We start from the raw sequence: 72,089 nt of genomic DNA, 5'->3' as shown, positions 1-72,089 counted from the left end.
CACACACACACACACACACACACACACGCACGCACGCACGCACGTGTTTTTCAGGATTACTTGTAATGCGATTCTCTGCAAAAAGAAAGCCGGTGGTTGGACGGAAAGCAAGCACCTTGCAGAAATAATAGTTGCCGTTTCATGTCTTTTTACACCGAAAGCTGTTATAAAGATCTGCCGGATAAGTTGGACAAAGATAAGCTGGCATGATCGTGACTTAACTATCACGTGATCGTGAGGTTATTCACGCGACGGTCACGAGTCATTACGCGACCAGCGCCAGGCAAGTGACCATGGTCCCGTTGCGATCATCGCGGCAGCCCAGGCTGGCACGAAGTCTAAAGGTCATAGACTATACTGTAATAGCAAGATCTTAGGCATTACCGAAGGAGAGCCAGCACGGCAACAGTTTCGTTGAGTCTAACCTGTTACTCAGCAGAGGGTATAGAACATTTGGCAATTTTTTATTTGCCGATTCCTTGCGAAAGACACTGTCTCAGTCAGATCGCGATTCAGTGCCGCGCCGGCTGCGAGAAGGTGAGACGAGAAGACCGAGAACCGTCGGTGGTGGCGAAGTTTCCTCCTCTCTTTCTCCTGCGTCTCGCGCTGTCTGCACCTCAAAAAAAAAAGTAATAAGCAGCAGCGGCAGGCAGCCAGAGGAGAAAGGGTGGCAGCCGGAGAAGGTGTGATTTATGCAGCGCTCATTAGGGCTGCACGCGATAAAAGATTGCGGCTGACGCGTCGCCCCGCTTTGCAGAATTAAAAGGACGCGCGCCGCTGAGCAGACGCCTTCTGGTGCGGTGTCGCCATCGCGCCCTCCCCTTCCTCTTCCCCGCGCCTCCCTCGACGACCTCTGTGCCCGCGCACACACTCTGGCTGTCTCCGTCTTCGGCGAATCTCGACGAAGGCAGAAGCAAAAAGGGCCCCGCGCGAACCGCTTCGGCGGGCGAGAGCAAACAGCCCATTAGTAGACGGCGGAAATCAAACGCGTACACGGGGGAGGGGGGGCGGGGGGGGGGGGGGAGCAGCGGCTGCATGGCGATGGGCTTGGTAGGGCAAAGTGTGTCGACATAGTGTGGTCGACCTCTGTGAGGTGCCCCGAAGGAACGGCGGATTAATAATGCTGGTCTTCAGGGTATTGACACTTCGTTGAAAATTACCGGGTTACGCACGTCATATGCTCTGACGTTTAAACCTGATGCCGGCGTTGTGAGCAAAAATCACGGGCGTGGCCACCAGAGAGGTGATTCCCAGAGGGCAACCTAGGGGGCAGGTGGGCAACCTAGGTCACGTGACCTTGCGGCGTCATCACAACCTGCCCACCGGATAGCAAACTCGTTGCAGATGGCAGATGGTCGCTCGGAAAGAGCAACCTCGTCTGCACAAGGCCCACCGCTGGGAGCACCTGCCATCGCAGGTCAGTGGCGCATCGCTTAACCGCTACATCACTGCGCCAGGGTGCAGCGCAGGGATTTATGAACGTAAAGTAGAGCATGACCTTCTGCATATATGAGAATTAACCCACTACGCTATCGCGTTATACCTTTAAGGTGGAGCTTAAGTGTCCGCTGGTATTTTTTTTCTCTTTTTCCTCTCTTCAAAGATGACACTAGTGCAGGCAGACGGGCGCAGCATTCTTTTATGCGTTGCATATTGCAATCACTCAGTTCAGCCCTTGGGCGCGGCCGGGCAGCCACCAAACCACGTGACGTGACGTCACGACAGCCGGAGGAAAAGCTCGGCCCCAACTCGCGCGGTCGCGCGCGGCCGCAGCCACCACCTGACTCCCGCTCCTCCCGCTAGGGGCGCTGCGCCGGCGCGTGACGAAGTTCTTTGTTGTTTGAGGCCAGGACTGGAGTTTTGCGGACTAAGACGTATAGAGTCAGGTACCAGGAGATAGACACTTTGTGCATTGCGTGCGGAGAGGAGGAGGAAACGGCTGAACACTTGATACTTTTCTGTAAAGGGCTTCATCCTACAGTGGAAGGCAGCGGGGCTGACTTACCCAAGGCATTGGGGTTTAGGGATAGTGAAGGGAAAGTGGATTTTAAGAGGTTAGAAGTAACCAAGCGAAGGTTATCTGATTGGTGGCTAAAAGCAAGACAGGAGTAAAATTTCACAAGACATGGCTAGGTGGCTTGAGCCACCGCCCGATGTAAAGGGTTCAGCCGTATCCATCCATCCATCCATCCACGAACTGGGCCCCAACTGGCGCGGTCGCGCGCGGCCGCAGCCACCACCTGACTCCCACTCCTCCCGCTAGGGGCGCTGCGCTATGATTGACGTCACGGCATATGTATAAAAGAGCTGCGCTCCTTCGCCGGGACAGTCTTATACCCCTGTCACACGGACACAGTAAAGGTACTTTGAACTAATGCTCCATTACTCTAAGGACGAACGCGCGCTGCCACACGGACGCGCCAAAGGACACCTAGCTCAAAGGAGCTTCGAAACAAGGCAGCTCGAGTTCGTCCTTTGAGGCTTCAAGGGAGTACTCTCTCTCCCTGCGAGTTAACAGCATAAATAAATTGAGAAAAGAAACGTTCAATTTTAATTTTATAAATTCACTTCACAAGATTAGTGGTGTTTTAAAATATAAAATCATTTGTTTTGTGGCAGTCTCACCACGCCATACTCTCGTTCCAGATATACGAGCGTCACGGTAGCCACGGCTCAGTGTGGCCAGCACTGCGATGTTATGCTCTGTACTTGGAAAATCATGTCATTATTGCAGTTAAAATTGCGTTGCTTTAACATAATACGGTTATAAAACTAATTTACTAAAAAAAATGCGACATTTCTGTATTTACATCTACAGTGAGGTTTGCAATTTTAATAACGCTTTTCGCCGATGAGGGCGCTAAAAACTTCTTGCGAAGGTCGTTCCGCGACCGTGTAGCACGGACGAACTCCCTTGAAGTAGTGCTCCTTTGGGAGCGTAAAGGAGCATTAGTTCAAAGTGCCTTTAGAGTGCCCGTGTGACCGGGGTATAATACCCCTGTCACACGGGCATTTCGAGGGCCCTCGAACCGATAGTCTATCGACTCAAAGGCGATCGAGCGCTGCTGCACGTGCAGTTTCAATGGCGATCGAGTCAATAGCCTATCGAGTCAACAGAGCAGCACGGAACTCCATCGAGATATGCAACGCATTCCTGGCTTAACCAACCTAAGCCTGGCCATTTTTTTCCAACACCACCCGATTTTCGCAAAATAACACGTAACTGCATCCAGGAATTGTAATAAGAATATAAATTAAGCAGTCCTTATGAGGACTGTATGTTCTTTGAGTGACTGGACAGGCTCAGAACTTGAGCTGTGGATTATTTCTGCGAATGCTAATAATAACATCAAAGAAATTTACTAATACAGAACCATAACATTGACGCCAACATGGAACTACAGCTCGTCAGAACAAAACAGGTGTACAGAGGAATCAAAACGAAAAAAAAATAGAAGAGCTAAAATTTTTCTCTTCCATTTATAGAGTAGTTAGAGGCTTAAAAAAGCTTAATAAACTAGGCTACGTCTCATTTAAAAGATTCGGCGATACCCTTCGTTGGTCGCGATTCATAAGCGGCAAAGTGCATGGTGTAACTCAGCTTAACGGCAAAGGTTGTTTCTAAGGAAAAAAGTGTCGTTAGGACTCATTTGCGCTATCTGCTCTGCGCTGTGATACATACGCAACGAAGTGAATGCTAGGGCTATTTTTTAAACCTACACTGAGCTACACTTCGTGCAGGCTCGTGTAGGTGAGTGGAGGGCGGGGCTGAAGCTATGACGTGAGGTGCTGCACTCGTCTGCACGAGCGTCAGCCAATAGCCTGATACGGAGCGCCGTCGTCCTCGAGAGCAGACGACAACCTCTGAAATTTTGAGTCGTCGTAATTTATAATAAGATAATATAAAGAAATATATACTGCAAAACGTTTTTGCGTGCCGTATATTACGGCAGAGAAATGCAAACGACAGTTTTGTTCCCCTTAAATTGAGCGCAACACTCAAACCTGCATCGTCTGCTCTGCGGATGCACGGAGCACGCAGCTGTCGCTAAATTTCTTGCACAGCAAGTTCATCGTCAGATGAAGGGTCGTCTACGGGTTCCTCGTGCGAAGTACAAAGCATCCATGCTTCTGCCGTGACTATAGGGGAACAGCGTTCTGCAACGCGTTGAAACCGGCGCTCCGCGGCATATGGGGTGCGACTTTCGATGGCTGTTCCTCGGCTCTCAGCGAGCGGCCTGACCGATCGCTTTGAGGCGCCGCCGTGTTAATACACAGACGTGAAAGACGATACTGTAAGCTTAGGGAGCTTCGCACTAACATACACAGATACGTGGATGACCATGTACGCAAAATACATTTTTTCACGTGGGTCGCTCAGCGCCGATATCAACGCAACGAAAGCGGCTTGCCTAAAACGCGAAGTAGCGTTCGGCAGACTAAAATACGCACATTCAGACGGGTGAGCATTTTTATCTTCGTAGAAGGTAAGGTTGCCACTGTCCGTCTCGTGGGTGCACCGCCATAACGCTGTCATTGTCCAGGCGGACGAACTTCACAGACATGCGAGGCTGCGCTGCAACCGCTCGCGACATTTACAGTCACAAAATGGCGTTGTGCGATTGAAACGCGCGCCTTCTTTTTTCGTCTGCTAGCCTACACCTCCAACGAAAGCAGTGTAGAAAGTGTAGTTATTGTGCTACACTACGCGTGAAGGAAATGCGTCCGTGTAGGATGGCGGAGCTACACTTTTGCTGCACTGTCAAAAAAAAAAAAATATGGACGCATGCTACACTGGCTATACTAGTGTAGCTAGTGTAGGTAAAAAAAAAATAACCAAACTTTTGGGCGCGCACCAAAGCCGCGCGAATTTTGGACGGTGCGCGGTAAGGCTAAAATTAAGCCGCAGCCCTGACGGTAACCACGTTTTCGAAATGATAAAAAAACTGATATAACAGTATTATTGGCCAGCTAAAAATCTCTTATTGCCTCCACAAGCCTAACTGTAATAGTTAATCTTTAGTTACAGGCTCATAAACCGACACAACACAAGGCAGAAAGACTGCCTTGTGTTGTGTCGGTTTTCGCGCCTGTAACCAAATATGTACAGTTACCAACTTGCCCAGCAAGACGTTCCTTTAATGTAATAGTTAAGAAGTTATCGATTAGAACTTAGTGAACCACCTTACTAGTTGACTTGAATCACTTTTTCTGACGTCCGTCAGCACAAGAGCCAAATGGCCTTCCATACATCTAGGTATCAAAGACGAAATAACGTGAAGATTTCCTGAGGGAAATGCCAACTCTATGCGCAACGGTAATCAAGGATGATCATCAAGCCCGAATTCGAAAAGTATGTGGGCAACACACTAACATATGTGGGAATTGTAAATTAATCTGCTCTGGGGGGAGGGGGGGGAGGGGGGGGAGTAAATCACCTATTCATTGCGCGGAGGGAGTTCTCTGCAGAAAACGAGTAGACTTAACGGGCTTAATGTTAAATAGAATTCATTCCTGATGCGACTTACAAAAACTTGGGGCCTGCTTAACCACACTCTTAAAGAAGAAAATGCGATCAGGTTGCCTGCTATGGTGTCTACAATGTGTGTCTACTGTTCTTCTAGCGACTTACTTGCCAAAACTCTAGGTGGAACCAGTTCCATTACCCTTACTAGATGCATGAGTCATCACCTTCTAGAACGTTCCAGTAGCTTCTACTGGATTATGGCAAATATTGCACTGATCCCAACCACTACTGCACCTTAACCCGCCACAAATACTCACTAATTCACCTTAATCTATTTTCTCTAGTGTGCCGACTTTCATATTTTCGGGGGTCCTTTGTAATTTTGGAGAGTGGGCCAATCCGGATGCCAGGTTTCAACCTTCCACGGTTGTAATGTTATGATGACTTCACAAATTCATGTGACCCCTCTCAACCAGTCAGGACGGCCTGTGACGGCCGGTTCTGATGACGTCACAAGGTCACATGACCTCCGTTGACCAATCGGGGATTTTTGTTGCGAGAAACCGAAAACTGCATGACGACAACGTGATTGTTTTCGCATTCAAAACTGCTTTTTCTAAGTGTTTAAGAATTCACATTGTAATAATATGCCACTGAAAAGAGAGTAATAATTAAGTTATTCCTTAGATCATTACAAACGGTTGTAGCGTCTGCATAAAGTTATTCGTTAGATCATTAAAAACGGTTGTAGCGTCCGAATACTTAAATGGATGACTTTTAACACATTAAACGATGTTTATGCAGAATAGATAAAGTATAGAACTTCCGCGTCTTATTTTATTTATCGCCAAAACAATTCAGCAATCGCTGCTTAAACCATACAATAGCAACAGTCTGCAATGATCCATAACAGCGCGACAGACGGGAGAGAGAAGAGAGGACACAACACAGCACCAACTCGCCCAACAAATGGTATTGTCGAACAGTCTGCAGACAGGCTAGATGGTGATAACGAGAACATTAGGAACAGTCTTCCGGTGTGACAGCAAATAATAATTCACAGACATGCTGAGTTTTCTTTTTTCAGTCTCGCAAAGTGAGACAGCCCGAGGTAAATCCCGTCTTGTCCAGGACTGCAGTAAAAGTCTGATGTGAACTTTTTTCGAAAGACTGCTTCCAGCAATGAAGGTGAACCTGTACGTACGTCTGTTTAGAAACGCTGCTCATGCCGTACGAATTTGAACCCCCAAAGTTAGCATGCTAACACGCATCGTCTTTGCCCCTGAAAGGGCGCAGTGGGGTTTGCACAGCCTCTTCTAAGAGCACACCGCTAGGAAAGCCGGGCGCCGAGGAACGAGCTAATGCGGGCTAACGCTCTACACTCTAAACAGAAAGGAGTAAAAATGAAGTAAGCTGTCCTCTAGCCCACTCGCTTTTATAAAAGCGATTGCTACAGACGACAGTTAACTCCCTTTTTATTCCCATATAGGCATGTTCTTGTTTGGAGTGTAAAACAATCACGATATTATGTGCATTGCCAGTTTGGTCACAAACACGCACAACCCACCATATTTAATTCCTAGAACGACTAACGACTGATATAGACGCCTGTATCTTTTTCTTTATTTGTTCAGCTTCTTCTAAAATCAACAAAAACAAATCACTCCGCTGCTTTCCTGAGGAGATTTTTGTAGTAAAGTTGTACAAGGGTGCTTTGGAATGCGTGATCCTTGGGGGATGTGGAGGAGGAGGGAGGGGGGTCACTTCCTATGTTTTGTTTCATTTTAACTATTGTTTTGCGAAAAAAATGTACAAGTATATTTTCAGATTTTCTCGTCTTTTTCTGCGCGTTCAGCATTTTCCTTCGTCAATATTACTCTCGCTTTTTTGATTCCACATTTTGTCACTGCCCTCCATTGACGTTTCATCTTGATTGGACCAGCATGGTTTCAACCTCTGCCAGAACACTTCCCGGCCAAGGCCCTTTCCACCTCTTCCGCGGTGTTACCTTCAAAACTTTACGCGGGTGACAACACGAGCGTTCGCGCAGTGCGTTAGGCTTCCTGACCTTGCTGTTCTTGATCTGAGGAGTCCGCGTCGTGCCCTGGCCCTCACCTCCGGGGCCGCGCGTCGGTGTACAGGGCGGCAGGCAGTCCGAGGCCACGATGCGGGAGGGGGCGACGCGCCAGAGAAGACGTCGGCGCTATCTACTTAGCCGAGTGTTTCCCGCGGATAAGGAAGACGGAGAGGACAGGCGCCGCGGAGAACCGCGGAACAAGATCATGCCTTCTTCGACGTCGCGCTCGGCGGGACTCGTTTCCGAGTTAAGCCGAGCGGAGGGAAAAACCACCTCTATGTCAAGTTTGTCCCTTACCTCTTTTGTTTTCCACCCTTATCCTTATACCGCGCGCCTCCACTTTTTTGTTGTTGTTTTTTTGCCTCCAAGGCTGTGCGCTTCCTTGTCTCTCTTGACCCGCGTGTTGCTCCCTCGTACTACCTTGCACACCAGTCGTCCGGGGCACCGGGCGAAGTCTGGGGCAGAGATTTCATCTTTGCTCTGGAAGTTGGACCCCTCCCCTTCCGGCGATGTAGTTGAGAGAGACGGACGAGAGATTATGGCCAGTGGAGAAACAGAACGACTTCGCTTCTTTTTCATACCTCGCTACTTTTTTGTCGAGCTCATCTCTCGGCCTTTCGCTTCGTCCACGTGTTTCTTTTACTCACTCGCTGTCGACAAGGGGCTCGTTAGGGGCGTTGGAAAGAGCGCTTCTTTCGAGGAACGCACGCCAGCGCAGTCCTTTTGTCTCAAGGATGACGATGAGTGCTGTCGGGACACCGGATGAGCCTGTTACGATGGTCATTATATAAAGTTTCACGGGCGATGAGGTTTCTTGGCTGAAAACTCTACTGAACGCTACGAGTTGGCGGCCAGAGCTGGTGCGTGTGAGAGCACATTTCTAAATTTTCTAGCTTCTTTTTTTCGGAAAAGCCGAGATGTCGCAAGCTCGCCAGGATATACATCCAAAACCTTTGGCCTGAAATTTGTAGTTCCGTGCGTGCGCTGGCGACCGCGGTCATGTTGAGCACTGATTGCTGCTATGCTGTCTTAGCGTGTCAAAGAAAACAATCTCTAGCATAAAATAAGAATGAAGATTCTAATTAAAGCATCGAAACTGAAGAGTGATCAATTATTTTTGTGGTCGGAAAAGCATATTGGTTGATCATCAAGGCAGGCCATGGTTCTGCACTGTCAACTCATGCGTGTGCACCGCTACCTGGTGGCTGTGCCGGGGTACACATCGGAAGAGTGACATGCATGTCCAAATATTAGACCATCCCAGCGCGTCAGATTCCGCGCTAAACGAATCACTTTGCCATTGCGCAGAAAAATGACGCGCAAACGAAGAGGCATTCCGCGAATGCACTAGCCTTGGAGGTGTGGATAGAGGTGGTTGCTGACTATTGTCAGGATTCTAGCTTAGCACTGTCGCCAACCGCTCGACGCTGTTATAATACGTTTAGCGTTCGTGCAGGAGTCTTTGTACTAAGCACGCCTTTTCACCGTTTGCATGAGTAGCTATGGAAGTATTTCCAGCTGCCACTGTCACCGTTTGTGGAACAGTTCGGCGTCGTGAGGATTTTTACGAAACCGGAAAGCCTCCCTCCGTAGAAACCATGTTTCCCTAATATAGACTCATGCCACTATATAGAAGTGCATGGACTTACCATAACGGGCGAAACCCTAATTTTATAGTTCAATGAATTATGCATTGAGGCGAAGATAAAGGGCAAAGGTTAAGAAGGGGTAAAGCAAGGGTTCCAGAGTCGTGGCGGTGCCTCCAGTCGAGATTTCCTTTGCAACAATATTCTTTTAAAACCAGTCTAAAAATAATCGCCAGCGTAACTCACATCTAGTTGGTACCAATTTCAAAAAAAAATTTCGCTCAGCTCCGATACGGAGATTCAGGCCACCAGGAGCCAAAACTTTCTGGCCGTCGTTTATGCGAGGAGATTACAACCCTTCAGACTGTTGGAAATGAAAATTTTACAATCCAAAAATTTCGACAAAACCTTTTTCATGCCTTAAATTGCTTTTTTTTTTCTGGCGGAATATCTTTACTGGTCACATCTTTCGTTGTGCTAACTGCGTGTCTTTGTTTAATTGGCTTGTTGCGAATAAAGTATGTGTTACCGCTACAAAACTTTTTTTTAACTGCTAATAAAAAGTTTTGTTACTTTTCTTGCTTTGCCATTACGGCAACCGCTGTCGTCATGATGCGTACAATGGAAGCCCCATATGCGCTGACAACGTCGCCAAAGTTACTCAAGCTGCGATTCTTCGAGTCACGTTCAGGCCAACGTCCATGACCATGGAAGGCAGACAAATTAAAGCAAATGAGCCTTAGTCAAAGACTTCGTATATGCTTCCACGCCACCGTGCATAATGATGTAACCGTATCGAACGCTCTCAGGGGGCTTGTTAACCTCGGCGCTCGGTGGTGGCGGAAGCTTCGACCGGCTTCGCTAGCCGCGGCTTGCAAGAATTACTCCCCTCGTTGCGGCACAGGTCGAAGGGTTGATGAGGGGCACTTGGCTCCGCGAACCCGAAGGAGGTCGCTGGTTTAACGATCCGGTGGCACACGGCACCGGCTTACCCGAGCTGGACGTTGCAGGCCGAGTCATCCCGACGACGCGTCCGTGAGCGCGTTTCGCCAAAGACTGCTAGGGGCGTGCCCGACTCAGTCGAAGTATCGGGTGAAGCGCAGGCCGTAATCAACTTGAACGCGGCCGGCGGGATCATTAGAGGAGCGCTATACCTTGCGTCGGTATATGCTCCGCCGGGTTGTGAGCATGTTACGGACGCTCGATGACGCGGTGTTCTCTGTCTTTCAAAAAAAAAAAGCGAATGAGGCTAGTAAAGTATTCTCTTATAAAGACACTACCTCATTTGGGTCGTCTCTCACGCGTCCCCTCCGTTGTTATCCGCAGCTGGTAATTCAGGACAATGAAAAAAGAACGCCTAAAAAATATTTCCTGAGATTACGGGTCTCGTCCGAGGAGTTGAAATGTTTGGCTACGTAGAAGCAGGCAAAGGAGGGAATATCATGTCTGTGACGTTGCTGCTAGAGGAAAAATTATGTACACACGCGCGAGCGCTGTTCATGATTTGGCAGGAGCTTTGGATTAAGCTTTCTCTATTGACTGTTTGTGTCTAGATTTTAAGAACGCGTTCGATGTGATTCCTCACTCTCGCTCGGTAGAAAAATTAGAAATGTACAATGTAAACAATAAGGTTTTCATCTGGATCAAGGAATATCTAAATTTAAGAAGACGAAAAGTAGTGCCTAACGGTAAACTATCCCTTTAAGTTGATGTGTCCTCAGGCGTGCCTCAAGGTTCAATCATAGGACAGCTTTTGTTCCTCATCTACGTAAATGACACTGATCTGGTATTTCATCGCAAATAATGTTATTTACTGATGATTGTGTTCGGTACAGAGTTATTCACACTATCCATGACAGCAGTGTTTTACTAAATGACCTCGGCAAGGTAACTTTTTGATGCACCAAGTGGCACATAACTTCTAAAAAAATAAACGTTCATATGTGCTTTTCGAGAAAAAGCACCACTAATAACTGCTGTTGCGCTGTAAACTCAACTAAGCTGCCATCAGTTCAAGAGCAGAAACATCTTGGAGTATATTTCACACCTATTCTGTCTTGACGCCCACACATCGACCATATCCCAAGTAAAGCAAGCCGAGTTCTAGGTTTCTCGCGCAGAAATGCAAGAAAGTTGCAACTTCAGGCAAAGACATCGTTGTACGAATCAAATGTAAGATCTGTTTTTGATTACGTCTGTGCTATGTGGGATCCGTGGCTGGCACGGGACGTAAACAAATTAGAAATAATTTAAAACATTGCGATTCGTTTGGTTTTTTTTTCAAACGAAAACATGAATTTCAGTGTTTCAAGAGCGAAAGAAAGCCTTGGTTGGGAACCACCTCAGAAACATGGGAAATATCTTAGGTACACACCCCCACAGGCATTTTTACAAGCCTGATTATGGCTGCACCATGTAAATAAGATTAGAGAAATACCCTGTAAAACTCAAGCATTTAAAAATGTCATTTTTTTCCCCAGAACTATAGTCGAATGGAACAAGCTTCCATTGAATGTCGCAACGACTCCCTTAAATGAGGTATCTTCTAAATCAGCAGGCCTACTGCGGTAAAAACGTAATTATTTGTGTGTGCGTGTTCGCGCGTGTGTGTGTGGAAGTGTTCGGGCAAAGTTTTTTTTTTCATGGATACATTATGTGATGATGATACTGACGATGTGCATGATGTGTTCCGTTGCCATCGTTATTTTTTGGTTGTGTTTTCTTCTCCCCCCCCCCCCCTCCGCTGTAATGACCACGGACGCTGTGGGTATTTTGACAAATAAATAAATAAATAAACCGTGTTGAATAAAATTGCTCGTATTTTATACTAAATAATAAATATACTGTTCCAGGAAACGATACATTGCCATCAAGGAGCGGGACCATTCGCGGGACGAATAGTAACAGATGTGCAAGGAGAACCCAGTTCAGAGGTGGGCAGAAACGAGCTTTAATTATCGCAAGAAGTTCCACGCCACAGATTTGGTCGCCATATCCTTCGTTAAGCTACAATTATCTACACGCAGGTATAAACGATATCTCTGGATGGGATAACCAGCAACCTCTCCAGTACACAAAGAAAACTAGGAGTTTGCCATCCCGAAAGCAGCCACGTAGCAGTAGAGCTAGAATCCAGTTTCTAACTCCGGGCACGTTTTGTCGTTAAATAAAGCGGGCCCAGTTGAGCGTAGTTCTGGGGAGTCAGCCCAGAAATCTGAGGAGGTGTGAGGCATTTTTCAGCAGTGTAAAGTATAAATCCAGATTAAATATGAAGATCATGCGTTTTGAGGGCGCATTGGCTTGATCACAATTATGCGTCTAAAGCCATTTTGTGAAGATTACTCCCTCAAATGACAAAGGCACTTGAGTCAAAGCCATGCCGGCGTATATGCAAAAGAAGCGTATTCAGTAAGCCTTTATTACAGTGCACTCGCAGCACAGCGCTGAAATGAAGAACGAGACAGCAGGTTATGCCGATTAGCATCCGTGGTGTGCCAGGAAACAACCCAGAACGAGCTTAGCTTATTCCGTTGACACAGGGGGTGCTGTCAGCTTTCTCTTACCCTATAGCTTTAGAACATCGTAATCAATTCATAATGGCTGCCAAATTCTCTGTTTGTTTGCAACATCAAGTAGTGTGTCGAAGCAGTTTAAAATAGGTTGCAAAACCTAGCGGCACCTTGGCACACAGTGCATATAGACAAAGTACATGGGGCTTCGAGTGCATGCATTCAATTGTGTATGCAGGAGTGCCGCTCAATGGGTTAACTTGCGCGCATCGCACACTTCCCTTTATCGCAGGAGGCTTGCAGGTTTCATTACTGATTGCTTGTAGAAAGCAATGCGCTACTCAATCGGGTTTATATCGCAAACTAAAGTAGGAATGAAGGCTACCACTTTATCGATATTTTTCTTTCTTTTTGCATAGAAAAAAAAAGACGACATGGACCTCCTCCTGCGTGTGCTCATTGCGACACACTATGCTATTCAGCACATGTCTCCTACATGCAATCCATACCAAACGAAGTTTTCGCCACAGCCTGCTGCCAGTTCACAAGTATTTCTTCAAGCGAGTAGTTTGGCGCACTTATCACTAGCGCCTTTCGCTCAGCAATGTTCCTCAACTGTATTCACTTATACGGCCGTAGGGAGGCGGCTCAAGCTTTACACAATGTTATATTTGCGCATGGCGCTTGAAAGTACAAACATTGACAAGAAAAAGGGCTACTTTGTATTAGAATAGAAAAAGAAAGAAGAAAGCAGAGCACCGTTTGGAATCGACAAACAAACCTCGCCTGCGAGCAAACAGCCGTCTGGTCCAAGTCAAACATTCAAAAGCAGCGCACGGCACACGAAAGTGAGTGGTTTCCTGAGGGCTCTCTTTGTGATGCTAGTCCACTGTGGGGAACGGAGCTCGACAGATCTTTTCAGGCTCTAACTTTGAATACACAGCGCGTTCACGATCAATACTCATTCTAAGCACAAGCGTAATGATTAGGAGATATCGATTCCTACAACCCGTAATCTTTTTGCTTGCATGCACTTGGAACGAGAGGCCAGTCTATGCTCTATACAATGTGCATTTCAAGGACGCTTTTCTTTTTTTGCTGCTGCTGCTGCTGTTTTTCTGAGGCTAGTTCAGCCAAACCAACGAGGTCAACGCGACATTTTCACCCACTGCAAAAGCAGTACCCCTACGTTTATTCATGTCCGCTGCCTGAGCAACCGTTTGTTTTCCATCAAGCTTGACCAGTTTGGTTTGGTAGCATGGCCATTACTAAAGTGAATAGTCTGCCTGGCAACAAGGGTATGAAAACAATGAAAGCCAAAGCAGTTTCTGCACCAGAACCTTTTGCTTATGTTGGATAATGGTCTGGAAAGTGATTCGGAATTAATACATATTGGCACTTGTTTCCACATGCACAGTTTTTATTGTCCTCGCTTTGAGGAGAAAAAAAAGTTTTACTTTAGCGCAGCCCATCATCGTCATACTTCCGATATAACGGCCGCCAGCTCAACACCGCCCGTTGGAGGAAAGAACTTTGCTAGAAGACCTCTCACTCTCACCTGCCCTCAGGCAAGTTAAAAAACAGTTTCGTTAGCGCTACTTTCCCACTGAACTAAAAGCCGTGCCCGTACGCAGCGTTTTAAACACCGCGTTTCTGTTTTTTTCTCGCCCTAAGTTTGTTCACATGTTGGAAACAAATTGTTTCTTTTTAATTTTTTAGTGGTGACTGTTCATCTATGCGCACACAACAAAAACTTAATTTGCATTTCTCTGGCTGCTTTTGACAAGCACTTTGCACTGCGTATATTTTTGTTTATAACATACTCTGCTCATGACCCTTAAACTTAAGTGTTTTTGCCATTGCTATAAAGTTTTTGCTGTTTATACACGTAGTGAACTTGTCCTGCTGGTCCTGAACACGTTTACCCCCCTTTTGATTGTGAATGAGTACTTGCACGTGTATCGCATAGTTTGTGGCATTTCGCTGCTTGGGAGCCTTTTGTTTACAACTCTGCGTTCACCACTGGACCCAAAATATGGCCAGAACGTTGCATAATTTGCGCGCCCAATGTGGAGACAGGTCTTAGTTTGCCTTTCTTTTCAGCAGCCTCATTACCAGCTCAAAAGCTGTAGTCTCAGTCATACGCTGTCTATGCTACAGTTCTGACAAAGGTTTAATAGTGAGGAGTTCGCATTGGGGGGGGGGGGGGAGGGGGGGTATTAGACTAGATAAATAGCCAGCGCAAAAACCCCATCATTGCGCATTTTGCCGGTGACAAGCGCTTATAATGCATTCTCGTCCTAGTACCTATAAGTGCAAGAACGGTGGCCCAGCTGTTTGAAGCTTAACGAGGCGGCTTTCATAGCCATGAGGCACTTCTTATCAGTTGAGACAGTGCTTTGCACCAAAATTATCGTCATCATCATCACCATCGGCAGCAGCAGCCTTACCGTATTTATTCGAATCTAGGCCAATAGTTTGTTTTGTTTTTTTAAACACGAGATATGTAACCCTTAGGATGGCTTAGGTTCGAGGATTATGTATAATAAAATACTCGTAATAAAATACGACGACAACGCATAAAAACAAAAAAAATTAGTAAAATCCGTGGCTGCGGAAGATTTTCACACGTGGTTTTTCCCCGACATCATGGCACCAAGCAGACAGTGTATTTATAGTGTCGTCTTCAAGCGAAAAGTTCTGCTCGCTGCAGAGGAGTCTTCAAACCTGCAAGCAGGTCGGGACTTCGGTATGAAAAATTTTCCATTGAAGGGGGCAGCGTGATGATCTTTTTGCTTGCGCCGCAATGAGGAGGGCCTTCACGGGCCCGAAGAAAGACCGCCATCCCGAAGTGGAATCAGCTTTGGCAGAGTTCGTTAGATAGCTGAGGTCGGCGAAACTTTCAGTGCTAAAGGGAAGACGAAGAGAGGGGGGGAGGCGATGGGTGGCGGTTGGCAATATAGTGAGAGAGAAATTTCTCTTCAGAGAGAGGAGAGAGAATACAAATAGATGGCGAGAAGCTACGGGCAGCGGGTGATGGAGAGTGGATAGATATGCAGAAGGAGTACGGCGTGCCCCACTGTCACTTCTGGATTTGAGTGGGAGACAAGAGCGGAGGTGCGGCATGTCACACTGTGATAGACGGAGCTCTATCAAGAATGGGGAAAAAAAATTTTAAGAGGGAACGTCCGGCGATAACCTTGAAGCCTAGTCATAAAAAGTAAAAACGAGTTTCTTTTTTCGTAAAATACTTTTATAGCACAACATCGCCAGAATGAAGCCTGTATGGGGCATTTTGTCGACTCAGGAAACCGGCGTATTTTCGATGATGCCATTGTAGTACCTGCAGTTCAGCTGTGTGGAGCCAGCGGACCCGTGCTCGGAAGCGGTTAAGGATGCGAGTATGCTGAGGCGTTTCATGCCATCTACGTTACGTGATCTTCAAATACGTACCTTAAATTTGACTTGATTTTTATTTGACTCATGATTTGTGACCACAGCAAAGAAAGAGCGGCGAACCAGACAACCCAAGTGTGTATATCGCATTCTTTGTGTTTGGTCACTTTCAGTTCAAGATTTCTGATTTTCATAAAGTGCAGCATTCAGGGTCTTGTTTATTTGTTTTACGGCGAAAATGCGTAAAGGTAAGAGGTAAAAGGATAATACGGAAGTTCTAAAGGGGCGTATACGACCTGGCCGGAATCGAGCAGAAATTTCTGTAAAGATAAAAATCGCATAGAATGCAATTTTCCTTCATTAATATCAGCCGGTGCCAAGATGCCACTTTGAATCTGTTCACTCCGTCATACAGTAATTAGCACGATTTGTATGCTCAACATACTCAAGGAAATAATGGTTACAGCGTTATATTTTTATTGCTTTGCTTAGAGCTGTGTGGTTGTAATAATGTAAGAATATCACTACAACAGTTTTTGGTACCTGCACTGTTCCAGCCGGCTGTGTGCGTGCGTGCGTGCGTGCGTGCGTGCGCGCGTGTGTTCGTATGTGCGTGCTCGCGCGCACGCGGGAAGGTTGACGCGGCTTCGACAAGGTCTCTCTGTCAGTTAAATTGTCTGTAATTCATCACAAGGTACGAATAATCAGATATCTACCTTAGCATAATAATTTCACGATCGCAACACTGGTTATCATACATGTAGACTGTGATGCCTATACGTCTTTTAATAAACCGTGAGCAAAAAAGGGATAAGGATTATTGCGATGTATTTGATAGGAAATAAAAATTGATTGATTGATTGATTGACTGATTAATTGATTGATTGATTGATTGATTGATTGATTGATTGATTGATTGATTGATTGATTGATTGATTGATTGATTGATTGATTGATTGATTGATTGATTGATTGGTTGGTTGGTTGGTTGGTTGGTTGGTTGGTTGGTTGGTTGGTTGGTTGGTTGGTTGGTTGGTTGGTTGGTTGGTTGGTTGGTTGGTTGGTTGGTTGGTTGGTTGGTTGGTTGGTTGGTTGGTTGGTTGGTTGGTTTCCAGTGAATTCGAACCCGCGTGGCAAAGTTCACTTGGCTAGGTTCCAGAGCTGAAACTACGTATTCCTTTTCTTAGCAACGTTTTTTCCATATAAACACCGCCTGTGAACGCCTATGCTTACATACGATTTGTGTTTGCGTTGCGACATATGTTGTGTTCTGAAAGACGACCCAAAAATCTTATTGACCACTACTTGCAGAATGTGGCAACTGCGTAGATCTCACACACTGAGGTTGCTATTTTTCTCAAGACTGTATACTTTAGTCGCGCCCCGATGTGAGTGGCCTAAACCTCCGCACGATGCCACGCATGAGCGCTTTTGTGTTCAGTATACACATTGAACATCAAAGGCCCATCTTAGCCCCTGACGCAAGTCCCGAGGAAGATTCTACGTGTCTAAATATCATCGCCGAGTGCTCGCCTCGCTAATGCAATCTGCTGCCGCACCGACTCGCTAAACGCAGTTCTTCTTTCATACGCGCGGCAAAGAAGTATTACGGTGTTCCACGATGGACCCATTCAGTACTACAACACAGTGTGAGCAACCTGGGCTGAAAGGCTTGCTCAAATCAAGCAACTTTTCGCCATCCTTCAGGGAAAGGCTCTCGCGTCGCGACGTTTCGAGCGCGCAGCCTTATTCCGCCGAAGCTCTCGACGTAGTCCGCAATTATGCTAGCTGCTGCACGTTTCACCGAACATGGTCTCCTGAATAGGCTTGATATGCATGCACAGGCGCGTGTTAGGAAATTCTCGGATGTCTTTCGCAACTCCATCTGCGATCTTCCTTGCCGGTGCAAAGAATAAATGAAGCAAAAAACATTTTGTTCGTAGCAAGGCATTCATGAGAAGTCATCTCTCGTGCTCTAAGAGTAGTAAGACCGTTTTAGGCGTCTTCGCGTCTGAAAGCCGTGGCGCCGAAAATAAACGACGCAGCTAAAGAAAGTGTGAATGCTGATCGATTGCTGCGAAATATCTGCACATGAAAAGGATAGTGTGCAATACGCGTGACTCTGCACACACCAATCACATCCGAAGCACTTTATCCCGACCAGCGTAGCTTCCTTCTGGCGGCAGCTAGACTCGGTCGACGACACCATGTGTCCTATTTCTGGACTTAATTTGGACACCACTGAAAGAACTTCAGCTTATGTCACTATAAGCACCGAAGATACAAAGATTCAAAGGAAAGGACGGGTTCCATTGGTGATGCCAAGTAAACCTATTCACTAAAAAGGTATTTTGCTTCTAGCTCTTCCGCCAGTGAGCACGCTCCGTAGAAAAGAAAATTATAAGTAGCGGAACTAATGAAAATATAGTAACTTGACAGTCCTATTTCATTACTACCTTCAATAATGATGATTGCTGCGTTTCGTTGATAACAATAGCTGTAGCGGTCAGGAAACGTGATTGAAAGCAAAAAAAAAGCAAGAAAAAGGACGTCTTGATCCCAGAAATGACTCAAAATAGGTTCGCTCCTCCGCACACGACGTACACGATACATGCATCACATTCGAGGCATACAGTCATGACATATACAGATTGGCTGGTAAGTACTCACTGGCGTAATACACACGCCATATGGTTCATGATCTCACTCTGGTCTCCGTAGCTATCACGCGGCAATATACACGGTGTTTCAATCCAGATTTTACACAATTTTTAAAAATAGGCGTACTGACTTAGAAGAGCGCTCTTTCCGGCATAGCATTTGCATCAGAATGCTCCTAATACGTTCTAACTAGCAGATTCGTTAACTAGTACTGAATAGTTAATGTTAGTAACTGTCAGGCTCCTTAATTAGGGAACGTAACCCATTAGTAATATATCAGTTTTTAGAGTTTCTAAAATGCGATTACCATTGCCGCTGTGGCCCAACAAATTTCGGTTACATCTCGTCAAAATACATGCGCTTTCGAGAAGCTTGCAGGCAAAGCAACCTCTCCAGTGCACACATATCGTCGAAATGGCCAATATACATATGCTGGACACAGCGCCGACGGTAACCGCATCTTCGAAATTCTAAAAACTGATATGGATGTCACTTCAGTGAGCTACACGCCTGTCAGCGATTAATGAAACTAACAGTAATAGTTAATAAGTTAATTATTCAATATTAGTTGACCAGCCTGCTAGTTAGCACTCATAGCCGTATTCCGATGTACTACACTGCTCACAATGCTGTACCGAAAAAAGCGCTTGTCTAACTCAAAGAGCGTATTTTAGAAACTGTTCCAGGTCTAACACCCTGCATATGCACCAAGATACACAGAATCACAGAATTAATAGGGCCCCAATTTTATTCATTTTATGGTAACGTTATCTATGGTCATTTTTCCCAACGCAGTTGTCATATCAGGAGAGAAGCAGCAGCCGGCTAAAACAACCGGTGCCAACATCTCCCCACGTCATATGTAAAGAAAAAAAACAACTTCGCGTAATGTGAAAAGCTTGCCTCAACTGTTTTCCCTGTGGAAACAATAGTTTTCCTTAGTAAAGTTTTTTCCAGAAAGAAATGCCTGCTTCAACCAGTTTCTGCCCCAGCAAATAAAAAAAAGTGCGCCTTAATTTACCCACGTCTGCTATGTCGCTATAAATTACCAAGTGTGTGCCCGAAGCCGCCATGACATGTACTGTGCAGTCTTGGCCTCGCCTTATTTTCTGGTTTATTCGTGTTTCTTGCCGTATCTAGCAAAGTACAATTTTACTTGTTCGGTGCTAGGCAGTGCATAATAAATTAAACCTTAAGCGAAGCCTAGACAGCCCTTAAAACTTAAATGAACTAAGGTACGCGTCATGGTGACTCTGTGTGGTTCGCTTTCAAAGGTCCATAGCGGCCGGCCGTTAGAGTAAAACGGAGGCACGGGCGATAATAAAATTAGGAACTGGTCGACCAGTCCGGGGGGATTTTGTGGAAAGTTCGCGATGCGCTGTTGAGGACGCTGCTCCCTTCAGGTGCCACGTCTCTCTGTTGTCAACGATAAATAACCAAGCGTACATGCAGTTACGGCGGCTTCTAGATTATCGATGAGGCTTACCTAGAGTGTATGCACCTGCCGCGCGTTTCACCCGTCGCGTTGGCGCAGCGCTAAATGCATTCTGCTGCTGAGATACCCGGGACTTGTTTCTCCGCCAAAGTTTCTGCATTTCGATGGATGCCAACCGAAAGAACGCCCTTACAGTGCGCTTTCAATCAGCTTTAAACAATCCCCAGTGGGTAAAATTTATGTGCTGTCCCGCCAATGTGACTTTATGCGAGAGAATAAAACACTCACCCAAACAAGGACGTGATGCTGTCCGGTGTCATCGAGAAAAATCCCAATTGCCTGAGGCCAGTGACGTCATCAGTGATGTCAATATAGCGGAGAAATCCCACTGGATGGACGCACGTGACGTCACCAGCCAGGCAGTAACGTCACCAGACTGGAGAATGCCCATTGGCTGGAAGGAAATGACGTCGCCAGACCGAAAGTGGCATCAGTAAAGGCACCAACAGCTTTGATTGCTATCGCATTGCCAACTGAATGGAAATAGGGGTCCATGCGTTCTTTTTCCCGTTACACATTACGTTACTCTGTAGGTTAATAATTTGCCTTAAACTGTCCTATACTTATTTCGGAACCTTGTTTTGCTCTGCACCGAATATATTTTGCACTTCACTCTTTGTTCAACTTCAAAAGCGCGTTCGAAGAGAGAAAAAAATAGTAAAGAAAAGGAGCGAGATTAGCAAAACATACGCCTTGTGGGTTCGGGGGTAGAACCTAAAGGCTTCTCATACCCAACAATTCTGGACAAACGAATTTTTGAATCGAAAAAAGTTAGTTTATGAATGCATTTTTTTTTCATGTAGTGTAAGGTTTCATTGCAACAATCAACATATCCGCATATCTTCCGTGTACAGGCTTCCATTTTTTTTGCTATTAACGTTTTGCTACCGTCAAAACTGTTCCCCGTTTGTTTTCTATCGCAGTCTTAACTGCTCCATGCGAGCGATGCGAAAACTTTAAAAGAAACATTTGCCTACACATCGAAAGAATGGACCATTACTTCAATATTTCCATAACAGTACCTTACAATTTTCCAATTTAAAAATTTTTATCAAAAATGTTGGATATGTCATTGGCGGAAGTTGTCATCGAATCGTGCAATCGGCGACGAAATGTGTGAAATTTAAAGAGCAGGAAAGTCTGCAATTCTGAAAATTGTTAATGAGGAACCGAACATTCCTGTTGGAGCCTGGTCCCGCCCCGATGGTCTGTTCGGGGGGGGGGGGGGGGGGGGGGGGTCATAAAAAAATAGTGCGAAACTCAAAAACGTGTCCTTGAAATTACGTGCTGAAATGAGCAACGGTTGTTTACAAGTCCCGCCGAACATACCTACCTCTTTATGATTTATGGTTTAGGGGGGTTTAACGTCCCAAAGCGACTCTGGCTATTACGGAGGCTGTAGTGAAGGGCTCGGGAATTTCGACCACCTGGGGTTCTTTATCGTGCACTGACATCGCACAGGACAGGAGCCTCTTGAATTTTGCCTCCATTGAAATTCGCCTCCATCGAAATTCGACCGCCGTGGTGTTGAGCACTGATCCTACTTCCTGGTATCTTCGTGCGTGCTTGTGTGCACGTTTGTATGTGTGTGCGCGTGCGTGTGTAGGTGCTTGTGTGCGTCTGCGTGTGTTAAATTACTGACTTTATCTGCGATGGTTAGTGCACAGGAGCGAGGGCTTTCCACGTCTGCGTTAAGCGAGTGCTGTTGAACAGATACATTGTTGTTGTTTTTTTTTTGTAAAATTTACCGCTAGTAGCCTGAGCTGCCGCCTAGTTTGTCTGCAAGTTTTGTGTTAATTAGATTTGCTGTTTATAAATTTGATTTCGGTGCTTGTGCAAATGGAAATAATTGTTAACACGCTTTGTCATGAGTGTTGAATTCGTAATCGTTGCTTTACCTACATGGCACATGAAGACGCAAATAAAAAATGAAAATGACTACCGTTGCTCCTCTACCGTCAACAACGCCCCCCTCCCCCTCTTGGAAATTTAGACAGTCCCCTAATTTAGATTCACAGAGGAACCTATGTTTGTGGGGAAGGACCCAAACGAAAATTCACAATTACGCTTCTTACAATTTTCCGGGGCCGTGCGCCGCAAGCTGTCACTCCGAAAGGACACGTAGTTAGCTATCTCACTTCGATTGCGGCGCGACAGCTCTCACCGCGCGCACGCGCCAGCACGAACACAAGCCGCTAAAGCTCGTCTTCGCATTGCGAGCGGTGAACGGAAGCGGCGGCCCAGAACCGCAGCGTTCCGGCCTAAGGCCCTGGCGGGGGGTCTCCGGGGGGTGTCTTGCGAAGCGCCGCCGAGCGAGTTTTCGCGGCCGGCGTTACAACTTTGTCTCTGCGCGGGAGGAAATGGGCCGGCAAGGCGTCCCTAGGGCGGCCGCGTTTGCCGGCTAATCTGTACGCGTGTCCCCCTTGGGCAACTCGAAAGGAAGGCCGCCCAACGACGACTGGTGCGCTGTCGCTGGTCCTCTCGTCTATTCGCACGCGCGCAAGCCGATTACGGACCGAGTGCCCGGGCGTTTTAGTGTCCGGCACGCGCCCGCTCACTTTGCTTTGTTTACCCACGGCGCGCGTTTCGACGAGAGGCGGAATGGGCTTACCATGTCGGGTGCATGGAGCGGAATATCTGCGTTACTGGTAGCTTCCTTGGTTCGTACGGTATCTAAGTGGTCGGTGGAAAACTGCGATGTCGTTGTTCCGAAGGGCTTTGAGAGTTTACTTTCAGCCTTGTCGGCTCAGTCGCGACACAAGGATCGGTCATTCCAATGGCGAAAGCTCGAGTTAAGATATATAGTATCCTGTCGTCCATGCACCGTGCCACGAAAATCATGTCCACACAGCTCGCCGCAGTCTCAGATTCCAGTCTGAATTTCATATGTCCCTTCCTCGCCATCCCTTTTTCAGTTCGATGACAATGGTAAGTTTTATATTTGGAGCCATCTCTGCCAAGCTAGTAGCCTTCGTGGAAACAAAGAACTGCAGTCACTGACCAAGTGGACTCCATTGTTCTTAGCCTTTTAAGATATCGTTTCCGCATCTTAACTAGTTGCGACTTCGTTTATATACTTTAAGCTGTGCATTTCTTTCACACAGTGAGGAGTGCCGCCCAGTAGAGTGCCACAGCCTGTAGCGCAGCACTGCTGTGCCTTAATCACTTCTGACATTGCAATAATTATAAATCCCAACGGTGCTGTGATTGGCAAACTGTGACAACGAACATGGATGATAAAGGATGGAAACTCGGCGGAGGTCTAGCAGGCTGGCTCATTTGTTAGTATAGTCCTTAGTTTCTCCGGCGTTTCATTTGTTAAATTTCGGCGCAAATGACAACCGAAGTGGTCTTACCGTACCTGTGGACCTGAAAACTCTTTGGAACCTGCTTGAATTCTTGCGGCCCACAGAAGCGTTAGTACTTCCCCTCCGGCTGCGAGGATACACCTCAGCTTTGTTGCTTACAGAGCTGCTGAGTCGTCGGCTGGAACGTGCGCCCCAGCAGAGCTCCACCGCTGGTTCCCACTGAGTGTTGTTCCCGCGGGAGGACAGAGACCACTCGGGCCTCTTAATGAATTAAGCCCGCTTCGCTTATGTCCCACTTAACGGAGCGTAACGGCGGTAAAAAAGCGCCCCGTGGGAGAGAACCCGGAAAGGAGGGAACATGCGACGTCAGATGTACTACACGGAACACGCGCAAGTATTGAAGTACGCTATGAAGGAGGCCAGGGAGACTTAGCGCAGCCCCTAATGCAAAAACATCGTTCGCCCACCGAGTGTAGGTGGGTATTAGCAGCAGCACTTCTATTTCTTCAGGCGAACATGATACGGTTGCTGTTTCCAGACTTGGAGGTTCCCTTCTGGACGTCAAAACTTCTCCGGCTCCCATAAGAGCATTCCTGGAATCTGAGGCAAAGCGTATAAACTTGGGCAATCGCAAAGCGGAGCTTGCGGCTCTAACAGCAAAAAACGAAGCACGAGAGTGCCTCTGAGTGATACGACAACAGAACAGTCAGTCATTCAAAACGAACAAGTGATCTAGAAGCGGCTTAGGGCACGTTCAAAAATATATCACAATAGCTCTCAGTTCTGTGATTCTGCGGGCATATTTCCTTGTCTAGAGTGTCCTCATTTTGCTTTGGCTGCCGGCATTTTGTACTCTCTCTCTCTCCTGCTTTTAAATGCAACTCCTATGCACTTGTCCAAGTACTGAAAAATATGTCTTCCACAAAAAAAAAATGAGAGCTGCGATTTTCTTCACTGACAGCGAACGTTTTTTCGCTCTTTGATTAGTTATAATACGTTATGATGATGATGGCGGATTTTAATGGTCCAAGGGAAACTATGAGCAAAGAGCACCATGGCATAAGGTATGCTTTTTCTACAGAGGGTGCGGTAAAAGACCCATTTTCCAAGCATTTTAACCCGAAAGAGCAGGGACCAGGCCAGGTAAAAGCTTGTACCCAATGTATCACCGGTGGGTACCCGGCGTCACTGGGGTTCGAACCCTGCACCTCCCGCATGCAAGGCCGGTGCCCTAACCACTAGGCCAGCGCTGCGGTCAACCGCATGTAGGAGATTCAACCGAAGCCATAAACACACCAGCTATGCACTAGTCGGCAAGGTTTAGGGCTGCGTAGTGCCCTTTCTGCCTAATATTTTTTCCTAACGCTATTACCAGCCTTTGCTACGACTGCCGGAGCGTCGCACCTTGACAGCAGTAGAGCTAGGGCAGGAAAGATGGAGCTGCTAGTGTTACTGAACCCATTTTACAGTGGTTTTTGTGTCAATAGGTAAACAAATCACAGGGACCGACCGGTTTCACATCATCTAGCTTTAAAAGAACAGCCAGGACACCGCCATCTACTTTTTGTTATGCGAAAAATTTATATTCTGGAACTTTCTGGCTTAGTTCACGTTTTTTCCGCTCCAAAAGACGCTGAAAAGAAAATTCAATTTAAAAATCTTCCCGCCAGCCGATTCAAACTCTTATCATCCTTACCGAAAAGGACGGGTAGCCACAGTTTCGAAGTCAATGGCGGTGTAGCGTAGTGCCTGATATAAGCAAGAAAAAAAAATGATGCCAATGCGCGCATTTCACTTGGGCCGCTCATGCGGCGCCTGTAGTTCGTCTTTTTCGCCTTCTCTTGATAACAGAACCTCTGTTTGTGGTGACAGTGCTCTATTTGTGATTAAAACGCGGTACCCTATCGATACAAGTCAATTCCAATTTTTCATCAGTATAGCTTTAAACTTCATTTCTTTGTTGCACAATCTTCAGCAAAAGCCACTGCCCACATTTTTTTTTTCAGTTTATTGCGAGGTCAGTGCGACTTCTGCTCTAAAAGGAGGACACAACTAACGCCACAAGATTGCTCTACGAAAACTGCCATCACAAATTCTGTTCCTAGAAATAAAGCCTCGAAAGTTACCGCCAGTCGGCAGGGAAAGTTTCCAAGGTAATCTAAATGCTCCGATCGAGGTATACAACAACCCAGCTATTTGGAGACTGATTTTTCGAAACTGCGCTTCTAATTTTCGCCATAAAAAAGACTGCTGAGTGCACGCCTGAGTCTGCAAAAGCCACCCAACAAGGAGTTAATAGCCAGGGTAAGAGAGAAGTCTAGCACAAGACTGAATGAGTGTATGGTTATCAGTTCATGAGGTCTCACGCGAGTCTACCCTTGTCGTAGAGTGCATTACAATATGTTCTGCATCTTTACCTGGTATTTTACCGCAGCTCTTAGCAACAAGCGTTAACAGAGGAGTACACGACGGGCATGCTCGTACTGTTTCAGTGATTAATTGCGCACGAAATGCAAATTAGATTATGCTCGGCAGGTCCTTATCTAGCTTTACAAGGCATATAGCTTACCATGACACTGCATGGAACTTAACTGACGAAAGACAAAACTACGCTGTTCACCTAAACTTTCGCACTGCCGCTGGACGTGCTCTTTGTTATCTTGTTTAATGGGCTTATGGTAATCGAACAGAAGTTTTCCAGGCAACTATCAAACTATGTTACTAGGCAGTCATGTCCGCAGTACTGCCGCAGAGCTTCTGGGATGTTTATTTTTTCTTTGTTTAATTTTCTCACGTTCTCCATTCATTGCAGTCTTTTCTTGTTTTTTTTAGATACTTTTATAGTCCGCGTCGGCGAGGCGTTTGAGTTTGTTTTCAAACAGCTGTAGCCAATAACTTCTTTAAAGCAGTTCATGCAAATGTGATGACGCACCCTGTCGAAAAGGATCTTCGGACAGAAAATGGAAAAGAAAATCGTATATTGCGGTATTATCTGGTGCGGAAGATAACGAAGCCAGTTAGGGTAGTTTGCATACTGAAACACCGGAGCAAAACCTGCAAAAGTGATGGACGTCTTTAAAGGATTTTTTTTTTGTAGAGAAATTGAAATCACCTCTGTGATTCATCTTTGTGAATAAAATGCCAGCTATAATGAAACGCTAGCTCTAATGGGACACCTACGATATCAAATTGGTAAGGGCACGTCAGTAACAGATGATCGTGATTGGGGTCTTATGAATATAGAGTCTGAATGAAGTTGGAAGCAGCGGTATGGGTCGTATTGGTACCGTGCTCCAGGCTGCAAAATATGATCGCACAAAGGAAGAGAAGGTAGAGACGAATGCTCTCGAATTTCCTGCGCATCAATCCTTCAGTTTTTTCCAACTCTGAAAGTAAACCTTCTCAGAGTATGGACATAACTGCCCTGTTTAAACATATCGGAAACATGTCATAACGCTCGATTATAACACAGCTGTGCTACCAACCAGAAGTAGTGAAAATGAACAGTAAATACAATGGTGCCGAGAGCGCCAATCTGGGGCATGAGCTCAATTTAGAAACACTAAAATACCCGTGTTGAAAGTAGAATTTTCGCATATTTGTGGCGTGAAACCTTGCAGTACTGTTCTCAGGCATCGAAGTCTTATTTCAGATCAAAATTTAAAAGCGGCGCTGGCGCTGAGGCACTCAAGAAGCAAAGAACTCGCGAAAGGGCTCAAAATCCGGTGTACCCGGGTTCGATCCCGACCGCGGCGGCCGTGTTTCTATGGAGGCAAAACGCAAAGGCGCCCGTGGGCCGTGCGATGTCAGTGCACGTTAAAGATCCCCAGGTGGTCGAAATTATTCTGGAGCCCTCCGCTACGGCGCCTCTTTCTCTCTTTCTTCTAACTCAAATCCATTTCAAAATAATACAGGACATATGCCGCAAATGCCGGTATCTATCAGACCGATACATACTTGTATTGAAAGTCTCTCTAGGGAGTGTTCTTAAAGAAAGCAATTTTTGAAGGCTGGTCACGAGAAATTTGTTCTTAATAGAATCTCTACTTGGGAAATTCAGTGTATGCATGCAATCTTTTCTTTTAAATCTAAAAAATTCGTGAAAATCGATGGATTGATTACCAAACGAGAGCATTTGACCACAATTTGCATTTGAATGGAGATGCCACAATCGGGCCTTGCGTAAGCTATCTCCTTGAGCAACACCTCTAGGGTAGATAGCTGTATCCTGATACCTCGTCTTATGCAGCCCCGAGCCCGCGTGACTTTCAGTATTTTTGTGCGGCTAAAGTAGTATAGCCGGCACGACTACTTTCTCTAAAGGCGTTGCTTTGTCGGGTGGGTGCCGTAAGCCGTCGCTGCAATGAAGCGTTTTTGTTTTTATTTATCTTGTACCTCAAATTTTTTGTACTGTGTAGTGTTGTATTCACGGCTTACCGACATTGTATTGTAGTGATGCAACATTGTTTAAAATTAATGTTACCTGCTTCGAAAGCTGCTTGTTATAACAAATACTTACGAAACTTGTTTTGTCATAATATGCCATGCTAAACGTAACAGGAACTGGCGCACACGTCATGTTTGAGCGAATAGTTCGACGCGGGACAACGGGCGACACCTGCCGCTGTATCCCAGGACCAGCAGAGCCTCCTGCTGCTGTCTTGGTTCGTGAGCTGCTTGGCTTCATCGTGTGCTATCAACTCATTTTCGCCAATATACCAGCGACAGTGAGTCCCGTCACAATGTAGTGTCAGATATCTTTGATTGCAAATTAATTTTTTGTGGTTTTGTCTCGCCCACGATTGTTGCAGGACTGATTTAATAGACATGGATTTAGCGCCTCCTCCCGGCAGTACAAAAAACTATGCACCTCCAAGTTCCTTCACTGCCCGCTAGGATACGACTCCTTTATGCAAAGCATGAATGGGGTGGCGCCAACAGTTTAAAGTAATTGGTATTTTGTATAACGTATCAAGTAAGAAAACGCGGGATGTTGCTCTGATCAACCTTCGCAATGAGAATATGATGGCAGCACTACGCCACACTTACCCGCGTACAGAGACGAAGACAAATCAGGTGAGGTTTGGCTTGCAAAGGGGATTCTCTACTTTATGTTGCTAGAACAAACTTTTCCGCGACGGACTTTCTCGACTGCAGATGATTTTTCGGTTTTTAACTGTTTGCACAAGAAACCGCCGATTCAGGTCCGACATGCCAAGCGAGTTAGGTTTCCGTATCACGCATACGTGCGTTGTCAAACAGCGTCGTGGCTCTCGACTCGTTAGGATGCTGCTGTTTCAAGGCCTACAAACGAAAAAGCGAACGTCGAAAGAATATTGCTGCGCTTCATTTTGTGTACATTCTCGCTCGCTAGAAAGAAAGCAGACTATGATTTTACATTTTCCAGAGAGAATCTGCCGATGAGCGACAGACAGTGTTATCGATCAAAAACCGAAGTATTTGAAAAGGTGACCGCGACCGCGGCCGTTCGAAGCATTCCACTAGGAACGATTTATTCCTCCCCTGTAAGCATTAACTTGCCTCTTAATCACTGACTTGGCTCAGTATAATTTCTTTATTCAGCATCATGAAGATGTTGGGTGCGCCGACAAGAAGAAGAAAGGCTTAACAGAGGTCGACGCACACTACAATGACTTGGCAGCAGTATCATGCAATATGCACCATACAAACATAATAGTATAACATACATAATAGTATCATTTACATACATGAATATGGCAACAAAAGAACATGAGAGTGCTACAAGTAAAAAGCCAGTACAAATCACAATGACATAAAAGAATTGGGGGTGTTACGCACACATAAATTCAGATATAATGGAAGACGGGGAATGCCCACTATAAGTGCTAGTGCACTAAAACATCAAACATCAGAACTGCTTGTTTCACGGAATACCGTGCGATTCAATGGAGACGCTACTTGGCACCCACATAAGGCAAAAAAAGCGTGGTTTCGGAATTTATTTACTGAACTGCAGCTTTAGGCAAGTGCAGCCAGTCGTGTCTCAGGCTTGTAGACAACTGTTAACGGGAAGGTCTTGCCGCTTATGGGCGTTGACCCGTTCAAAATTCCCTTTTGGATATGGACTTTGGATATGGACTTTTGGCGACTTTCTGCCTAACTACCTGAAGAGGATGTAAATGTACTGACGAACTTGGTCACCAAAAGACATGATGGCATCGTCTTTACTCTCACAGCTGAGATTGACTTAACATAGGCTCAATAACAAGCGTCGACTGACATTTTGCTAACATAGCTGGGTCATTTCCAAGGAAACTTCGCACACATCTTATAAGATGTGACTTCCCAAGAACCATCGTTGTGTGAGTGTAGACGTGGCCAATAATTTGACAAACAGGTATCGCGAAAATTTTTACTTTAATCAGGTTGTAGACACAGGTTCTGCAGTTTTGGTGAGTGGGAACTTAGCTGCTAAGGCGCACCTATGGTCCGTTTAGTGCTCACGATTGAATTTGACAAGCAGCAGTAATCAGAAGCGCCGGCTCCACTTCCTAACAACAAGAGTGATCTGATCCAAACTGACATTAAATACTTAGGTTGCAGAAGAATACTTATAAAGAGTCAGAAATGGTTACTTCATCATGAAGGGCAATAATTAGTTCAATTTTATTGATGTTTTTTATTCATTCATTTCAGGCTTAGCAGATATTCGCTATTCGCATTAAGTGACTGCGCTCCAAATTCGGTCTGATAAAAATAAGTTAAGCATTTACAGTGTACTAGGACTGGTTGTACGTTCAGATTCCAGAAGCGATCGAGGTTCTCTAACTCTCAACGTGCCTCGTTTTCAGCAGTGCGTAGCAGCACAAGGACAGGGAGCATAGGAAGACATGAAAACACACAAGCGCTGAACTTCAACTTTAGTTCCGAAAATCACCGAACTATTGCATATATATAGGTATATGGGGGTATACAACCTTTGTCCGTAATGTTCCGAGACTAAGTCCATTAAAATAATGTTATAACATTGGAATCATTTGTGCCACACCCCTTCGAAATAGTCTCCCTTACAGTCTATAAAAAGCTTCCAATGCTTCTTGAGGTCTTGGAAGCAGCTGCAAAACGCTTCTTTTGGCAGGGCTGTCAGCTCCTCTGTCGTGGCGTCTTGAATGGCCTCCACACTCCCCATCCAATGACCTCTTAGGGCTTTCTTCACACGAGGAAACCGGAAAATATCGCATGGGGAGAGGTCAAGCGAGTATGGCGGATGGGGAAGTACAGTAATGCTGTGCTTGGCGAGATATTTTGTCAACTGAAAGCAGTGTGCGGCCTTGCGTTACCATGGAGAAGGCTCCATTATCCAGATTCTCATAAGTCAGGGTGACGGCGTCGCAGTGCATCACGCATATGTTGGAGCACGCGGATATAAAACTCCTGATTCACCGTCTGCCCTTCTGGGACGAACTCGTGGTGTATGACACCTCTGGCATCGAAAAAAACTATCAGCATCGTCTTTGTTTTGGCCTTTTGTCGCCGCACCTTTCTCGACGCCGGAGAGTTTGTGGACCGCCATTCGGCGCTATGCCCCTTTGTTTGAGGGTCGTATTGAAAACATCCCGTTTCGTCTTCAGCAAAGCTGCTGTCGACGAATGCAGCATCCTTCTCTGCCTCGGAGAGCAAATCAGCACTCACTGATGCCCGCGTGTCCTTCTGGTCCTGTGTAAATAAGTGCAGCACAAGTCTGGCATATTCAGCTTTCGTTTCCCCAAATTCTCATGAAAAATTTGTTGCTATGTTGTCTTACCAATGTCGAGAGCATCTGATGGCATGCGGACTGTAATGGTGCAGTCTTGCTGTATGATTTCCCTGATCCGAGCCACGTTGCTTTCATTCCGTGAGGTTGAAGGGCGCCCCTACCTTGTGTTGTCTCTCACCAACGTCCTCCCCGAAAAGAACTTCTTGTGCCACCCTAAAACTCGCTTCCGCAATAATGTCTCGTTGCCGTGAGCGTCACGAAGGAGTTTATGCGCCTGTGTGGCTGTCTTCCTAAGCTTCACACAGAATCTTATGTTTACACGCTGTTCGAGGTGGACGTCCATCTCCACATTCACTCACAGTAAAATGCGCAGACGACAAGTGACAACGTATTTTTGTACACGTAGGGTCATCTAGCGGCTGCCACAGCAATTAACATAAATAGTTCAGGTTAGCTCGGAACGATGGCGCTGCACATATGCACCAACATTTGTTTTTCAGAATCATTTCTAGAGAAGAAAATAAATCAGCCGCGAAACCTTACGGACAAAGGTTGTATATAGCGCCACGAAACAATAGCACACGACAAAACAGCATGCGTTAAAACAGCGCGCAAAAAAAAGCACAGCGTGCTATTTTTCCCCTGTGCTGCATTGTCGCCAAGCTGTTTTTACCTGTGCTGTTTGGTCGCTGTGCCGTTTCTTCTCTGTACTGTTTGTCACTGTGCTGTTTTTTGTGCGCTGGTTTGACGCATGCTGTTTGGGCGTGTGCTGTTCTTTCTTGTCCGTGGGTATATATGCAGTGGTATTGCGATTTTCCAAATTAAGGATGAAGTTCAGCGTTTGTTTTAGTGTCTTTCTGTGCTCTGTTTTCGTGCTGCTATACGCGCTGCTCAAAACGATGCAACTCGTACTAGCCTGACACCTTATTCTATTATCAACGCACATTCTATTATGGAAACTCAGTTCATAAATTTATTGATCAATTCACGTGTATCTGCTGACGAATCATGAGTTATAGTTACCATCGTAAAATACCATCCGCAACCGCGATCGGTATTTCAAAGAGCTACAAGCATCTTCATTCTAAAGGAGACCACTGAGATTTCAATCAATGTAAACAGCGCGTGACATTGTGGTCATAAAAGTAGAACTCGGAAGCAAGATTATCAAAAGCAGGGGAAAAGCTAGCGCTTGTAACACCTTTAAACAAGCATGGATGGATGGATGGAAGATAGGAGCGGCCCCTTTGAAACGGGGTGATGGCAGTTGCAGCCAGCGGCCAGGCTAGACTTTTTTTCATTCATTTGTTTTCTTTATATTTCTTTAACGGTCTTATAATCGGTCTATATAATCGCCACTTTTTTAAAATACAATTTTAATCCTGCACTTTCCAAATCACGTTACCACTATGCTTTTGAGCTACCAAACTGCCAATCGCTTTTTGCTAACTTTTACTGCAGATTCATTCACATGAACATTGTTATCTCTAAACCCTAGGGCCTCAGGGAGAGCGACTGCGCCTGCATCGACATCGGCAGTGCCAGCACAAAGGCGCCCCCTTCCGTTCTGCTCATTGCCCACAAGAAAGATGATGTGCCAAAGAAGGGAAAGACAGGGAATCTGTGGTTAGTTAAATAGCTTATTTTTATTAATATGATATACGTTTTTGCGATATGCTGCAGACACGAGTTTGCTTTTTCCAGCACTGTTCTGTGAGATTTAGATGCTATTTCTTCGTAGTAGCTACCCCTTGCACCACCGGCTGCTGTGCCGTAACCTGGTGCTGCGCCGGGGAGGTGGTGGTAGCGGACAGCTCATGCGGTGGAGTGCTTGCGCTGGGAACGGCTTCTTGCTTCACCGCTTGCTGCGGGGCTACTGGGGCGGCCATGCTGCCTGTGCCTTGGGGAACACCAGGGGCCTGCGTGGTATTCTGAGCAACGTTCGTTGCTGGAAGCAGCTGCTGTGTCTGAACAGTGAGCTCCTCCGGTTTGCGCACGCTTTGCTGTTGATTGTCCTTAGGTGCAGCCTGCTGCTGATGAGCGATTCGCTCTACAAGCGTTGCACCGATACCAACGTTCGTGGAAGCTTGTTGTTGAGGTTGTGTCGATTGCTGTACTTGCGCCGTTGTTTTTTGAGTTTGTTGGATCGGAAATGGACTCTGTGTCTCTGTAACAAGCTGACCCGGGTGCCGCCCTATTATCGTAGTCGTTACAGCCACATGCTGGTGCTGTTCGGATACATGAGAAATATGGCCCGTCGAAGCATCGTGGCCTAGCATGGCTCGATAGTCACTCGGCACGTTTACTGCAGCTCCCTGTTGAGGGGTCGCACCTTGTTGAAAAATGTGGTTTTGGTTTAGCGATGCCACTCTAGGTTCTTGTTGCAGCGATGTATGCAGCAAAGCCGGCTGCTGATATTGCCAAGATATGGCTCCGTGCAAGGGCTGTCCCGTGAGAGACATCGAATGTCTTGCCAGGGAGCCAGTCATCGTCGGTTTATGTTGCTTTTCGCCGATGATTCGCCACAGCCCAGTGCGCAGCTGTTTGTGTTGATTGTCGACAGGTGGTGCGTGGTGTTGCAGGTTACTGATCCACGCTTGGTGAACTACCGCCCGTGCATCAGCAGTTTGTGGCGCTGTTCCTCCGGACACTGCCCCCAACGGTTGAGGCTGGATTAAGTTTTGATGCACACCGAATATAAGACGTTGTCTTGAATTTTGTTCCTGTTCTCCTGCTTGAGGTTGTTGGTCCGAAGCAGAGTTCACTTGCGGAGCAGCCATGTCGCTTCCGAGCTGGCTGCGGGACTTTGCTGCCAGCCATTCGGCCATTTGTTGCTGCACCTGCGATTGGGCTGAGCTCTCTGGCTGCCCTGATTTTGCATGATCCCCAAGGTTCAGCTCCGCTGCCTGTTTAGAATTCGTTGTTGCTTGTCGGTAACTGCCTTTCGCGATATTCGCATCTTGTCCTTCCTCGGCATATGTCTGCGGCTGCACAAATACCACTGCGAACCCAGCGGGCCCACGAAACAGCGTTACAGTCTCAGAATTCTTGTTCAGTCCAAGTCCTGTCAAAAGCCACAGTGGCATGTCCCTCGCGGAAGAAGATTCATGCTGAAGTCGGAAGGATGGCTGTGGGAAAATCTCCGCTGACATTGGTCCGGAGGGAAAGTCTGCTTAAAAAGGAAAAATCACATTCTAGAGATCCGGAAACCCGCATTCCTCCATCTTGAAAGTAAATGCTGCGATGTTACCACCCTACCAGCAATAGATATCCTGCCAGTCAAGAGCTCATGAAAATAAATGCTTTCCTTCCGTGACTTCTGCTTTATGTTAAGCTGCATAGAGTGCGAGTTCCGTAGGTCTATATTTCGGTTAGCGATGTAGAGGTGCTTTCTTCTGCGCAAACAGAAACGCAGAATGAATGCGGTCTAGGGATTTCAGTTGTTTACCGGTGCTGAACGGTTTATTCCTGCTTGGAGTCTTTTATATATATACGGCTGCAATTTTAACAAACGATAACTATCGTAAAAAAAATCCAACAGCTAAGTGACGAAAACATTTTTCTGCTTGGGATCAGTTTTGAGGCCGCGTACAAATTGCTCGCACCCGTATCTCTTACGTGCCAGCACGACTGTGGGCGTACGTTTGCTCAAATGGAGTGTGAGAGTCGGCGGTTTGAGGAGTGGGCAATTTTAACCTCAGTTAGTTATTTAGGAATATTAGGGAAGACAGGGAGAATAACGTTTTGCTCGCGTCGGCATCCTGGCTTGAATAAAATCCACAGCAGCAGAAGCTGGTTTTTAGTTCGCAATACGCGTTGACCTCTCAGCGTATATAAGACCGTTTGAATATTTTTGCTTCGCTGTCACATCAACTCTAGTTGCCCTCCTCACCTTGCTCTCCATCGGTGTCATACGCTCTCCGGTCCTCTATGGCGCCTTTTAAACTGCTCAGTCCTTGGCATAAGTTATTTCCAGCTTCGTCGGTGCACGTCACGTCACTGAACAGAAAATTAAAGGAAGAACTCGAGAAAGTATAAAATTAAATGTCGCTTTCAATTCACCACAAATACGCGGAGATTTAGAATATACAGCTCCTTTTCGTTCAGTCGAGTGGTCGTTGAACCCTTTCTTCGATAAATGAATTCATTTCTGTTTATTGTTAATTCGATCAAAGTTTGCAAATGCATCACACTGCACTTTCGAATATCATCGATCTTCCTTAGTCATTAGCGTGGAACGCGTACAGTTTTGCCAAGACTCTGAGCGTGCTTCAATGCTCCTAAGCTGTACAAAAACAGATTAAGGCGTGGAACAGTACTTACGCATCTCCTGTACCGATGGCATACGCAATGATAACGACGTAAAGCGTAGCGAAACGCGGCAAAAACCCACCCATTGCTTGCAACCGCGGCCGAAGAACTTCGGACGCTCCTCCTTTTCACCAAGATCACACGGTTTTCATTGGGCCGGCTTTTTTCCATTAAGCATCCGACCTAGCTTATGAGGGAAGGGGCTAGGTGGCGCCGTAAATTACTTTGCGCCATAAATGCCGCAAAGTTTCGGAGGCACGCCAGGGTCCTTAACTTGCCATTCCGTGGATGCAGCTGTTTTTTGTCCGGCAGGTCGTGCAGTCACGAGTCACACCGTTTAGCACAGTGAAACTAAGAAGCCACAACGTCTCCAGTGCCGTAAGCAACGACGTAATTCCCCCTATGCTGCTGGATTAGGGAACCGTACGAGACTTGACGGTGTATAAATGACTGGAGAAGTAACATCAGCTGCCTTGGCACCCTGTACGACGACCAAATGCTTCGTTCATCCCAGACCAGACGATGTCGCAAGTGTCGCAGAGAAAGTCTTCCCCCCAGAAGCCAACGGCTGTTTGTGTTGCCGACTGCAGCTGCCGCCAATGTCACCAGAAGCCTTTTGTGGTTTCCTTACAGAGCAAGTACCCAGTGAATATCTTTCTTATGGCTAACAAGGTGCTCTTCGTGTGCGTGGCTGCTGAGGACGCTTTATTCTTGTCTTGGTGTGGGCTGCGAATGTACAAATCATCAAATACTTTTTTTGCAAACAGAAAAGGGCGCGCTGTAGGAAAAAGAAGTGAAGAGCAGAAAGCCTTTCACTAAAAATGACACGAATGGCTTCGTCGCTTAAGTTATACTCGGACTTTTTATTGAGCTGTATATTTCACCACCGATGTCTCTTGCGAACGCTCACTCTGCAACGCTAGTATTACGCACATGCTCGCGCACAGAGGAAAAAAGTCTCTGAAGGTAGAAGTCATGCTTCTGAGAAGGTATCACTTCAAATACTGAGACCGCTTAACTGTCCGCACGAAACGCTTAAAATGCGGAGTTTTGTTCACATTCTTCGTGTCAGCCATGCAATTTTGCGTTTGGACTTGCGCCTTCGGGCCTGCAGTAAATTCAATGTAAACGCACATACTCATCTAACGTATGTGCGTCCGTTCTGATTATTATGGATATCTGTGAACATTCCTGGCAATTCAGTGGGTTCTTGCACGGCCGCTTGATCGTCCGTGCATGCTTTAGGTAATTAAACTTAGTTTTAGTAGCCATCAAGTGGCCGCACGAAACGCATTCGAAATGTTCTCGCGCATATTAGCAGGAAAGGGGGGAGGGGGCAGTTAGGGGGGTGTAAAACATGCCTATAAACTCCCCCCCCCCCCCCCCCGACCTTGCTTGAATGGGGCATAAATGGCGAAGAATGCATCTCGTGGTCATGACACCAGCCCCCTTACCCCGCCACCGATGGCACGTGGTAATGCACTGGGGCGGCTGACGCACTCTCCGCTCCCCACAGGGAGCTTGTGAGGGGCTAAAGACGTCCCGGTGAAAGCTGGTGCAAGAAAGGCGCTTTGAGCACTCCCTCCCACCTCCGACGTCCCCGACTAGGGAGAGAAAGCGTTCTAAACGACGGCAGCGTTTTGGAGGTACGCAGCACAGTTTTTGCTCGCTTTTTTCCTTTCGCCATTCACGGGCTTCGCTGTTTTGTTTTTGTTCTGCTTTCTTGAGGGCGTCCTTCCCGCCGACTTTGGAGACCGCAGGAGAAATGCGAGCACGCGCTTTTCATTGGACGAAAAAGGTGGATTGCCGTGCGCGGAGGCTCTTGGCTTCACGAATGATTATGATGATTACAGTTAGGCGTCCAGTTGCAATCAGAAATTCGTAGACGACCATTAATAAGCGCTATATCAGTTTTGGAATTTCGAAAACGCGATTACACTCGCCGCTGGGGCTCGACCAAAATTTCGCTTTTTCGGCCAGTTACGTGCACCGGAAGGGCTGCTTTGCCTGCATGCTTTCGAAAGCGCATGTATTTTCGCACGATGCAGCCACATTTTTTTCGAGCCACAGCGGTGAGGGTAATGGCGTTTTCGAAATTCCAGAAACGATATGGCGGTTACTAACGGCCGGCTACAAGTCTCTAATTGCAACTATAGATGCCTAACTCTAATAGTTAAAAAGTTGGTTATTGGAAATTAGTTAACCATTTTACTAGTTAAGCTGATTCACCGGTTTTCTGGCGTCCGCCAGCCCTGGAAATACCATGCCACAAAAGCCTTTTTTTTTTTGCCTCAAAAATCCTATTTTTGAATATTACTTAGTATTCCTTTTAACAAACGGGACAGAGTGTGGCAACAAAGAAGACTTCAACGTTTGCAATGGACACACTGTAAACCGACCCACACACAATCTCAACATACATGGCACGGAGCAGTCGGATGCCCTGATGCGCAGCCCCTATGCCCGGCACTACAACGGGCAACCTGCACCTCGGCCACAAAAGCTGAAAAGGCGCACGGGCTACCCTCCGTCCCCCTTTTATCCTCCTCTCTTGGCTCTGAAAATGGCAGTTAAAGGTTGTAACCAACCAACGAAGCATATCGCGCTGTGCTTTGGAAATAGTCGTCTTAATAACTTCCATCCCTGCGCGATACAACCCAAACACAAGAGCACGCTACCATTTGGTCGGGCTAGTCCGCGTACGAACATGTGTCCGGCTTCAAGCCCAGTAATGATGACACTTAATCAAACGATGCAGTCAATCCGACATCTCATTTGTACAAAACTGGACAATATGCCAAATGATTTCAAAGAACTGGAAAACACGACAGGCAGCATTCTTCCCCGTGTGCTAAAGACAGACTCTGACGCTCCCTCCTCCCCTGATATTTTATAGACACTTGTGTCAAAATCCCTAGTTCCCTGAAAACTCCCTTTTTACACTTTTTCAAAGAAAATACTCACCCGAAAAGACTTCCTGGCTACACTCCTCGTGGAGCGGGCTGACAGAAGACGTATACCGGGCCTCCGCCTACAAGACCTGGAGATCTATACCGAGAAAGTGTTCCCTTATCGCCTGTACACGCAAGAGCATGTCTCATTACACCGTATGCGTAAATGGCACAGCAAAGCCCTTCGAAAGAAGTCATCGCTTTTTTGGATTAATCATTGAAATAAATTTATCGTGGAGTGCCCTTATTTCGTACGTGAAAAAGAGACTGACAGCATTTGTTCACGTTCGCTCCTTTTTCGGGTTTAAGTTGCAGGAAGCGTCAGCGCCGTCAATGGTCCGGCTGTACAACGCATTAGTCATAGGATCACTTCGATACCGTCTTCCTGTACCTGGAAACACTCGAAAACAAACATACGAAGTTTACAAAGCGTTCGAGTTTAAGCTCTCTGGAGGTGTCCAGGGTTACCGAAATGTGCCTCTATGGCCGCAGCCGTAATAATCACCCAGAAGAACCCAGTCACTACCTGCATTACGGCTAACACCTTCAGAGCATATATTCGCCACCTCTCTCGGATTTCCTCTTGCCATCTTTCCAGCTTTCTTATTACCGCATACATCGTTTGCAAGAACCATAGATGCCCAACGCGCCATTCTGCTGTCCCAATTTGCACCCGCCTCCTGACCGCCCTCGCCATTATGGAGCCTTTTATCAACCTAATGTGTATCTTTCCATCCCCATGACCACGTAGAAGGTCGATTTATTGTTGAAAAAACAGGATATCGAATTTTTGCATTATAACCACGGGCACCGACTGCACGTCCACAGAGATATCTCAGTGAACGCCATCAGTTCTTCGCGCTCCGTAGTCAGCCCCGGAAGGACCACAGTAATCGAAGTTCACACATCGCACTAGACTTCATCGACAGGCGCAGAACTTACTGCTCTCCGTGTCGCCATTATTTTGACTGTCTGAAAAGCAGCCCTTCAAGGCATACAAGCTGCAAGGCATACAAGGCATACAAGGCATACAAACATACACTCTGCCATGAAAAAAAGAACACATCTATAAATGGCTACACGGACACAACGCAGCAAAGAGAATCACCGCGTGGACGAGGCTGCGCGAGCTTCCCACCATGACGGAGATTGTGTATCTATCCCAATTTTGAGATTGGGCGCAGCCGACAGGCATCGAACCCTTGCGTGGGGTATCACGCTTTCCTCGTGGAATTGCGAAGTTTTCGAACCCACGTCTACAATCCCTGGACCCTTACCTGAAGCGCCGGCTTCCATTCGGCCTAGCACGCAGTGAAGCAGCTTTACTGTGCCCCTTGTGGCTTGGTGTCGCCTTCACAAACCGCTACTCGTTTTCCACCGGCATGACTGATAGCCCTGAATGTGCTATTTGCAGGTGCGTGAACACCATACAACACAATCTTCGTGCATGTTTCACGTGCAGTACCGACAGACAATTTCTATGCCATGTGCTGGAGAGTCTCGACCAACGCTCGCTGACGTAGATGAAGATTCACGGACAACGTCCGCGGCGATCGTCGGCGGTAAACGCATACCAGGAGTTACTTCGTTTATTGAAAGCATCGGGCCTCCCTATAAGCTATGACTGCCGCATGCTTTTCAACGCGACAGCGTTAAAGCTTCGTACTGCAGAAAATCCATTGTCATTGTCATTGGTGAGTAGAAAAGCCCGTGACCTAAGTCACGTGACCTTTCGACGTCATCAGAGCCTACGCAACATGGCAGATGACCGATCGCGACAGGCTTCTTGGTAAGAGCAACCTGGGTCTCACTAGTCCCACCGGTGACTGTATTTGACACAACCACCTGCCGGGGTAGGGTAGCTCATCGCTTAAGTGCTGCACCGCTGCACCAGGAGTGGTATGAGAATACCCCGCGATCTATGACTTTAGAGCAGAAAATGACCGATTCGGCATATATGGACACGTAGGCTGAACCTTTCAGAGAAGGACTACTTGTGCAGAAGGGACCTCTGATGCTATCGCGTTGTGCTCTAAGCGAAGGTTGAGCGATTTATGTTATGGTGAAAGAAAGAACAGTATCTGTGTCTCTGAAGGGATATACGTAAAGAAGACCACAGGCTGCTGATGGGTCCCATTACCACTGTTGCGTCATGCCCTTTAGGCGGAGCTTAACCGTCTTCTCAAGTTTTTGCTTGCTAGCCATATTTTCATCTAACTCCCTTTTCATCCTTCACCTTTGCATTCCCCCATCCTTTCACTCAATGAAGGGTAACAAACTGGTTTCTTCTATCGGCTAACCTCCCCACTGTTCTTTCTCCTCCTCCAATGCGCAAAACTCCTCGCTTTTGTTCTTAATGAAGGTGTTTTCTACTGTGTTTACCTAGATTTGACGAGAAAAAAGAACCTTTAACCTCAGCTGTGTTATACACCGGCCTATACCCCTCAGCATCACCAAACTTGGTTCGGAGGGTATACCGTTTCAGCTGTTCGGGAAAACTAAATGGACTTCCGTAATTGAAAAAGTCACGCACTAAATGCAAGCGCCGTTATAGCAGGTTCTTGGAACGCGCGTGCCACATGTACCCGCCATCGCCGATGTTGCTGCTGTTCGCGTCGTTGTGCTATTGAATAAACGGCATCCGCTTTCTTTCAAGTCTCCTCACTTAAAGTCTTGAGCAACAATCGCAAGACCTCGCCCTCATCGCGAACGTATGGTGGTCATGAAATAATTTTTGGCACACGTGCTTCGTCGTGAAGTTTATTTGACAGTGCTATTGTTGACTAGCGACGGATATTACAGAATAAATTATTTAGTTTCCTATGAAGTGCTTATTACCGGGCAAAAGTAATCGTGGAACTGCAAAGGTAGTTATCGAAACGCGTTTCCATTGTTGTCTAAGACAGGTGACACACATACAAAACTTCTCGAAAAGCCATGAAGAAACTATACGCGAGCAAAGGAATTATAAAAGCTAACGCGGCGTGAAATGGCGCTTTCGTACAAAACGGTATATATTATATGTTTTCTCCATGACTGCAGCGCCAATTTACAGGCTAATAAAGGAGGTCGCTATGAGGCATCTTTAGATTGTTCTCCACACGCCACATCACTACTCTAAGCAGCAAAAATGTAGTGCGCCAGAACGTAGTGGTGTATACCTGTATGTATATGAAACACGAAGATCACTGCTCGCCAGGCGACGCACGGTGCATTATCACTCGAAAACAGGACGGAGAACTGAGAGCCTTCGTACGTTGAGCAGGAAATAGATGCATATAAAATCGAAAAATCTAGTGGGACAGACAAAGCAGAGACGCGCTTATGTTTCTTATATTATTTAAGGCACTGTAACGACCCATCTGGACTGTTGCTGAGGTTTTATAACTGATAAAATTTCCTGTGTGTCACGGGCATGTGAAGCATCCCAGAGCTTAAAGTGAATGCGTTGTTAAATTGGCGTATTCTGACCTTGGCAGTATCATGATTGTGTTGGTTTGTTATTCACACATAATACTAAATAAAGGTGCAGTCCACCTGTTGTTGACAGAGTACTGTTGAGCAGGAGGACATCGTATTTAATCCTGGGCGCATTTCTATGGGGGCAAAAAACACACGTGCGCTGTGCGCTGTGCGATGCCTGAATACGTTAAATAATCCGATGTGGTCGAAAGTAATCTTTAACTCGCCATTACAAAGGCGCCTTTCAAAACACGCGGACAACTTCGGGACGTGAACTCCCCTCCCTACCACAAGCACCGTGAACACGTGCTGAACACTTCTCCAGTGAACCTTTTATTAAAAACATTAATGAAACGCCTTTTCAGCCACTTGGATTAAAAAAAAAAAGGTTGGGAGAAAAAGGTTGGAAGCAACGTAAGGCGTGACTCTCTAGTGCACGTGCCTAGATTAATTAGAGCGCTCCCGATTGAGACAGCACAAGTTAGATCCAACGGCTCCACTTCCTGAAATTTAGATATTCGAAACTAATTTCGAATAGCAGTATTCATTAGTGCCTTTTTGCAATATCTTCGTGTTGCTGTGTGAAAGTTTCCCGGAGTGGTTCTCGTGATTGCCTAGATTGTGAGTTTCGTCCATAGAATATATTAAAAATCGACAGATTGAAATATACACCAGTTTTTATATAAAGTGCCGTTCTGAAGCAGTCTGTATTTCAATTACTCCAGATAAATAAGGCTATTTAGATCTGCATTGTTTCTTTTTTGTTCAAAAGGAGACACAATATAAGGATGCTGTGCTCTTCGCCAGCTGCCTTACAAAAGCTCTCTAAAGAGCTGTTAACTGAACATAAATTGTAGGTGGGAAAACACAATGCTTAGGCATGCGAAGATGGAGGAAGAAAGGCGCTGTTATGAAAAATGAAAGGTTTGTTCTAATCTTTTTTTTTTTTTCAGTTCCGTTTTTTAACGGCGTAACGCGAGCTTGAGGCGACATACGACTAAAAAAAAAAAAGATTCGCACAGTACTGCCGTTTATTTTTGGTTAGTGCATGTCCCAAGCATTCTTATTGCGATTCATGTAAATTGTCGCTTAAGTACCCTTGTTTCCAACCCCCCCTTCCAGCTCTATGTTCACCATTCTTTATTTATTGCGGCTGCACAATGCCTCCTTCTCTGCCCAAACGTCGGCCTCCTCTTGTTACACGCAGTCTGAGACGCGGGGAAGGTATTTATGCCCACTTCCTCGAACCCGGAGTAGTCTACCTCGAATTGCAAGAGAACAAATAAAAACAAAAAAGCAGGCAATGTGCGTAAAGCCGTGAAAAAGCGTAAAGCGAACGGGAGCTTGACACGGGGAGACGCGCGACTCTCGCCGTTTCGCCATCTGTTTCTCCGCTTGTCTCCTAAAGTGTGCGCACTTTATGTCGACTCCCTCTCCATCGACTTGCCGCCTCCGTTGTCTGGCCGTGCCCCAATATCAGCCGGATATGCTCGTCCCTTCGTAGCGACAAAGCGGAGACGGCCACGTGGCCCGTGTGGTCTCGGCAGCGATGCGGGACGCATTATGGCGTCCGACAGCCGTGTCGTATCACAGGAGCACAACTCAGCGGTTCCTGTCGACGCCGCAGATGTACAGCATCGCCGTGATCCTCCTGCAGTCTTTCGTCTCAGCCGCAACCCAGGAGTGAGTACTGGCTGCCTTCCGGGACATGCCATAATAACGCCACTTCCAGGGCGAGACAAAAAAAAAAAGAAATGTCACCGGAAGGTTTGAATTCGAGAGGCTACTACCAGGATTGGGATGGACGCGTGCGGTATGTGCGACGGAGCGCAGTGATGCTTGGAATGTGCAAGCAGTGCGAAGCGCAACCGGTGACGTAGCCTCTACCTAACGGGGAGCCGCCCACACCGCCATTTACGACGTGTCGTCTTCAAAATGTGGGGTTTCCTGCTTCTTTGGTCGACAATGTGCGATATAATATTCAGGAAAGCGGTAGTAATGGAATTCGTGAACACTGACTGCTTTACAATAGGTCTTCTGAATGTCGTGCTGTCGTGCACTAGAAAGTTTAGTGTAACGTCATACATTTGGCTTCTTCGAGGGCTGCCTTTGAAGTTAGGTGAGTAATATTCTCTTCCATTCCAGTTCTTACACAGCGATGGCTGTCAAGTGCCCGTTTCCTGGATTTCGCGACGTTGTAGTAGCAGTGCGCAACGTGATGGTGGTCGCCATGGGAACGCCTAGGAGGGTTGTTATTGTGGAAGAAAGAGGTCGCGGCGATACCGTAGGAATGCAAAACTGAAGTGTGGATCGTGTAAGGAGGAGAGTAGGGCGAGTGCGTATGAATTCGCAACCACAGGGTGTCTGCCCTAGAAGGAGGAAGAGCAGGGTTACCGTGGACGGAGGAGGGTATATGGCAAGAGTGTAGGAATGCGTACCAGTCACGGCGGTAACCATGTAAGGAGATGGGTGCGGCCAGAGACGAGGAATCCACAACTGGAGAGATGATAACATGGGATGAGGAGGAAAGCATGGCGAAATCTTAGGAATGCGTAACCGGAAGTTGATTACCACGGAAAGCGGAGGGCGTGGAGAGAGGGGAGGAATCCGCATCCGCAGGGTGCCTGCAACGGGAGCCAAACGGTGGAGGGTTACCATGGAAGGAAGAGGCTGTAGCGAGAGCGCAGGATGGCGTAGGGTGGTTACCGTGGAAGAGTGTGTGTTACCGTAAGTATGACTGCCACCGGAGCCAACCGGAGAGCGGCTACCGTGTAAGAGGGACCGTAGGGCGAGAGCGGCAGAATATGGCACCCACTATTTGCGGCGGCTGCTGCGTAACGCCCTGCCCAGGGAGGGATCAATGCATGTGCGACGCGCGCCTGAAACGGTGGTCAAGAGGGAGCAGCTAAAAAGAGGGCTGTATGGTTAAACACTTTACCTTGGTTTACTGTGGAATGAAACCTCGACAGCTGTCTCTGAATCCCACGTTGTGCAGCGGTAACCGTGCTGTTTTTTTTATTTTATTCACTGATTTTGTTAACTATCTCTTTCCGCTGTGGATTTAGAGTTTAGTTGTGTTGAGGTTGTTGTAAGCTACTGGTGGGATTAGCCTTGCGAGTATTCTGGCGGAAATCGCTGCATGCTAGCGGCACTTAGATGTTAAGTTCAGGAATTTGAGGCACAGATCTGTGACCTGACACATCTACGTCGCCACTCGCACAATCCCCCACAATGGTCATCAACTGCTGATGTCTCCATCTAGAGTCCAGGGCGGAGTTTTGAAGGAAATCTATAAAAAGGCGGGAAGCCTCCTTCATAAATCACTGGTCTCGGCACGGGTAAATATCTTTCAGTGAACCGTGCACTTCTAGAGTCGATACACTGCCTTGCTGCATTACAATGTAATAAAACCTACAGGCACAAAACGACGGCTTCCATTAGTTTGCTCCTCTCTAGCATTCACGAGGCCAGCTCTCAGATGTGGTCCGAATACCATCGACTCTTTTTCGCTGCTTCCATTCCAGAGTGTTAGCAAGTTGTGAAAGAAGGCATGCATAACCCTCTTCTATTACCACCGCCGTGAAAGCGTCTTCAGTGTCGTCGAAGTTTTTGGCCTTAGGAGGGGCGAACTTCCAAATATATTTGAGCTTCAATTCCAGTGGATATGCCTTTTAGTGCTGAAGGATAAAATGGTGTTCTGGTAAGCAAAAACTTGCTTTTGCATCCCTTACTTGTCGCCGGTCATGAATGGAATTTCGTGTTCCCTATAGGCGGGAGCAGTTCCTCCTGTGCAGGGCATATTTTTCTTGTGATTTAGAGCTTACCCACTCTTACATCATGACTTATTTAAAGGGACACTGTGGACTACTCCACGCTGTTTTTGTTCGCAGAAAAAATACATTCTGCTGTTTTTTTTCTGGGCATGCGTATGTTTGTCCGGTAAAAAAAGACGACTTTATTGTTGAGAAAAATGCGTTCAAAAATTTCCTCCTCCATGATTAAGACTTCTCACACCTTCATTGAAAACAACTCCGTGACCATCGTTTCGGAGGAAATAGCGGTGTAGACTAGCCTCTGGGATCAGCGCAAAGTCAACTGCGTCGGCGCATGCAGATCGCTGAATCGGCCAGTTTTAGAGTGATAGCCACGCCAGTATATTTCAACTTTTTTTTTCCTTTTATATCTTACAGACGCTCCATTTTCAGTTAAAATAGCGTCTTTGTTGTTGAAATGCGGAAATCTAGCGGCACAGGTGAACTTCACTTCGTCTACATTGTCTAATACTTGTCATGTGGCGTAATTTTTTTTTATCTTATTTTCAAACTTTCAGGCAACAGTGGTCCTGCAGCTACTCTCTAGTGGGTGAAATCGTCTGCAGAAAACGTCTACGAATATCAGGTAAACTTAGGTCATTGGCCGGAATTTGTTTCTACCCAGTCTGGTAACACTTACGCAGAATAATTAAGGCACATGAATATTTTCACCTTCAAAACAAATCAATGGGAAGGTGAACATTTCGGCAGAGATCTGCCTGTTCTAAAGGCGCATTAGAGGTACAAAGGCACTCCGACCAAGGGCGCATAGAAGAAACCGACGTTTCAGCGACGACTCGGTCTCTTCAGGGTTGACTCGGTGGGAGCCTGAGACGCTGTTTTTAACCTTCTTGAAACGATATAAAGAAGTAATCTAAACGCAAAACATCCACAATTTGTGTCTTTGCCTCGAATCAGAGAGCGAGATTTCTCTCTGCTTCTTTGACATCTTAGTACGATTCTTTTATCAATTATAAATGTCTATAATTTGAAAGATGCTGGCGCCCTGCCGTTTACTATGAAGGTTTTTCTGTGCGCACCAGAGTTTTCTATGCAACGAGTTTCGGAGGACCTTACCTGCACGCTCCTTTTCGCTTTGTTACTTCCTACCTAAATGACAGCATTAAGGATTTTTTTCTTTAATTTTTTGTGTTCATCGATTTGAGATTAATAGAGTAATTATTTAAAGATAATTGATCAAAAACAGAAGCAAAAATAACTAAATGCCAACCGAGGGAATACGAACCCACGACATACAAATTTCGCGTCCGGTTCTCTACCAATGGCGCTACTGCGACGGCTGTCCAATCTTCTGTTTTCTGGGGTATTCTTGAGTGGTGTAACCTAACCTTAAGAGTGTTCACCAGTGTCACCCTCGTCGAAAGCGGCGAACGTAGTGCGCCCGGTATTACCGCGAGTGCCACGTGAAACGTGATTGAACGGTGGCGGCGGAAGCTGTGCAATAACCGTCTTATGCCTCCCATGGCATCAAGACTGCCTGAATTGGGGCCCTCGGTAGTTACTGAGCATACAGGGGAAGAGAAAAGAGGGGCTTGTTGTGACATACATGAAGGAAGCCAAATGTGCATAGGAGATAGCCTTTTTTTCTTGCTTCAGTTTGTGGTGTTAATCAAAGGGAGATAAATAAGGTAATTATTTAAAGATAACTTATCAGAAAGAAGAAAGAATAGCCACATGGGCCGCCGACGGGATTTGAACCCACGACCTCCGAATTTCGTTCTATGTTCATTGGTTTTGCTGACTTTTGGCTTCCGTCATGTATGTCATAATAAGCCCCTCTTTTCCCTTCCCTTGTCTGCTCTGGAGGCGAAATTCTAGAGGCCCGTGTGCTGTGCGATGTCAGTGCACATTAAAGAACCCCAGGTGGTCGAAATTTGCGGAACCCTTCATTACGGCGTCTCTCATAGCCTGAGTCGCTTTGGGAAGTTAAACCCTCATAAACCATAAACCAAACCTAGTCGGCTCAATGCCTAACGGGGGCCTCTATTCTTGCGGACTCGATGCTATGGGTAGCATAAGAGGGTTATCGCACATCTTCCAACTTCACCGTTCGATCACGTTTCACGTGGCACTCGTGGTAATACAGGTACTACTATGTCCGCCGCTATGGACGAGGGTGGCACTGTTAAACACTTTCAATGTTAGGCTACACTACACATAAATACACCCGAAAGTATAACTTTGGACAGCCGTCACTCTGGCTCAGTTTGTAGAGCACACTGCGCGAAATTCGGAGGTCGTGGGTTAGGATCCTACCGGCGGCATGTGGTTGTTTTTTCGTCTGCTTCCTGAAAAATTATATTTAAATAATTAACTAAGTAATCTGCCATTGATGAGCACCACAAATTAAAGCAAAAAAAAAAAAGAAACCACCCCCTATGCTCCTGTTCCTATGGTGGCTGTTGGCTTCCGTCAAGCATTATGGCTTGTTCATTTGAGAGCCCTTTTTGGCAAATAATAAGAGCACGTAATAAAGGTAAATGAAGTTGAGTATTGCAAAAAAGAAAAATGCTGTTTTATTTCGGTAGTACCAAGAAGGTACCCCGAAGCGATAACAATGATCGCCTCGATGGGTGACTTGCATCAATGTGGTTTAAGTATGGTCACTGAGAACCATGGAACACGAAGAAGTTTTATATCAGAACGCCAGTTCCGCGCCGTGGGTATGTGCCATTAAGCCTGGGGACATCATCATCATCATCATCAGAACGCTGCCTTCATGACTTGCAGATTTTTGGTTTTTGCGCCATAACCAGGGAGGCACCGGTTTCTTTTTTGTCACGGCAATGGAAATGGAGGCTGCTGAGACTCATTGGGAACCCGGCGGGTCGGCAACGGCCACCCAGAGAAAGCGCATCTATCAACCGAGTGACTGAAGCAGCCAGGACAGGTCACTATGGTGTACATGGCGCCAAGTGATGACTCATCGTCTGAAGACGCGTTCGCATCGGTCGTTAGCAAGAACACCAAGTGCAGACTGCGCAGACAAACTGACTCGTCCTCATCAAACCCGTCAACGGTTATCACAGCTCGAAGCACCTCTGTACGTACCGTGTTGTTTGTGCCACAGCAACGAACCGACAACCTGAACCTCCTGAGTAGGCAAGCCACCTCTATGTATCTGGAAAGCCTCGTACAGGGAGCGATCAAAGACGTGGTAAGGAACCCCTACAACAACGTCAGTGTCATTGATGTCAAGAAGCGGAACGCAGTAAGAAATTTGGCCGCCATCGCCAAATTCGGCAATATCAGCGTACGCCCTCTTAACCTCCAAGACAGCGGCACTACGGCTGGCGTAATTTACAACATCGACATCGCCATCTGTGACGCTATTGGACCATCTTAATCAAGCCGGCGACTAACAGCGCTTCGATAATCCATGATAATAGACACCTACCTTTCCTTGTGAGCTCATTGTGAATTCGTTGTTTTTTGTTTTTTTTTGTTTTTTTTTGCGGGGAGTGGTTGTAGAATGCATTGACGCCATGAATGCTTAACCAATTCTGTTTGTTTGTAAATAACTTCTTATTTATACAAGTGAATTTCAAGGCAGTTTTTTTTAATCATTTTATACTATACGCTTTCTGTGATTTAATTTCTTGCAGCATTCTATCGTTGATTTCTTTACGCGTATGTATTTCTGTTATAAAATGTTAACCAATGCTTCTTTTTTCTTGTTTTTTCGTTTATTCATTATTGTATCTTTCTGTTCTCTTTATTGTGTACAGTGTCTTTACTTAGGAGCACAGACCACGTCAAGCCAATTCATTTGGCTTTTTGTCTGTACTGTCATCTGAACGTGCATAGATGCAAATAAACTTAAATTTACTAGCACCTCGGAAGATTTAAATGATTTAAATGACAACACCATCATATGTGAAGGTTGCGCACTTTCGACATCCAGTTCGACCTTTCACACCAAAGCCGCTACAGTGCAGGAAGTGCATGAGGATCGGTCCCGTGAGCGGCATCTGCAACAGCCCCATCGTGTGCCCGAGATGCTCCGAGCCGCACAGCGGCGACATCTGCCGCTCGACTGCCTTGAAGTGTGCCAACTGCCGTGGCCCCCACTACTCAGCCTAGCAAGACTGCACCTGTCTAAAGACTGAGAGGGCGGTACTCAAGCAAATGGTGCGAGACCATTCTACGCACAGAGAGGCCGCTGCAAAGGTGCGACGATGTCGTTCGCGCCACCGAAGGTCCTCAACAAATGCAATCACCTTTGAAGGGAATGCCTCAAGCACCACTGCCGCTTGTCTGTCTCCTATAACAACCGCATTCAATCAAGGGAGCTGAGCGTCTAGTGATGCCGCATCTAATGCCGCTGATATTATCTGGCTCCCATTATCGAAGCCTTGCAAGCCCACTGGCTCAGTGACGTTGCCACACTCGCAATGTCCAACGCCTACGACTGACCCATCAAAAACCACGATCCGGATCACGGCCAAGATCGGCAAGCGACTGTCATGCTCAGGTCCTTTATGAATGTCCTGAGTGCTCCGCTTTCTAGGTAGCGCACGCCAGCAGAACACAACGCATTGCAAGCATTGGACGCGCTGCACCCAGTTCTTGCGGCTCGACTCAGCTGCAGCCCTTCGCTCCTCGCCCCTTCTCTTTCCCTTTTAAATCCCTTCAGCTCTCTTCCCCAGTGCAGGGTAGCCAACGAGAACTCCCTTCTGGTTAATATCTTTGCCTTCCCTCTTCCTCGTTATCTCCATCTCTAAGAACTATAATCGCACGGATAGCTCTCTAGATGCATCAGCCAGGACTCATATCAGATGCAACGACTTGAAGCAGGTGTCGGTCGCACCTTTTCTTAATGCGATAGCGTTAAAGGCACCGTTCACCAGCTAACCTTTCCCTCCCGCTTCTTTCCCATCGCAGGTCAATAGCTTCATTATGTACTTTTCACAAAATTTATCATAATCCTTATCTTAAAGAGAGGTTGTTAAAAAGACCATCGTATATTTCAGCACGCATTGATCACCGCAACAAAGTTTGTATCCCTCCTAGTCGCACGAGATGTTTTCACGATTCATTCCTACCTAGAACTTGTGTCAGCTGGAATCACCTTCCCCAAGATATTGCTGAAATTACTGATACTGTTGCCTTTCGTAACGCTGATGCTAATTTTATATAAGTCTCTCTCTATATCTATGTTTTATTTTATCAGCTGCTCTTTTCTTTCGTGGTTTGTTTTGTGTAATGCTGCCTTTTGCTAGTGCTGTTATTGATATTAAACCAGTGTGTGCTGTAACTATATTCAAATTTTTTAGCTGCTGTTTTTGTTTTTTGTACTTGTATGTTATTCCCACTCCCCTCTGTAACGCCTAACGGCCCTGAGGGTAAATAAATGAAATGAAGTGAAATCCGGTGTCATCGCTGTCGGCGTTGTGAGCGAAAAATCACGGGCCTGGCTCTGGAAGGTGGTCCCCAGAGAGCAACCTAGGAGGCAGGTGGGCCACCTAGGTCACGTGACCTTGCGGCGTCATCGCAAACGGCCCACAGGATAGTGAACACACTGCCCACCGTGGCAGGTGGCAGTTAAATTAATGATTGGTTGCTCGGAAAGAGCAACCTGGGCCGCACAAGGCCCACCGCTGGGAGCACCTGCCATCGCAGGTCAGTGGTGCATCTCTTAACTGCTGCACCACCGCGCCAGGAGGTGCATGAGGACTCCCAGGGATCTATGAGTGTAAAATAGAGAATGATCTGTATATATGGGAATTACCCCATTACGCTATCGCGCCATACCCTTAGGGCGTAGCTTAAGTGCCCCTCCAATTTTTTTTTGTCGCTCCTTGATAATCTCGGCTGCTTTTACGAATTGGAAAAAACAGCGCAATCAAAGACAAGACACAAGAGAAGCACAAAACACCAGCGCTGTTTCTTCCAATTCGTAAAACATGTACCAACCAGCCCGTATTTGCGCTCTTCTGGAATTCGGCTGCTTGCATCGACCCAAGACGTACTGCTTCATATCAAAAAAGAAGTACTCGGGAACGTCCCCAGGAGCGGGGAGAATATAATAATGGCATTGGACATCAAGGGGGCTTTTGAAAATGTAAACCACGAGGCTATCCTCACGGGCATAAACGACCTGAACTGTGGGAGGAGAGTCTACGGCTACGTCAAAGCCTTCCTTTCAAACAGAACGGCAACGATTGGCCTGGGAGAGCTTCGATCAGAGAAGTTCCTTACTCCAAACAAAGGGACGCCTCAAGGGTCGGTCATCTCCTCCACGATTTTCAACATAGCCATGATTGGCCTAGAAAAACAGTTAAAAGAAATAGACGGCATACACCATGCCATGTATGCCGACGACATCGCCATCTGGGTCAACACAGGCTCGCGCTCAGAGAGAAAGAAGAGAAGTTACAAGAGGCAGCCACCTGCGTAGAGGACTAAGCCGGAGCAAGAGGGCTAGCGTGCTCCACTGAGAAGTCTGAGCTCCTGAGAGTTTGGAGAGGAAAGCAAAAGCACAGAGTCCCCACCAGCGGCGATTTAAAGCTCAACGTCTACCTAAAGGGGAAGCCGATACCGGAAAAGACGCTCATCAGAATCCTGGGGATGCGGATACAGTCAAACCAACGCTGCACCCACACCCTCGCCCTACTCAAGGCATCCATCCTACAAGTGGCCCGCATGATCCCGCGCATCTCACACAGACGTCACGGCATGCGAGAGGAGGACACACTCAAGCTGGTCAGAAGCCTGGTGGTCATCCGAGTGGTATACAGCCTCCCCTAGCTACTACAATCCCATCAAAAGGGAGGTACAACAGGCGGACGCGATTCTACGCAAAGCCTACAAAACCGCATTCCGCCTTCCCCACAACACCTCAACCGAAAAGCTCCTAGCCTTAGGACTACACAACACCTTCGAGGAATTGAGAGAGGCGCAACTAGTCTCCAAACTGCGCAGACTACAGCAGACCCCATCCGACAGGGAGCTCCTGAAGAAACTAGACTGCGCCGATGAACTTCAAGAGATACAGAGGACCGAAACAATTCCGGACGAGTATCGCCACACACTAAAAGTAGCACCCATACCCAGGAACATGGATCCCAACCTACGCAAAGCACGCAGAGAGGCGAGGGCTGAATACCTACAAAAGGCACTAGCACCCCAAGAAACAACGGTATACGTGCACGCAGCCACATACGCCAGACCAGCGGGGCAGAGCAACAGCAACGCGGTAGCAATGGTTATCGATTCGAACCTACACGAGATCACCAGCGCATCACCGCAAGACTGTACGATAGTCGAGGCTGAAGAAGCGGCCGTCGCTCTAGCGGCTGCGGAGGGCTAGCGGTCTAAACGGTCTCTAACAATCCTTACAGACTCACAAACGGCATGCCGCAACTACATACGCGGCAGAATAGGGCACGGAGCGCTCCACATACTCCGCCCCGGAGACCACATAACACAACGACAACCAAACGAAGAACCAATTAGGCATACGATAGTACGGACGCCGGGACCCACGTGAGTGGCAGGGAACCAAGAGGCGGACAGGATAGCTCGAGGGTACACCTATTACCGAGTATCCAACGTAGGCGACCTCGAGGGGACCGAGCCTGTACCCCAAGACTATTCGGCGGTACTAAATTACTACAAGGGCTGCGGAAAGCGGTATCCACCAGCAACTCCCTTAGCATAGAGGACTCTGTCGCGTGGAGGCAGCTACAAACGGGCTCGTACCCGAACCTAAACGTACTCAGCAAAATGCATCCCACACAATACAATGACAAATGCCCCTAGTGCCACGAAACACCCACGCTGTATCACATAACGTGGGCATGTCAGAAGATAGACGTGATACCCGTGATATCAAACCCGAGTGCGGAGCAATGGGATGGAGTACTCTCCAGCGATCGCCGGGTAAACCAAGAAGGTCTGTTCGGCGAGCACTACTGGCAGCAGCATCCAGCGGAGCCTTGGACTAAGGGCAACGGACCGTTCGGCCAGAAGATGGACGAAGCCATCTGAAGACTGTAGAATACCAGCGAATCTAGAGCTCAATAAAGTTTTTCACTCACTCACTCACACTCTGGGGATGGGTTTGATGCAGCAAGCTGTCCATAAAAGTCTTGAATGCAATCAGCCACTCCTGCATGTACGGTGATCTGATATCTTGTCACTAATTTCAAGCTTGACTTCATAATCATCTGCAATGTTATGCGTCCACTACTGGACAAAGGCTTGCACCAAAAGTCTGCACTCAGCCCTACCCTGGAGCTAGACGCGGCCAACTTATCCCGGAAAAACTTCATCTCCCTATGTTAGTCTACTGCCGCCAGGTACCTTTTCCTTTCACCGAAAGCCGCTCTTTTGTTTTATGCTCTTCGGTTATCAGTTCTCTGGTTTAGACGCGTTTTTGTTTTTTGTTGAGACCATTGCAGATTCGATAGGTCTGCCTGCGAAGGCAGTGCGCCGCAACCTTGTTGATGCTTTGCACAAAACTTTTTTCAACAGCACCACATTCCTAAGAGCAGTTGTGAGACAAATCAGTAACCCATGCATTTATGCTCCGAATGAACCGCCGAGTGGCGCTACTGCTGCCTCTAACGGGTAGCGCCATCTCGGGTAGAAAAACAAAAACTGGCACGCTAGACCACGGCCACCTGGCGTGGTGGCAAGGCTTCACCGCGCTTGCCTTTCTCATCGTAGTATTCTCGTGCTACTGCAGAACGCTCAAGCTGATTCTCTGAAGAGTCGAAATATGTCGTTTGCAGGTCAGCTTTAAAATATTTGCTAGCCAGCCTGATAGTTATGTTCGCAAGGCGAACTTGCTTGAAGTCGAAAATCTCGTCGATCACTTCACTGTCGAGTAGGCGATTGACAGTGACGGCATACTATTGAACGCGAAATGTGAGTCTCGGTGCAGTTATCAAGTCTCGTACGACTTGCGCCTCGAAGTGGGGCCTCGTTTGCTTCTGTTTAACATAGTGAACGTAGTATTTTCAGCGCTGAGAAACGAATCAGCACTCTATCACGGTTCTGGGCTCGCTCATTAAGCATGCTTTAGTTTTGACTTTGCATCCTTACAAATGTTATCGTGCATAGTCGGCGGCGAGAGCTTACGGTGTCCAGAAAAATATTATTCACGAAATCTAGACCACTTAAAGGACGAGGAACTTATAGGGGACGTGACTGCTCTCGCCACTGGAACATCATCAGCTTACTGAGTACCGATGCAGCTCAACTTGAAGCGCTGCGAGGCCAAACAGTCGGCACCTCTTATTAACTTCTGTTTTCACGAGAGGTCTGCACTCGATTTTGGTTTAGAATATCAGAATAGGGTTTTAGAATGCGGTACCTGCGTGAGTGGTACCGAATCACAAGCGCACTGAAGTAACTCACGCGTGACGCGTTTGAATAAGCGTGGGCACGTACTACTAAACACTAAAGTGGTTAGTAGTATGGCAGTAATATACGTTAATTGGAGAGTATTTTTAAAGATTTTCTAGTTGCCTGTCTCTTTGCTCTCCAAGAATATTTCGGCTGGGCATCGGCTGCCTACCAGAAGTTAGCTGCAAAAATCCACGCCTCATGTATAGACAGGTTGCTGAATATTTGTTTTTTTTTTGCGCCCTGGTGAACGTGCTCAGCACTTCCAAGCCTTTCATTTTCTTACCACTCACCCAGGAATCAGTACAGCTTCACCACAGGTGAACCTTGTTCCTAGGAGTTATCTGTACTGCTGTACACGCAACTACACAATACCTCGCACCCTGATTCTGCTTCGCCCGGGCCGCTTTGCCATCGCGTAATTAACAAAAACGGTACACCACTCCAGAAACAGAGTTTCGACGGCTTGTCGAATATAGGCGCACCTTTAAAAGAGTTGTACAGTACAGTGCTGACTTGGTATAACGGACATATTGATTTGCGACGAAGAGTGTTCGTAAATAAAACTCTCCGCAATAACGAATTATAAAGAAAAAAACTACAGAAAAGACGTTGCAATAGAAGTCAGTTTCTTCTCTTAGCAGTGTGTATTGTGATCGGTATAAGACAAATAAGACAAATTTTTGGAAATTTTCTGTGCATCATCGCGGTCTCATTGTCTTCAAAAAATAGCAGTGCAGTTTGAAACTCTTAGTGGTCTACGACATGCGGGACGCGTGCTCTGTGGCTCTTGACCCCGCATCTGCACTCCATGAATCGGCGTCTGATTCCGTATTTTCTGTTGCGTACGCAAGAGTAATTTCTCTGAGCTTCTCTTGCTGCTCGGCCTCTTTACCGGCGCGGAGTAATTGTTTAGCCGTACTTCCTGGCTTGACTGCGCCGGCCTGTTTGATGCATTTTCGAGAGGTTGCGAGGGGCCACCGACAAGCATGCGCATGTCGATCTTCTGTGTTGTTTGCCAGTAACCGTCGGCAATGAGCTTGACTTTTCGCATGCTGAGCAATTACGGGCTTAGCAAACGTCGGCTGTGTCGGGGATGCATAACGCTCTCAGAATCCTTTAGACCTCCTGACCACGATGCAAAACTTGTTTACTGGACCACAGATGCGCTTCTACGCCTTTCCCGGAGATAAGCTAGTATTTCTAACAGTGTTTATCGCTTCACACTTGTTTCTGCAATCGCGAGTGCACCATTTACACGCAAGTTCCCTAACAAGGCTAATTCCAATTCTTGGTAACGTGCTGATGTTACGAAAGTCGGTTCACACTGCACTGATTTCACTGCACGCTTTTGCATACTACAGTGCTGGACTGCAGGTCAAAGTGGTTCTAAAATAGTTTCTTCGTACGCACTATTTGATAGTTTTGTACCTGTGCTGCAGAACATAAAAATAACGCATAGAAAGTGGTTCGTATATCCCACAGAATAACTATGTTGGCACATAACACAGTGTTTTGGGAATGACGCATTTTGAAATCGAAAATTTAATGGGAACTGTGCCACTTAGAAAGCGACGAAAAACGCGAATCGTCTGCTATAAGAGTGCAAGTTGTTACTAAGAATTTCTGCTGGCGTATTTAAATTTGTCTAGCGACCAGATATATACCTACACGATTTTCACACGTGTACATGGAAACAAAATAGCAGAAATTTAGTATCCTTTTTCTTTTTCAGAAGAGGCTTCGAGCAACCAGGAACCATCGCAGATTGCTCAGCCTCGAAGTATCAAGCTCCCAGAAGAGCCTCACCAACGGAGCACTCAGGCGACGTCTAACCGTCCAGAAACCATACGGTCCGCGAAATTCTCAGACTGCACTGAAAAATGTCGAAATTCGTTTGAAGGCCAGTACAGCCCTTCAGCCGGCAACACAGCGGAACAGGCGCCTTCTTTCGGCACGTCATCCCAACGAACCAATTCATTTTTTCGTCAAAGCTCAAAGCAAGTCATAAAAGGAAGAGCTGTAGCTCAGCGAATTCCAGTTCTACTTCCGGAGGACCACAGTCGTAGCCCTGCACAGACTCAACATCTAGCGAGCTCTGTACAAGAGGGACGTCTAAATCACTCTAAAATCCGCCTCTTAGAGCCACAACAATCAGGAAATACTGTCTCGAATCCATTTCCGTGTATACAGCAATTAGTAAAGCTGCTGCGTCCATACTTGCTCGGGTTGCTGAACCGCGGTAACGCCAAGGAAGCTGTCACTTTGTCCCAAACCATGTTCCAAGGAAACCAGCAGAATCCCAGACTTCCTGAAAACCAGCAAGGCACGGCACGACCGCTGTTAAGAGCACCCAGGGTTATGGAAGGGAACCTCATTCAGAGCGAACAATGGGTGCGCAATGAAACAAGAGAGCAAGGCATGAAAGCTGGGCTTGAAGGTCAATATCAGCAACCGCATAAACCTACTCCAGCATCGACAGAACACCACCAGCAAGCAGTTGCAGAGATGCTGGTAAACGGCCTTCTTAATTACATTCAAAAGCAAGGCACTGGTCTGGAAATGGGTGCACAAAACAACACTCCACATACTCTAAACCAACAAAAAATGAGTAATGGTGGTCAAGACCGGATTCCCAACAAACAAGGCGCGCAGCAAGAAGTAAACCTGCTGACAAAGTGGGGTACTAACTTGCAAAGCAGCAATCGAAATAGAGCAGATAACAGCCGCGAAGGATGGTCAGATTCAAGTTCTCAGTCCGTGGAGAAACGTGTTCAGTATCAGTCACTTCAAAATACGTCATCAGCTCGTCGTGAAGGAGGATACTCCAAAAAATCCTTGCCAGGCATCCCAAGACCTTCTCAGACAGTACCGAAACCGAAAGAAGCAATACAGACCCAAGGTGTTTTATTTACTTTGTCACCACCGCAAGCTGTCAATCAGCGAACAAGAAATGCTTCCTCCTTTCAATTAAAGCGCCAACAGGGACAAGATCGTGAGCTTTTAGCGGCTCAAAAGAATCCTGCTAATAGTGCATCTCAACAAGCTTCACGCAGTTTTGATGGGACGGAAAACAAAGAGGCTTATCTAGTGCACCAGAAAAACGTGTTCTCTCAGCAGTCCGGAGAGCGCGCTGACAAAACTAATCTGTTTCAAGCCGGCCCACAAAACAATAAGCAGCGCCAACCCGAAGACAACCGCCGACTGGCTTTCCCAGTTAGAATGCCAGAAGAATCGCACAAAGAAACCTGGGGAGGCTTTATACCTTCTTCGCACTGGGAGCATATGTACAAGCATCGGCAACCAAATGCAGAACACAAGCAAAGCGCTGAAGGGAACCCGAGCACCGCAGAGGCTGGAGAAAGTAAACAGACTGCGCCGCAGAACAGCATAGCTTCACTACAAGGAGCTTGGCCGCAGAAAGTTGTCCGAAATTCAGGAACTAGCGTCAAGATCTTCGACAAAATACAACCAATTTTGTCGCAAAATCTTAGTGGAAGTTCAGGGAACCGGCCAGCGACGCTGCAAGGTACCCAGAAATTAGCTGTCGGCCAGCCACCAGCGATCCGGCAAGAATCGCCTTTAGCAGCGCAGGGCACTTCGATTCCGACCCAGCCACGTCGCCTTGCTCACCAATTAAACATAAAATCACCTTTTTCTATAGGCAGGCATAGCCCATGGAGCTCTGCGCGAAATCACTCTTTGCAAACCATTCAGCAGGAACGAGTGTTAGTACAAAGGCCAGTTGCTGTGAAACAAACAGCCTTTCAGGGTGGAAAATCTGTGCCGTGGAGTGATCCAGGGCAGCCGATTATTGGCATGAAGTCGTTGCCTCTCGCGCAAGAAGATAGGCAGCAGTGGCCACCATTGAATACCCAAGGGAAAGTTTTGACGAATAAGCCACCGCAACAGAATTTTCAGCCTAAATCACTGCAAGGCGTGAACGTGGCCGCGCAACAAAATGATCTCCAACCTAAACTAAATACGGCTGTAAATGAGAGCCGTTCGAAAGTTACTCAACGAAATTCAACGCCACTTGCGCTAAATACAAAGTGGCAATCATCACTTATGAGACCAAGAGTAAAATTTCAGGGTAATAGTAAAACACTCCAAGGCAGTCAAAACAAGCCAGCGGCTAGCCAGAGAACACCGAATGGGCAACAGCCCGCGGGACGAGAAAAAGAAAACCTCGTACCAAACCCCCCGCAAGAGCAACGTATAAAACAGAATGCGCCTCCAATTACAAAAGGCACAGACGAGATGGCGCCTGTATTTAACCATGGGGCTGGTTCTGTGAAAAATAAACTGACGGTACAAGCTACACAGAGAAATCCAGCAACGCGTATGAAATCATCGCACGCGGTTCATCCTGCTCTACAGCATAAAGAAAATTTAGCGCCAAAACAACCTCAACAGAAGCGAGCTGCTTCCAATAGCCCTCCAATGGCGAAAGCGACTGAACAACAAATGCCACTTCTCAAGCGTGAAGGGGATCATGTGAAAAATCTGGTACCTCAGCCAGTCAATCAGGCAAAGCAAACTCCAGGATTGAAAGCACCTCGAGTGATTCATCCGATATTGCAGCGTCAGAACAGCTCGGTGCGAAGGCAGCCGCCAAGGCCAGCTATTAAGCGGGATTCAGCTCCACTCAAGCCGTTGACACAGTCCTTTATGCCAGCTGTCGAACGCCAGCGGAATTTTGTGACAAACGCTTTGCCCATTCGAGGTATTAAGCAGAAAGCGGCACAGAACCTAAAAGGAAAAAACGTTCTTCAGCCACTTTCTGAGCGCAGAGGCAGCCCGTTAGAGAAGCTACAGCAGCTAATTTACAAGCAAAATTCAGCCTCACTGCCACAATTATCACCGCAGCGAACACTCGCATCGAATCGCCAGTCGAGTTCTCTTCCAAATAAAACACCGCCGAAAGCCATTCCCCCGAATGCAGCTGAGTATGTGACCCCAACTGAACTCTTTCAGCCTCCGCTCCAGCGTAATGCAAGACAACCCCAGCAGACGATTCAGCCAAACTCAAAACCGTGGGCGCAACCTCGAATGCAGCGACCACAAGGGCCGGAGCCGGAAGAAACTTCTGTGACAAATCAGACAACACAACAAGATGATCTGCCCGACTCGAATGCTGTTGGCCAGCAGCTATTGTATCCTGTCCTGAATATATCGGACCCGACATTCGCAAAGCAAGACAATCCCCCGGACACGTAGATACGGTAGCAGTAGCGAAATTCACCGCAGCAAATTATTTCAGTGCCCGAAAAGTTCCGAGTCAGTCCGTTAGGAACAGCCAAATGGCGTGTACGGTATAAACATGTGTATTATAAACAGAAAGAATTAAAAAGAAAGTAAGCTGTCCTCTAGTACATTCCCTTTTATGAAAGAATGCGCGCTAGTGAACTGTTTACTCCCTTTTTAATCTCATACGGGCGTATTCGTGTTTATAGTGCAAGGTGTAAGTTATGATAGAACGCCTAATTATTACATGTGCAGCCATACACGACAAGTCGCTCAGAACAGGGCAGCCGTGAATCAGGTGTTGTATCAAGCTTTTTGCAGGTGATGCGCCTAAACCATGCTGATTGTCATTTTGTCAAAAGGCACCCAAATAATAAATGGCCACGTACCAAACGAAAAGGGTATAATCAAGAGTTTTAGTATTTTAGATATGTGCAGAGAACAATTTTCACCCCATAAGTAGGATAGACCTGTGACCTAGACTCGTGTTGCTTGAATTAAGTTTTTTTTTTTCTAGATAATGCAGAAAAACATACAACTGTAGCTAATGCAAAGCTTTCGACGGGAAAATTGGTAGCGAAATAGAAGGAATTAAACCAGGGTTATTCGTAGCGAAAAGTGAAACCTCTTTTATATAATAAATTCTTTTTCAAAGATGCAGTGCCTTTTTTGGAGGTGCCTTTTACCGTTCCATGACACTTAAGTACGCTACATTGGTCATTTCCATGCGACCAGTTGGAACACATATCTCTAAGGTACGGTTATAAATATGCGCTATTTTTTAAACAGGCATTGCGCACCACTATGATTTGAAGGAGGGCGGCGCATGCATCAATGTGTTTATTGTTGTGGAAATTCGGTGAAGGAATGGTCGGGGTGCGGGTAATGGTTATGCTTCGAGCGAAGCGCACTTAAAGAGCAGTTAATAAAGAACGTTTTTCAATCAGTGAATCATCCAAAGATGCAAAAAGTGAAACGTTAGACCCGGATCTGTGTGCGGGTTCAGGGCGATATGCGTGTTACGGTGCTCACACCACGCAGGCGCCACCAATTACACCCGCGTGAAAAGACACTCCTCATAACCTCCTTGCGTGAGAGCGGCGCGATCATCATGCCAACGGTTGCTGTTCTGGATGAGGACCCCGTTAACTGGTCCTTGAGGCAAGGCCGAGCGATGTTGGAGTGTGGTTATGCGTCCAGTGTCAGCTTGATGTAGCTCTAGTGGTTCGACGAGCCATCTAAACGTTCCTGTAACGTGCCTGGTGGCGTGCAACACTCTTCCAGTGTGTGTCCTGAAGGGCTGCAGGCAATGATCCACAGCACATGCGGCACTCAGTGTGAGTGGCTATACGACTGAAAATCTCTTCCTGCATACCGTATTCGGCTAATGTTAGAATAGCTCTGTCACACCACCCCCTTTCTATATTCGCAACTCAGGCCTCGGGCTATCTTATGACACCTTCTGACTTTTGTATCAATTATATCCTCAATAAACAAATCCAGTCAAAGCTCCTCTGCCTTGCGGTTCTGTGCTTTTGAGCTGAGTAGGCATACTGTGAGAAGATGGCCCCAGGAATTAATATATTAATAAAATGCTATAGCATTTTGGCATTGATAGGGCGTGGCACTTATTGTAGAGGAGTTGCGTTTGCACAGTCGTGATGTCCAGCCAGCTATATGGTTATTTTATTTTGCCCAGAACAAAATGACATTTTTAGCCTTTTATCGTGTGTTATTCGTCGAGATCATGGCTCGCGAAGCCCTTTTAACTAAAAGGCGCAGCATTCACTTTTAAATCATAGGTGTGGCTTCCAGAGGCCGTATCAGTGCTAACAATGCGGAGCGGAGCGCCTTTGGGATGCGCTAAAAAAACAGCCAGTGTTCGTTGTTTGTCAATGGGGACATTTAACATACTAACGCCTAGCTAGCATGGCTTCAGGAAGAACTTTTCTACAGAAACTGCGCTTCTAACCCAAAAAGAACTAATTCTAGAGTCCTTTGAACAAAAACTTTTCACTCTCGGCATCTTTATTGATTTTTCGAAAGCGTTCGATCGCATCAATCACAGCACAGTGTTGGCGAAACTCGAACACTATGGTTTTCGCGGAAAATTTCATCAAATAATTACCTCATACCTTAGTTGCCGTGTCAAACAAGTAACAGTAGACAACGAGTCATCAAATTTTATACATCTGTCTTCTGGTGTGCCGCAAGGCAGTATATTGGGACCGCTGCTTTTCCTTCTTTATGTAAACGACATAGTCTGTATAAGTGAACTTCCAACTTTTGTCATATACGCAGATGACACCACTCTATTTTTCCGATCAGCACATGTGCGAGATCTTGAACAGCAAGCTACAGATTGTTTGCAGAAACTTCACTAATGGTCTGAGTCCAATTCACTGATCATAAACACTGGAAAAAGCAAAGCTGTACTTTTTAGACATCGTAATAAGGATCCTGCTGTCTCACAAGTTCATTTAAAAATGGGTTCCTCAGTCATTCAAATAGTTCCTACGGTCAAAAGCCTGGGAGTGCTTTTTAATGAAAATTTATCATGGGATGAACACGTTGAAAAAGTCAGGGACAAGTTGTCCAAGGCTGCTGGTATGGTGTCCCGCCTGCGATACCTCTTTCCAAAGCATATTAAGCTGATGCTGTACAACGCACTGTTTTCCTCTGTTGCTAACTATTGTATTTTGGTCTGGGGAACAACATCATTTACGAATATCGAACGGTTGCATTTGCTTCAAAAGAAAATTGTTCGAAATATTGTTAACGCTTCACGTTTTGAACATACGGAACCAATCTTTGCATCGCTTCGCATCACCCCCCTTCCCCAAGTCTTTGAATCTATACTACTGAGGCGGTATACAACAAGTATTAGAGAAAATAATCTATTTATGGTGCACCTGTCGAACTTAAAATGTAAAGAACTGATGTATGCCACCCGTACTGGTTTCACATGGTTCGTGCCAAAAACTCGTACGAATTATGGTCGCCAAATGCTTTCACACACTCTTCCGTCCTCATTAAATAAGGCATCTAAATTTGTGTGCACTTAGGTACCGTGAGAGTTGTACTTATTATTTGTATTTTCTTTCCTGTATGCTTACTTGCCGTTTTATTTTATTTTCATATTCATGTAATGATCCTGTTATTAACATATATGACACCCTGTATACCATCCTGATGCTGCTGTCAAGTCATTGTAGGGTGCGTCGACCCCTGTCAAGCCTTCTCTCTGGCTTTTTGTCGACGCACCCAACATCCTCAAGATGTTGAATAAATTGAATTGAATTGAATTGAATTGAATTGAATTTGGGACTCCCAAGGAATGACCGAGATGAAATGGGTTATGTTGATAACCATTATAGCCGTCTCAGGAATTTATGAGAAATTGTACGCATTTCCGGAACGGAGAGAAAAATTTTCCATCGCAGTAATTTTTAAGACAATTAGGACATCACCCATCCCAGTTTCGCACGCATGACCCCCCCCCCCCCCCTCTTGCATAAGTCTTGCTCCCCTACATTCCGCCCTTTACGAAAAAAAAAAAAGAATTGCCCTCTTATCACCTGCCCCTGCACACTTATCTGCGGAAAGTACGAGTGTGCTCTTTTATTACTGAAGAAGCTAGACTCAATCTGTTGCCAGAACAAACTTGTTTTCAGTTGCTTGCTCTAACATTAATCATTAATCAAAGATCGCCTTCAGTCATAGCTGCCAGTAACCTTTTCCTTCGCCTTCACTCAAGTTTCACTGTCATCTAATTAATCGAGCTCAGTGCTAACTGAAAACTGCTCGAAGCTTCCAGCATCATGACCACAGGGATGGACCGGCACATTTCAATGTTCCTGTGCACAACAATGCTTTGGTGACAGTGAAAATCGCGGTCGCTCTAACAGAAGTTGTAACTTCTGTTAACAGCGAATTGCGCTAACATATAAGACAAAACCAAGAGACGAGATTGACAACATCAATCTTTTCTGCGCGTTTCTATCACTGACTGCGTAAAGTGCCACGTAAAGGCAATCCAATCAATTGCCACTGCAGACCAGAGCTGTCTGAGAACGTCGTTAAGCGCATGCCGTAAATGCAGCCGCTGAACCTCTGAACCACTGACGCCTTGGCCAAGAGCTCGAGCTGATTCAGAATATCTATACTTCTGGCATCAAATGCAAGCGTTCTAGTTTCTAGCAACATCACATCTATCTTCACCTGATCGTCTTCCTTCCGGCAGCCGCATTAACGTCGTCGTTCCACTACGTTAGTCTCTCCAACTTACCACGCACTGCACAGGCGCAGTAATTTAGGCATCATTCCCTACTAACTCCACCTCCTTAACTACCCTAATCTTACTTGAAACGGTAGGCAACCGCTTCTTGATTTTCTCGGTGCAGACTTGTTCAGTTCCTTAGACCTTGCGGTCGAGACCTCACCGTCAACGACTTACTCTGCTTTCTCTACTACGGGGCTTTGATGCTCTCGCCCCAGCTTCGCCAGAAGCCAAAAATCCTCGCTTATTTTCGGAGGCTTAGGAGGCCTAACGCCAGCGAATTAGCGGTGAACCACTCGATCACCCACCACGTCGTGGCCTACAGATCCCCGGTCTTTGCATAAGTCTCTTCTAAGTAGGCGTCCTTAACTACCCTCATTTCTCTTGAGACAGGAGCACCGCTTCTTGACCGATCATAAAGCGATTCCCAAACAGAGACATAGTCGCAGACAGATATACAGACAGACAGGCAATTAGTTACCTCCCCTTTCATTCGGGGTGGTTATAATTGTCACCCAGGCATCAATGCCTAGCCTGCTAAATTTCATTGGATTAAATACCAATTTTCTTTTTTCCCTGTGTAAACTATTCTATCGCGCTTCCCCAATCTTCTAATTGCATCTTACATGCTTCTACTTTCAGAAAGTTGAGCACGCGCTGGCTCAGTTTCCAAAGAATAGAAGCGCAACCAGCGCCCTCTGAAGCCGAGCTCAACCTCTCTCTCAGATATAGTATTAACGAACCTAGTCGAGATGGCGCTGCAAACAGGCTCTAGCTGTAGCGTTAGTAGAAGTCGGAACTCTGAGATGAATTTCGATCGCACATTTATTTTTATAGCCACAATTTTTCTGTTCACCGAACGACTGGGGCGCAACATGTTCAAAACTCTAAAATGTTTTTAACTGCGTATTTCTCAGCCAATGCAAACGATGGATAAAATTTCCGAAGTTTCGGTCTTCCCTATTTGCTGCTCCGCACAATAAATAAATTTACCGAGGCAAATATTTTACCCCACATAAAAAGAGTGAATCGAGCTGATTTCTCAACTGTTCATACAACCAGGCATAGGTACGTAACTTCATGCCAAAGCATCATGCTGGGCGCTTGCTGAATTATGCATTCAGTTGTTCTTCGTATTTTATTTAAATTCGATGCTCCCAAGCGCTGGACACTGCAACTCAAGGCCATGCTTGATTTGGTAGCCAGCAAAATGTACTTTGCTTATGTAAAAAATAAACATAGTATTATCATCATAATTCATAAAACAAATAAAAAGTTCGAAGTTATTTCATGACCAGCTTATGCAGCAGCAGAGCTATTGAAATTTTCGACTGTTTCGCTGGTCGGGCGAACGTTTTGAACGATAGTCCTCTTGTAGACGGGCTGCATTCCCGTCAGTTCAAACTCCGACTTTCCTTGGTGATTTTCTAGGGAAGCGCCGTTTGTGCACCACTTTGAGGGCTTTATATCCTTCTGCAACCATAAGCGATAGGTATTTGCATTTTTAAAGACTGTCATACTTGATAGCCTCGGCATTAAAAGGTTAATAACTTAAAGAGCACTTCTTTGTGTGAGTCGAACGTACTGCATCAGTACGTGAGGGTTAATCTGCGCGTATTGCACTTACTCTTCTCAGACCCGGACCATTCCGTAACATTGCATTCGATAATCGTCAGCTATTAGTTAAAGCCCTTATGTTTAACAACGATATACGCGCTGCCTTTCCATGTAATGGTCCTCAACGAACGCAAATAGAACACACCTGCGATGTGTCTTGAAGCTGTCACCTAAATATTCTTTAGGTTATGAGCTTTTTATCGAGTTGCGTATATAAGGCGTTTAACAAAACTGCAGCCGCAGTCCTTTTAGGTTCGTTTTAAACTCTCTAATATGCTTGACGACACGGTACGCAGGTGTGAACGAAAATTACTGTGCAAGGTATCACTGAAGAGTAAACATTTTCAAAATTGCCTACCTGGTTCCGTTTGATAACTTGCAGCATAACTGCGAGGCATCTCCAACTAAAAAATTTAATTTATGAATGCCGACATTTCGGAGCCGCCCCGGCTTCTTCAGCACTGGAAGTCGGCCGTCGGGTTTACCAAATTGAAAAAAAAAAATTCTCCAGAGATATCTCACAGTTTGCTATAAGGTATCACTAGAACATAGCAGATACCTGATACAGCAAAAACCAGCACACAGTGGAGATGGCCGCATAGTTGTCACAGGCCTCCCTCATCGCTTGAAATTATGTTCACGAGTTCAGTTCTCAGCCTGCTCAACTGCAGAAAGCAAATTACGATGTTTCGCAGAGTTAAAATGCTGTCGTAGCTTCGAAGAAGACGCTGACTCTGCCGCTATTTTACGGTCTTTCTGCCGCAATCTTCTTTCGCAAGACAAACTCCCATAGAGTCCGCAAACAACAAGTGCGACATCTTGACGTCACATGCGCTACCATACCTCCGCTTCGCAGCGAACGCATCTAAATACTAAAAATACTCTGCACCGCGTAGCCGCTCTGTGTAGAGCTCACTTTAACCTCAGATAACCGCGTTGATGGTCAATCTTTTACTATAGGATATTTGAAAAATAATTCAGAGTTACGGTACGAATCTACATTACGGCTGTTCATTGCGGTAGATGGGGCGGGGGCAGGCATCTTGCATCTCTCTCACGCGGTGAGGCCACGTGCTGTTCGGAGCAATAACCAGGCAAGAAACGCCCCGGTCACGTCTCATCTCCAGCGCTCCGCTCCCCCCTTTGCCGCCGTCAGCCACGCAGCTGGGGCACAGATGGACAACGCAGGTAAATCACTCCGACGTGAAAGGTCGTTTGCCCGGGCGGCGAGCCATCCTCTGGCTATTCACTGGCGCCGTTAGGCATTCAGCTCTCCGACTCGTGCCCTGGGCGCTCTCTGATTAAACCCGCTAGTTCCGTGCACCACCGGAGAAGCTATGGGCGCGCTTTCAGGCGTTGCGCCGCGCATAGAATAGTAGAGAGATTAATAACGACGCGAATCGGGATCTGCGCCAGATGTTCTTGTAAACAACAGCTTTGACAAACAAAGCTGCTTCTCTCATCTCTTCCCTCGCCTGCTCGTTTAATAAATGCGCTCACTACGTGCACCAGTTTGGCTGTAGTTTTTGTTGCAATACAGTTTGCCGCGATGGACGATTCAGTTTGCTTCGCCCCGTCGTAACTATTGGTGGCGAATGTCCTGGAGAGTTCATTCTTTTTTTAACACTGTGGTGCGTATTTTACTTCACTGCTTCACTTCGTCTCAACGTGATTCCTGTCTGATCGCACGACAAACAATTATTGCGGAGATAACACGACAAATATTCTCCAGTTTTCTACAGTAAATAAGTGAATTAACTAAAGGGACAAAGTAAACACGCAAATAGGTGTACGCATCACCTCAGAACGTAGCAAATGCTGCTCAATATGATGCGGCGGTTGGCTAACCCCAGTGGTCGAGTTGACCGGAGTGTCCATGCCACTGCACAGAATTTATATGAGACATAATGCGGCTCGGAGCGCCGGGCACCTGTGGCTACGGCGCTACGAAGAAGAGAGCGGATGATCTCCGTATGTGCCTCCAACGCGTCTGCTCTGTCGTGGCATGCGCTGCTCTCATAGGGTTCAAGCATGGACGTGAGAGTTGTGCTGCTGCTGCTGGGCCTGCTCGTCGGAATAGCGAATGCGTGAGTACAGGATCTTTCCTCGCACTACCTTCCTGAGCTTGAGGGCGCTCAATTTTTTTCTTTTTTCTTCACCAACCACTGACCACTGACCCAGGCAGAGTACCGGGGTCCCTCTTACAGGCAATTACGCTAACTGCGCTTTGAACGACTTTTTCTAAAAATAAACTCAAACATCATGATATGGTTCACTGATTTGTACGGAAAAGTTCAAGCAAGATCACCTACACCAATCGTTTAGCGTAAGGTTTCAGTTTCAGTACGAGCTATTCCGCAGTTGTAAATACAGAACCACCAGAACGACACTGAGTACTAACTTTTAAAGAAAGAAATCAGGCGCAGTTACCCATGTTACAGAGGTTGCGAAATGAAAAATTCCTCAAAAAGTAGAGTTTCTGGAACGTATGTGGTTGTGTAATCTGCCCACTGAGAGAGCTCTACTTTCTTCCGCACACATATGCGGCTTGCAGCAAAGCCTCGGTGTAGCGCTCGCAGCGTGTCATCGCGGCATATGCCGTGGATTACTTAGAAAACAAATTTGTCACCATGTGACCAATTCCGACTGTGATTGTAAGTAATGATGATCAAACTTTTTGCCCCACTGGTACAATATAATCAACAAGCTCCCTTCCTCTGCCCCCTCCCGCAAAAAAAGATAATTCTGGCGGGTATTGGGGATTCGTACAAAAATAACTCAGCAGTGAATGTGTTGATCTCTCTGTGGAAACATTTTTCGCTCTGAGCTTTGCGCAACATCTTAGAACGTACCCGCGGGCTGACAGGCGCCAATGTCGCTCCGCGTAACTATTTTACTAGTGCACCTGCTCTTAAACAAATTACGCCTTGTTTCATCGCTAGCAATCATTTCTAGCCATACAAACCTTCATTAATACGGGTGCGCCAGAAGAGCCTACTACCAATACCTTGTTAGTTGAAATCCAAATATATGATTTCATTGAGATAGTTCAAAACTTGCTCACTAAAGTAACCGAGAAGTGGCGCCTAGATGAGCCTCATCAGTCTCGCTTTACTTGCAGGGCATAAAACAATCGCTTACTTCAAATAATATTTCCCCCATTAAGCTAACCTGAGCTTCGCATCCCTAGTGCAGCCCGGGGATAGCTAGTTATAGGTATATATTTTTTCTTTTATCATCGGACGAGGCCGGCTAAACAAAACTTAAACGCCTCCGAAGAGACTTATTAGCCATTTGCTGCAATATTTACCATATCTCGCCATTTTTGTAACATTCTCAAAATGCAGTGCCACCAATGAGAAGTTAGGAACTTCTTTCTTAAAGGCATCTTCAAAAAAGCGAGAAAAGGACAAATAAAAAGTTTCAGAAGGCTGTTACCGAAATGGGTGAACGTTAAAGAAAAAGAAATCACACAATGTGATAGACAAAATATGCGTGAGCAGCACACGTCTCTACATTTGCCCTAGGCCAGAGGCAGACGCACTCAACGCCGAAAGGCGCCCCCCAGAGGGATGCCGGAGCGCTCACTCAGTTCTCCTGCGTCTCAAGATCGCGGATTTTTCTACTTCTCCGGTCCCAGCGAATGTGGGCGCCGCGGCAGCAGCCAGACACGTTTGCCAAATCAATCAACAGCGTCTACGGCGCGGGCGACATCAAGAAGAACGACGTCGGCAGTTACCAGTTCAGACTTCGCTTATCCCATTGTGACATTGTGTGATCGCGTCAGCCTAAGCAGTTACGCTTTTTTTTCGGTGGCACTGCTTCGTACGCAATGGAATCCTCGGAGAAGCTAAAATCAGCCGGGGTCACTCCGCTCCTTCATGAAATTAGTGTGCGGGAGAACAAGAAGAAGAGGTAGCAAATCCGCCACAAGCGGAGATGGGCTCACCATCTGTCGGCGTGCTTTTAAGCAGGCAGGTGAATGGGACAGCTGGATGGAGAGCCTTCCAACCTTTACGTCCCGCTAAGCATGACCGGCATGGAGGTGAACGCGAAAAGCGAGCCACCGCCACCTCTATACCGGACGTGCACCAAGGGCACTGTGTGCCCTTACCTCCATCAGGGGCGCTCATTACATTTCCCCCACGGTTTCGGACGGGAGACCATGACCTTGATAAACAATCTTATATAGTACTGATAACGCGACAAAACGGAGCATCATTGGACATTATTATTAGATATTAGACACCTTTAGCATACTGTGTACCGTGTTAGCGTTACCGGTACCGGAGCACCGGGAGCCCTCGCGCAGCCAATGTGCATGCGCAAATCGCCTTGAGGGCGGCAGCTGCGCCCGCGAACGCCGTATCGGGGCTAATGAGCGCGTACTGACTGGTGGATAGCGGGCTCCCGGTATTTCGCTAACGGTACGGCTAACACGGTACACGGTATGCTGAAGGTTCCTATTTTTAGCATACCGTTTACCGTGTTACCACTACCGGGGTACCGGGATCCCGCCCACTGCCAGTGAGCACGCGCTGATTGGTTTTAATGCGGCAGGAGTGCGTGCAGCTGCCAGGTACCTGGAGCCATCTGGCGTCCTCGAGGTGATCTGCGCATGCGAACTGGTGGTGGGCGGACTCCCAGTACTCCGGTAACACCAACTGCAACATAGTACACTGTATGCTGAAGATGTCTATTGGCGAAGCAGGACGAGCATGGTAAGTGCGTTACCAAGTGGTAAGTGCGCTAGAACTCATTACTTTAGAGATAATTACAACTGACATTTTCACATAAATTGAAAAGCATTAATAGGTAGTCTTGGGTTTCGCGAGTACTGTACTGGACGCATATCCTCTATAGCGCAATAAAAAAATGCAAGATTCCACTATGATGCTCTGATTAATGATTAATCTGGCACTAATGATTGCATTTAAAGCGCTGCCAATAGATTCTATAGAAAAAAACTAATCGTGCATACACACAGTTGTACAAGTTTTCTCGAACCATAACATAGTCGTAACTCATACAGCCACAAAATATAACGTGAGAACTCAACACAATCAAGAAAAAAAAGGTGTTTTACACCAAATAAGTAGTTTTAAGAACTTTTAGCAACATATATGAAACTGTTTTAACCTAAATAAATAAAAGGTGAATTCTCAGTAGTCCTCAATTGCCATAGCACCCACAGAGTGGACGCGACAAGTTAAAGGATCCTAAATATTTATTTTACACGAACTTAGTCTCTGAAGAACTCGGGATGTTTAAACTCAGGCTGAGTGCTCAGTGGCTAAATCCTACATTTGTTAAGTCCTTTTTAAAGTGTATGCGTTGACGGCCGTCTAGAAATTCGTGCAAACGAAATTACTGCACTGAGAAGTGTACTCTTAAATTATGCAATGACTTTCAGAGGATTCACACCTCCATAATTGAGTTACTCTGTATCTGAGAAAGCGTAGCAGAAGTCGATAAAGTTGCAGTTTGCCAGGTATACTTGAATAATTTATAGAAGGAACTTTGCAAGGATTATATTTTTACTCAAACTTTGAGCATAATTTCACGCGCTAATGCTGCGGACGGGTTGAAGAAGAGACGGTGGGTAGACTCCAGTGGTAATATCTCAATTCAGGAATCTCAATTCTTGAACTGGAGCGGTCCTAATAATCATTTAATAATCCTGAAAGCAACAAAGAAGGCAAAACTGTAACAGAGCTTTTAAATACTTTGTGCCGCTTTGTTCCTTCGGCACGGGTAAACTTCAAAGCGAAGTATTAAAAAGGAATACCGGTGTAACA

General features: G+C 46.5%; 1 protein-coding gene and 2 long non-coding RNA genes across 4 annotated transcripts in view; 2 read left to right on the top strand and 1 right to left on the bottom strand.

Annotated features, from left to right (window-relative positions):
* Positions 1–32,864: 32,864 nt before the first annotated feature.
* LOC144123647 (uncharacterized) lies at positions 32,865–35,698 on the bottom strand. Of its 2 annotated transcripts, none has more exons than XM_077656440.1 (3): positions 35,561–35,698; positions 35,130–35,236; positions 32,865–34,409 (listed from the first exon to the last, which is right to left on the bottom strand). In XM_077656440.1, the coding sequence occupies exons 1-3, from the start codon at positions 35,632–35,634 to the stop codon at positions 32,965–32,967; spliced, it is 1,626 nt and encodes a 541-aa protein (XP_077512566.1). In that variant the 5' UTR covers positions 35,635–35,698; the 3' UTR covers positions 32,865–32,964. The 2 variants fall into 2 exon arrangements, with proteins under 2 accessions (XP_077512566.1, XP_077512567.1); XM_077656441.1 differs by having other exon boundaries at positions 32,865–34,406.
* Positions 35,699–43,479: 7,781 nt separating this feature from the next.
* LOC144126136 (uncharacterized) lies at positions 43,480–61,397 on the top strand. Its single transcript, XR_013313457.1, has 3 exons — positions 43,480–43,644; positions 46,292–46,359; positions 56,884–61,397. It is a non-coding gene; the product is annotated as an uncharacterized LOC144126136 (long non-coding RNA).
* A 6,858-nt stretch (positions 61,398–68,255) lies between these two features.
* The window catches only part of LOC144123646 (uncharacterized), a 10,939-nt gene continuing 7,105 nt past the window's right edge, over positions 68,256–72,089 (top strand). Inside the window, exon 1 of the long non-coding RNA XR_013313131.1 lies at positions 68,256–68,378. This is a non-coding gene — a long non-coding RNA (uncharacterized LOC144123646). The remainder of the gene's footprint in view (positions 68,379–72,089) is intronic.

Source organism: Amblyomma americanum, chromosome 3 (genome assembly GCF_052857255.1).
Source record: "Amblyomma americanum isolate KBUSLIRL-KWMA chromosome 3, ASM5285725v1, whole genome shotgun sequence".
NCBI classification, from domain to species: Eukaryota; Metazoa; Arthropoda; class Arachnida; order Ixodida; family Ixodidae; genus Amblyomma; species Amblyomma americanum.
The sequence above is the reverse complement of the archived record's forward strand: the minus strand, read 5'-3'. Positions and strand labels throughout refer to the sequence as shown.

Bases quoted from the DNA above. Each gene is read 5' to 3' on its own strand.
- LOC144123647 (XM_077656440.1), bottom strand. From the start codon at position 35,634: ATGGGTGGGTTTTTGCCGCGTTTCGCTACGCTTTACGTCGTTATCATT. The intron at 35,237-35,560 runs GTAAGTACTGTT...TTTTCTGTTCAG, and splicing joins GCCATCGGTACAGGAGATGC to TGACGTGACGTGCACCGACG. The intron at 34,410-35,129 runs GTGAGGAGGGCA...TTCCTTTTTAAG, and splicing joins TGACACCGATGGAGAGCAAG to CAGACTTTCCCTCCGGACCA.